Source organism: the organism of the source record quoted next, unplaced genomic scaffold (assembly GCF_019419815.1).
Source record: "Pyrus x bretschneideri cultivar Hongxiangsu unplaced genomic scaffold, Pyrus_bretschneideri_v1 Contig95, whole genome shotgun sequence".
NCBI classification, from domain to species: domain Eukaryota; kingdom Viridiplantae; phylum Streptophyta; class Magnoliopsida; order Rosales; family Rosaceae; genus Pyrus; species Pyrus x bretschneideri.
The window spans coordinates 904,897-965,844 of record NW_025999837.1 but is presented as its reverse complement, the minus strand read 5'-3'; the positions used below and the strand labels follow the sequence as shown (position 1 = coordinate 965,844).

Sequence of the window (60,948 nt, the reverse complement as noted above, 5' to 3'; positions counted from 1 at the left end):
GCGATCTTTACGCCAGAAAATCCGGTTTTTGAAGAGCGGTGTCTCTTCAATGCTGAATTGGTGATTGTGTCGCCTATCCTTTAATAGAGGTGATCGATCACCTCTATCTACACACTTTGAAGACTTCCCAAAAATCATCTTCGGCCCGTCGAGATTTTCCTCCATCCAACCTTTTTCTTTTAACTTCTTGAACAATGGCTAGCTCATCCAACCCATCGAACATTTGCTTAGATTTGAGTCTAAGCAGTGACCCGGTCGCGCCTCGTCAGGGTAAGGTATGGTGCCCGTCTTTCTTATCTTCCCATGGCCCTCTTACAGATGAGGACTCTGTGATGACAGATCCCACAACGGCTACGATAGTGGCTCGGAACCTCCTCACTCCCAAAGACAGTCAGCTACTTTCAGGACGGTCCGATGAGTTGGCTGTTCAAGAATCCCTGGCTCTGAGTGTTCAGTGCGCTGGCTCTGTGTCCAACATGGGCCAACGCCTTCTTGCTCGCTCCCGTCAGGTTGAATCCTTGATGGCGGAGGTGGAGAGTCTTAAGCAGGAGATCAAACAGCTTAAGTACGAGAACCGAAGTTTGCACGTACTTGCCAACAATTATTCGTCAGGCATGAAGAGGAAACTTGACGAGCTTGATGACCGTCAAAGGCTTGCAGCTTTCTTCCAGAGGAACCTCTTTCCTGGGTCATCCAGCGTTCCACCAAGGTTTGGGGCCTTGAATGATCTATCTTCGGTGCCTCCCGCTCCTATGCCTTCCGCTCCGATGCCTCTTGCTCCAATGCCTTCTGCTCCGAGACCTCCTGTTCCGATGCCTCCTGCTCCGATGCCTCTTGCTCCGAGAGTGTTGCCACGTAGTGAGGCCTCACGTACACAACCTTTGTGAAGACTCCATCTTTCTGCCATGTTTAGATACAATTGTAATTTATCGAAAAAATCAATGAACAAACTTTGTTTTATTTACTGTATTGGGTTGCCTCCCAAGTAGCGCTTGCTTTAATGTCGTACAGCTGGACAAAACCTTCTTAGGCTCATTTAGGACCCATGACATGGAATTTATCTCTGAATGGCGGGTGATACTTGAGATGATCCGGTAATGGTTCAAATTCTAAAGTGGGTGCCTGGATCATTAACAACATATTAGTATAAAAGAAAATTGAAATTCGGGGAGGCAGCTTACCTGTGTGCTCTGACATAAACTCAAGAATAAACACCACTCCCTTTAAAGTTTCAGGGATATTGGACTTGGCCAGATTGCATGTGAGAATTGGTCCTTGTCTAATGTCCTCTTTGATGCCTTCTACATCTTCTCCAGCCACTACCTTCTCTTGAATCATTCTTCTTGGTGTACAAAGTCCTTTGAAGAATTCAACACCATCTAAAACTTGCTGTGTTCCACCAAGAATTGGAATAACATTTTGAACCTTTGGGAAGGCTTCCACGATGTCCTTTTTACTCTCTTCTTGGTTGGGAATCAAAAACCTGCTAGGAAAAGGGACATTGGGTGGAATAACATCAGAATAACATGGAATTGGGACGTCCTTACTTGTGGTGGGTGGTTTAGAGGGCTTAGGGGGCTGCAGCAAGGGTTGTTCTTCCCTTGCCGTGTGCATGTCTTCTTCCTCCTCCTCAATTAGCAGCTCTTCATCCACTTCTTGCTCTTGAATTTGTTTCATGAACTCCATAATCTGCCCAATTTGCTCCTCCATATCCATCATCTCCTTCTTGTTATTTGCTATCCGGTTGTTTTGATTTTGCAACCCTTGCGAAATAGAGGTTAGTAATTGCATAGCTTGATCACTTTCCATGGACATACTTGAACTTGATTGGAATTGTGGTGGGGGAGGTTGTGGTGGCTGCATAGGTGTTGTATAGAACTCCTCGTAAGGTTGCCAATACGCTTCTTGTTGAGCCTCCTTGGCTTGATTTTGTGACCCCTGCACCAAAGAATTTAATTCATTAAGAATTTGATTATAATATATTGACGAACTTGAATTTAATTGAGCATATTGCATAGGAGGTTGTGGTGGCTGCATAGGTCTTGAATAGAACTCATCATATGGCTGCCAATATGCTTCACTTTGAACTTGTTGAGCTTCCCACCACATAGAGTTTGAATGATCCCTCCAATCTCTTTGTGGACATTGATTGGCTTGAAATCCTTGCCTATATGAAGCACCAAATGTAGGGACACTCTGCATTGTGGTCCTTTCGGCATACGGCGACAATTGAGAAGTAAGATTTGCCAATTGAGCTTGAATACTAGCAAAATCCATATCTTACTTCTCTAGTACCTCAAATCAAAGAAAGAGAACTAGATCAAATATCAAAAGTAACAACAAACAAAGAAAACAACACTGAGTTAGAAACTAAAACGAAAACAACTAAACCAAAAAGAAAAGAACCAAGGGATTAGCAAAGTTGCTAATCCCCGGCAACGGCGCCAAAATTTGATGCGAGAATTATACGCGCACAAATTAAACCCTCTTTTTGACAATTGTAGTATGGATGTAAGTAGGGATCGTTCTGGACCGGGGATTAGGAGGGATTGTTAACCACTTGGATTTGACTTCAAAAACGTAAAAACAAGATAAAACACTAAACTAGACTCAAAGAATGTGAAACTAAACGTTAAAACACTAAGACAAACCAAAAGACTCAAAATGCTTTAAAAACACAAACTAAATTGATTTCTAACTAAATTGAACAATAAAGTAAAGGGGGATTGGATTTGGACGACTTTAAACTAAAAATGGAAACTTGGAAACAAAACAAATTGTAAATATGGATTTGACGGAAATGAATGGATGGGAAGCTAGCTAAGGGGTTCATCTCCACATATGTTATACTTGCATACAAAACGATGTCTAATTGCTTTTCAATAAACCATGAATTCTCAACGCCCCGGGTTAATTAGGTCCGCTTAAATTAACCGTCAAGTTTTCCTTAAGTTAATGAATTGGATGATTGCATACGACAATCCAAAGCATTCCTCACAAGTTCCCTACATGAATTGCATAATAGAGATACAAGCAAGAATCATTAAGCATCATGAAAACTATAAGTGTTGACGAGGCATTCGTTACTATGATTGCATGAAACTTATGCCAAGAATATGTTTAACACGATTGTTTATAAGCAACCTCCACTACTTGTGAATATAAGTTCATAACTATTACGTGAAACTCACTTATATTCTAGCGTCAAATTCATGCATGAAAATTAAGCGTTCATTCTTAATAAACATACATAAATAGGTTATCAATCAAACAGTTAAACAAATTGAATTCACAACTTATGAAACGTAATTAAAAGTAATCAAATCATATTACAAACATAAACATAGTTTCGAATTACCCCCTAGCTAAAAGGGGGGGTTTAGTTCCTCATAACTTTGAAATCAAAGAAACACCTAAACATTCCAACAACTCAAAACTTGAATTGTATGAACGTTTAAGCACTCTTCTCTTCCATTCCTTATACGTACAAAACAAAGAGAATTAAAATGAAACTTTGAAATCAAAGAAACACCTAAACATTCCAACAACTCAAACTTGAATTGTATGAACGTTTAGGCACTCTTCTCTTCCTCGTTGTTGTAGCACAAGGTTTAAGGATAGGTTGGTTGGGGGGATGGAAATGGATGAGAATTGGTGGAAATGGAAGGTGGTTTTTGGATTCTAAGGGAGAAAGGATTGTGTTTGTGGTGTGTTGTTGTGTTGTGAATGAGATGATTTTTGAATGAATGAATGCAAGGGTATTTATAGGAGGAGTGGAGATGTATATGACTATTTGTTTAAGGTGTTTGTGGTTGCAATGATGAAGAATTGCATGTGGAAATAAAAGGGAAAATGTGGTGAAATGATGAAGTAGGAAGGTGGAAATGCATGTGAGATGTTGGAAAGGAAATGGGAATATGAGTAGGCCATGGCATGGGAGTTGTTTTGTTGGTGTAAATGTGCCATGGTTGCAATGATGAAGAATAAAGGGTGCATGTGGGGTGGAATTGAATGAATGCAAAGTGAATGAATAATGAAATGAGTTAAAGAGGGAGAATGTGGTGAAATGATGAAGTAGGAAGGTGGAAATGCATGTGACTTGTTTGTGGAATAAAGAATGAATGGTGGAAATGTGAGTGAATGATGTGCATGTGTGTGAATGCATGTGTTGATTTAAAGAATAGGTATGCATGTGAATTAGTTTGGAAAGAGGTGGGTGTGCATGTGAGATGAAATGCATATGTTTGAAATGTGTAGATGATTATGAGTATGATAAGTGATAAATGAATGATATGTGGTGAGTGATAAGTGAATGGAAATGATAAGTGATAAGTGAATGGAAGTGATAAGTGAAAGGTTTGATAAGTGATAAATGAATGATATGTGGTGATAAATGAATGATATGTGGTGAGTGATAAGTGAATGGAAGTGATAAGTGATAAATGGACTAGTTTAAAGGGCTAGGGTTTAAGTACATAGAATGGGCCTAAAATAGGTTGGTTTGCATGGCATAATATGTTTGATTGGGCTAGAGGTTTTCCATGGCTCAAAGGATTTGTTTGATTTCCCCAAAGAGCATACAAGGCTTCAATTTCGTCCATCCTCTTTGCTCCATGATTAAGCTATCCAATCCATGCCCAAAAGTGCCCCAAATAGCCTCAAAATGCACTTTCTTGATCCCTAAGCCCTTAGAACCTGAAAACACACAAAAGAAGCATAAAGGACTAAAATAACTATGAATTACCAACATAGATGCACGAAAACAAGCTAAGTAAGTCGCCTAAATATGCTCCTATCAGTAAGCCACATAAAATGTCGCAACTTGGGAGGCACCTCCAGATTCCAAATCCCCTTCCATAACGCCTTGGGAACCTCACGAACAGAAGGCCGCTGCTTATCCCTCACAGCAATCGATCTAGTTTGCAACCATCTGTAACCCGACTTGACCGAGTAACACCCATTCTTGCTCAGATCCCAGATAAGCCTATCCTTACGACTTAAATCCCCAAGAGGCGTCTCCTCAATAGCCTGCATAGCCTCCCCCGAAATGAAAGGCTGAAGAAAGCTCAGATTCCACCGCCCCAACTCCGGACAGATAAGAGCACTGACCCGAAGATTTGGAGTCACCGCAACCTGGCCTACCGGCACCGGGCGTCCATGGGGTAAAGAAGGAAGCCATCTATCCTGCCACACCCTCACCTCCTGACCCCCCAAAATATGCCAATGAGAACCCTCCCTAATCACATCCCTACCACATAATAGACTGCTCCACGCCCAAGAAGCATGTCCCCCCTTCTTCGCATCCCATATCGAGCAATGGGGAAAATACCGAGCCTTGATCACTTGAGCCCATAACGAATTCGGTTCAGTTATTAATCGCCAACACTGCTTAGCAAGCAGAGCTTCATTGAATTCCATAAAATTTCTGAAACCTAAACCTCCCAAGTCTTTGGGTAAACCCAAAACCTCCTTTGAAACCCAATGAATCTTGTTGGCACCCTCCTTGCAACCCCACCAAAAACTAGCCACCATCGCATCCAATTCCAGACAAACAGCAGCGGGGAATTTGAAGATGCTCATTGGATACGCCGGAATAGCTTGAATAACAGCCTTAATTAAGACCTCCTTGCCTGCGCGGGAAAGAGTACTTTTCTTCCATCCTTGAAGCTTTTCCAAAATTCTCCCTTTAACATAAGCAAGACCACGCTGTTTCGATCGACCCCAAATAGCAGGAACCCCCAAATAAGTCCCCGGATTGATCACCACCAGCATACCAAGAGCACTCCCCATCTGATCGGCATTCACCTTCGGAACATTTGCCCCAAAGAAAACACTGGACTTCACCAAATTTACCTTCTGCCCAGACGCCTCGCAAAATTTGTCCAGCAATTGTCTCAGATTCCGGCAATTTTCCATATCAGCCCGCAGAAACAAAAGGGTATCATCAGCAAAGAAAAGGTGAGAAATCACTGGACTAGAGCCGCCCATCTTAACACCCTTCAACCTACCTTGGTCCACCGCACCCTGAATCAGCTTGGACAGAACCTCCCCCACCAAAATAAATAAATAAGGAGAAAGAGGATCTCCCTGCCGGAGACCCCTCGAAGGAGCAAAAGTCTTTCCTGCCTGCCCATTTACGAGCACCGCGAAGTTCACCGATGAAATACACCCATTAATTAGCGCTCTCCACCTACTACTGAATCCCATTCTTTCCATAACAGCATCCAAGAAGTCCCACTCAACCCGATCATACGCCTTCTGCATATCCAGTTTAATACCCATCTCAAATTTATTCCTTGTTTTCCTTCCCTTCAGATAATGAAACATCTCATGGGCTATGCCAATGCAATCCTGAATTTGTCTCCCTGCCACAAACGCACTCTGAGTAGGAGAGATGATGTTTGGCAGAATTACCTTCAATCTGTTTGCAAGAATCTTTGACATAATTTTATACGAGTAGTTGCATAAGCTTATGGGCCTGAATTGCGACACAAATTCCGGATTAGGAACTTTGGGAATAAGCACGATATGAGTCTGATTAATCAAACCTGTACCCGCAGAGTCCTGAAACAACTCTCTGACCATCTCAGAAATATCAGCCCTCACTATCTCCCAATAAGTCTGATAAAAGATTCCCTGGAAACCATCAGGGCCGGGAGCCTTAAGCCCTCCCATTTGCACAGCAGCCTCCTTTAATTCCTCGTCCGTGACCGGCGCAGTTAGCGCCTCATTCATTTCTGAAGAGACAGAGGGAATGATGCAATCAAGCAGCGAACCCCAGTTCCGATCCCCGGCCGAGCTAAATACTGAAGAAAAATGATTCTCCACCAATTGGCGCACCTGAGACGGACTTTCCACCCAGTTCCCATTCTCGGCCCTAAGCTTCACAATCTTATTTCTCCTACGCCTCTGAATGGTTGAGGAATGAAAAAACCGAGTATTAGCATCTCCCTCCCTCAACCATTTAACCCTCGACCGCTGGCACCAATAACTCTCCTCTTGTAATCTTAGCTCATCAATCTGCCGAGATAACTCCTTTATCTCATCAAAGTTTGGACCCCAGTCTCGCTGCAACGAATCTAACTGGGATAGAAGATCCTGGATCCTATAACTCTGCCCCTTAAACTTAGATCGATTCCACCTACTTAAACGATACCGGCAGTCGTTTAAAATTCTCACCCATCTATTCACACACCTGCCATTAAACCGACACTTCCAGCAATTCTCCACTAAGTTCTTACACTCTTCCTCCGCAACCCAATACGCCTCAAACCTGAACAACTTCCCTCCTCTCGGCTCTTCCGGATTAGAATTAAGAACAATTGGGCAATGATCCGAAGCCATAGCCGTTCCGTGAATAACATGGGAATTCGGCCAAAGTTGCTGCCACTGCTCATTCGCCAGGACCCTATCAAGCCGCTCCTCCACCCAATCTCCTCTTCTCAACCCTCTCCACGTAAATGAAGGAAAAATTTTGTCCTAGCTAAGAACATGTAAGAACATTTGAATACATATGCAAACTAATAACTCTTTAAAGTAGGCATGCATTCAAAAACAATTCATAAAACCCATGACTTTCAAAGCCTAGTATATGGTGAACCATAAGACTCTTTAACAAAATTAAAGAGAATAAGAATTTAGAGATTCTTTACCCTTGAAGCTCATCCTTGATTACACAAGGGATTCACCCAAGTGGAGGGCCTTCAAGTCACCTCCTTGCTCCTTGAATCTTCCTTGTGATTTCCTCCCTTTTAGTGCTCCTTTTCTTCTTTGAGGATTTGAGGATTTGTTCTCCAAAACACCAAAAGTTTGGTGTCTCTAAGTCTCCACACCAAAGATGTTGTGTGAAGATGAAATGGATGACTTAGGTAAGAAAGATTGCTAGATGTTCCTTACCTAAGGTAATGAGAGAATAGGTTTCACCCAAATTCAATTAGAAACCCCTTAAGGTGAAATGGCTATAAAGATGTATTTATACCACCTCACAATGGAGTGGCAAACTTGCAATTAAGCCAAGTTCACTACCCTTAAGGTTATGGCCGGCCATTAGTTGTTATTGGGCTTAATTGCCCATTTTGTTTTAGTTGTCATACAACTTAAACATAATGGGCCTTGTGGCCCAAAACGTTTTTGTGCCCCGAAGCCCAAAACTAACTTAAACGCCCAATACGAACGTTTCGTATAATTAATTAACTATTTAATTAATCTTGACCATTCTTCAATTAAACCATTTAATTGCATATCCATTTCATATAATTTCTTCACTTATATCTTTACTCGGTGTACGATCCATTAGGTTCCAATTAGCGAGGCAGTGGGCGATGTTACTCTTAACTATCGATTGTGAATTGAAACCACATTTCAATTCTCCCTTAAATTAGTGTTTGCTAATCTTTAGGGCTTCCACAAACCATGGGTGACGCCTAGCAGCATGTCATGGTTACCCAAGCTAAGTAGAAGTGGTTGGAGAACCTATCCAGTTACAACTACAATGCAATACGGTCCTTCTCTAATACAATACTCTTAATCACATTGTTTGAGTGATAGTTTGTTTCATGTCTACTATCCAATGTGGTACTTCTTTATATGATTCAATCGAATAAGATTTGGAACATCTTCCTTAGTCATATTCATATGCTTTGGCCAAAGACTCTCGAATCATATCTTAGAGTATTCTCCTTCCATCATGGAAGGTTAGAGATCCCTTGTTGTACATTCATATGCCTACATGACTAGATAGCTTGACCCCAACAATGCCGTGGACACTCCAATGGAATGCCGTTGACATAATCAAAGATCAAGGACCTAACCATTAGACATCAATGATGCCTCAGGTCAAAGGACTACTTTGCATATTGCAACTATTGAGTTCTTACATGACATGTATGTTCGAACTCTTGTTTGATCGTAGTTCAGTGTACTCGATTACTCTTTCGAGCACCTATGTGTTTGCCTTAGTGTCCAACACCAAATGACTTGAGACTAGTTCATACTCACGCTTTGAGTCGACATAACACATACTAACCTTAGCGGATTGTCAATGCCCAATTGGCAATCCTATGGCTAGGAACGTTTTAGGAATGAACATAAGAGAAAGGTCTCGTCAATTTAACTAACTTAAATCACTTGTCTCTTAGATCAAATACATTCCTTGGATTCCCTTATTGCTTAAACACAAGATACTATAAATAGTGATTAACAATAAGCTTTGCCCTTCTATTAAACATATAAAAGTTTAACACAATAAGTATTCCAAAAAGCTATTACATCAAATGAGTGGCTTTGTGGGCATACTTCCAACAGTAAAGGCCGGCCCTTGGAATCCCAAGTCCGTCAACAGAGAGGAAGACATAAACTCATCTAAATACCTTGGCCTGTTATACAACACCTCAACACCACCAGACTTCTCATGATCCCACAAGAACTCGTTGAAATCCCCGCCACAAATCCAAGGAATGTCCGTGGGTGTAAAGTGATTAACCATCCAGTCCCAATACATATTTTTCTCCGCTCTATACGAAGTCCCGTACACACCCGTAAACCGACACCATTGCGTTTGTCCTTTAACTCTCATCACAGCATCAATGATATGCTTGGACGAAAGGATAATATTAACCTCCAAGTTATCCTCCCACCACAAGCTCAACCCACCAGAGATTCCAATTGGCTCAACGTCAAACCCATGTAAATAGCCCAAACGCCTCCTCACCCCAATAATTCTATGATCTTTCATCTTAGTCTCGGATAAAAAGATCATAGAGGGTCTCTTCTTGCGAATTAGCCCATGGAGAGCCCTAACTGTCGTGTCCGACCCTAGCCCACGACAGTTCCAAAAGATATAATTCATGGCTGGCCTGCGGCTGTTGAAGGCCAGCCGCCACCGCCCCGAGCCATCGAACCCGTCTTCCTTGTCACCAACTTTCCCTTAGCAATATCCGACCCCTCTTCCACTACCACCTGTCTTTCATTTTTTTCACTTCTTTCTTCCTTATCTGCACCCGCCTTAAAGACCGCCCGTTCCACCGTTAGGCACCCTTCCTTGAAGTTCAACCTCCTCCATAACTCTGCCACCCTGTCTTGGCGGCTCTCCTCCGTGGCCGGGCCCTTGAGTTTCTTCAGTGGAGCATGAATTAACACCATATCCTGCACTTCCCCACTTCTTTTACTGCCCCCTAGTGGATCATCACCCATGGCAGGCAGATTATCATTGACCCCCTGGAAATCGTCCCACTGTCCATCCCCCACTGATTTGAATCTTTCCATAACAGGGCTTGACGACGTATCCTCTCCCTCCACCCGCATTCTTCTACGCCACTTCCTTTGACCTGTGCCGTGACTCTTAGACGCTCCCCCGATCTCCATGGATTGATTACTCTCCTTCCCTTGCAAAATCGGACTCCGTAGACTTCCATGATTCATAGTAGTTGTACTGCCATGTCCCCGCACCGCACCGGCCTGCCGGCGTTCCCCCCTGCCCACATACACCACTCTCGTAGAGATCGCCACACCACTCTCGTAGAGATCGCCACATCCCTTACCGGCGGTGCCTTCATCCACTCTCCATACGCCACCGCCCCTTCTCCAGACATCTCAACAGAGCATTCAGTATTGATATGCCTTATCCGCCCACACGTATAGCAGAAATCTTGGAGCCGTTCATACCGAAATTCCACCCAGGTTTCCTTATCTGAGTCCCTCCTAATCCAGCATCCCTTGAAAAGGGGCTTCTCCGTATCCACTAAGATTCTTGTTCGCACAAAACCTCGAGCATGTCCGGGATCCTCCAAGGCTAAAAATTTCCCAGCCTCTTTGGTTACTCGCTGAACGTTCTCAAGAGAAGCCAATCCCAGCGGTAATCCCCGAATTTGAACCCAGAAAGGTACTTCATCCAACTCCAGTTCCTCTAATGCGAGCTCCGGGGGCCATCTCACCACAGAGAACACTTTCTTCATCACTGCCCAGGGAACCTGCTCAATGATTTGTGAAGCTACGTTATCATCTTTAACCGATATAATATAGATATTCTCCCTTACCCATTTTATTTCCACCTCACCCAACTCTTTCCAAGCCGCTCTGAGAATATTCCTTACACCCCATTTGTTCAATGGTTTATGTGTAAGGACTTTCCCCACCAGTTTAACTCCCTGCTCCATAGTTGATAACTCCAGTGCCTGGTTCAGTTGTACCACCAGCTCATCCACCCCAGTATTCGCCATCCCCTTGTAATACTGCTGCCACACTGGCCCAGCCTGATGCGTAAAGAACCCTTGACTGTCTGTGATCTCCTTCAGACTGCACAACAGAACCACCCAGTTTACCCACTGCTTCCTTTCTTCGATTCGGCCAAGTAGACAACTCATCACTAAAATTCTCATTAAAGCATCCAAACGCCCGAATTTATTTCTAGTACACCAAACTTGTTTGGACAGACCCCCTACGTTCCTCGCTTCAATAGTCCGGTCTACATCGTTATTAATTCCAAGTTGATTACTTTTACTCTAATGCCAAGATAGGGGACTCAAATTCGAAGACGCCTGAAAGTCTTATCCGCTGGCGGCCTCCTGATCAAGGTCGGCTTAAGCTAAATTTTGATGGTTCGGTGGCCCAAGGTAAGATAGAAGTGGGTTTTGTTGTAAGAAATGAACAAGGATTGACGGTGGGTGCTGGAGCCTGCAATGTTGATGGGGCCACGATATCGATTGCGGAGCCTTGGGCTCTGAAGGAGGGCCTTCTTTTTGCTAGGAAGAAAGATATCAATAATCTAGAAGTCGAATGAGACTCCCCTTTGATTATCAATCTGGTTACTGGGGTTTGGAAACCCCCTTGACACCTCCATTCTACTATTTACTGAAGGCATGTCTTTAGGAAAGCTAATTTTGTTGCTGATAGTCTGGCTGATGTGGGAGTTACGGTTTCAAATCCCCATTTTTTACTGTATTGGTTATGGTTGTACCAGAGGATTCTCCTTCTAATTTTATCTTTTTTTCTATAAAAGAAAAAAAAAAGAAATAAGGGTTTTTCTACATACGTCCTTAGAAGTGAGGACAGATTTTTTAGTGTGATAGGAATACAAGGTGGCACACCACATACAAGGTGGTACTATACAAATTGTGAGATATATGTATTCAAAAGTTAATAACTTAAAAAATACAAATTCCCACCACTTGTACAAAAACACGTGGTTTACCACTCATATTCCGGTCATAATAAAAAATTTCTTGGAAGTGAGAGCTTAACCTGCTACTCTTTTATATTTTGATTCGCATGTGTGTACGTGTAGGCTGATATTAGACACCAAATGATTGGTGATTTTTGGGGTACGTTCGAAGCAAATAGTTTCCCAATATCTTGGAAGGTTCTCATAATCATTTATTCAAAGGAGGGAGTTGATAATAATCAAACATATATTCAAACGATATTTTAATCTAATCTTAATTATATATGAAATATTCAAACTTAAATTTAGAGAGCTCCAACAAATTCACAATTAGAATTAAATCCCCACTAAGTTGGCTTCAAACTCCACCTACTAACCAATAATCCAAACCCCACGTTTTTCATGTTCTCTGATAATCAAACCTCAACTTCACAAACTAACTCTTGGCTTGTAGCGATTAGAAGGGATAATTCCGTCAATGGCTGACTCATCTTCAATCTTTAACTTGGCTATCCTTCCTTTTATTTATTTATTTTTTTTTTTTTAAGAAATATGGGACAACCGGTGGCAAGTCACAATTATTCACCTCTTTCGGACTCGGAGAGGCTATGGGGAATTTCAGTCTACCTGTGGTCACAGTTAAGCTGACTCACCGGCTCGGAGCATCGAATCCGAGGATTTCCACATTTTTTTTGTTTATTGAGGAGCTGCACACTTGCTGTGGTTGTCATAGCTAATTCACCCTTAGAAAACTTTCTTTTGTTATGTTTTTATGCTTTTATTTATTAGTGCGATTTTATAAGTTGCTCCGACCAACTACCATAACTTACATGTAATTCTTCTCACACGGGAATTTGAATCATTCGACATAGAATATTATTGTGCTAAGCCCAACCCAAAGTAGTGAAGTAATTATATGGTAGGGTGTGCGCTATTAGTGTGGTGTGTCTTTTGTTAATTGAGAATTTTTTAATGGAATTTAGAATATAAGTCACATAGTGTATTATTTTTAAATGTTATAATAAGGATCGATGATATAGTTGATATATCCAACTTTTAGAATATATATTAATAGAAAACATGTTGACATAAGGGCGTAGACTGGGGCTCTCCGATAAACAAAAAAATGTGGAAGGTTCTGGATTTGATACTCTGAACTAGTGAGTCTGCTTGACTGTGGTTATGGGGAAGGTGAAATTCTCCATAGCCTCTCCAAGCCTTAAAAAGGTGAATAACCGTGACTTGACACCAGTTGTCCACCTTTTAAAAAAAAAAACTTAAAAATAAAAAAAAAAACATGTCGGTAGACTTTGAGTGAAATAGTGGTAACGCCTGGTAATGCCACATGACCACGTTATAGGTCCAACGAAAAAAGAAGAAAAAAAAAAAAAAAAGTGTTTGTGGGGTCAGGTTTCAAGCTGGTGGCTGAGTAGGACGTAGTACGAACTACGAACCTTTCAATGTGACGCAAACTGACCGCCCATATTTATAAACACACAGCAAAGTCTTCTCCTTCTCTTCCTCTCTTCCTCCCTCCCTCCCTCCCTCCCTTAACATTCCCAATTACGTAATTTTAGACCCAGTTGAACATTTCTACGCTCCATTTCTCAATCTTCCTCGTCGATCAACCCAGTCATGATCCCTGAATAGTACTCTCTCTCTCTCTCTCTCTCTCTCTCTCTCTCTCTCTCATCACCAATTGTATGCATGTCTACATGTTTTTCACGTTTTTCACGTTTTTCTTATAGCTGAAAATTCCTGTGTGATTGATATCTGGTTGTTTCCTTTAATTGGATTTGAATTTTGGGTATGTGGGTTGGTTCTTGATTTGCCATTTTGGTGGAAGAAACTTCTTACGAAATTTAATGTTGGGATCCCATTTCATTTCAAAAACTCGAAACATAAAATATGAGTTGTGATCCACGAACTTGCTAAATAAGATGAGTATCTTAGGAACCTGTGAAATGATTGTGGCTTGGTGCGTTATTAGGCACCTATAATCTTTTTGATTGATTTCATGGAATCCAGATCTTGACTTCCTGTATAATTTCGTTCCAATGCAATAAATCAGATACACATGGCATATTATCGGTTAATCACATTAGTTGTCACAGAATAAGTGTAGTTTGTTATTAAGATTTGATGATTCATGAACATTCTTGAGTTCTTTGCGTAATTACTTTAGCATAAAGTTTGAGGTTCCAATTAGTTCTCTTCCCCCATTTTGCAGTGATTATCTTTTCAAACTTTTGCTCATTGGAGACTCCGGCGTTGGCAAGTCATGCCTTCTACTGAGATTTGCGGTAAAAGTTTAACAATGTTGTGTATAGGGCGATGTTTTTCTTAACATATATATGCCACCCTTCGATCATACAAGCACATAAAATTCTTCTCTTTATATTTGTATGAGTGCAATTTCGCCTCACCACCATTAACCAAGGTGCAGCATTACCGCCTCACTTATCGTGTGCTGGATATTATACACTATGGCTAATCTATGCAGTTGCATTTCTTCCTAAAGTTTAATCATCGCTAACTTGTAGCACTAGCATGCGTGGCACCCGCGCTAGTGATCTGAGTTTTCGGTCTTCTGTTACAACATTCTGATGACCAGAAGAATGCTTTTATTCTGCATAGTGCACTCTAAATTGGCGGTGACCTTCTTTGAAGCTTTATTGACGATTCCACTCACTTTCTGTAGGATGATTCTTACATCGACAGCTACATAAGTACCATTGGTGTTGACTTTGTAAGTAAAATCACATATGATAGCATTTCTGATATCTGGTTACTTTGATGTCATGGCAGTGATTTCATCTCTTTGTTTCCTCTATTTAGAAAATTCGAACTGTGGAGCAAGACGGGAAGGTTGTCAAACTCCAAATCGTAAGTATGTTTATTATTAAGCCCGGATTGGATTGAAATCAAAGTGCATTACCGGAAAATATGAAATCTCCGTTTCTTCTCCGTAGTGGGACACTGCTGGTCAAGAACGTTTCAGAACAATTACAAGCAGCTACTACCGCGGTGCCCATGGCATTATCGTAAGCATTGATTCACACCTTTATATCCCATAACGTAGATTTTTGGTTCTACAAGCTTTTCATAGGATTCTCTTCGTGAATGTGGTATTTTGCAAGTATTTACCAGATTCTCCTGACTCTGTTGCTAGCTTGTCTATGATGTCACGGACCAAGAGAGCTTCAACAACGTCAAGACCTGGCTGCAAGAAATCGATAAATTTGCGGTTGGAAATGTGAACAAGCTCTTGGTTGGAAACAAAAGTGACTTGGCTGACAAGAAAGTGGTCTCTTCTGAAGCTAGCAAGGTATTTGCGTTACTAATTAATCTTTCGGTGAAATCAAACTGTCATAAGTTCAATACACGTGCATCGTTGATCTGCTTAAACATTTCTAACTTACGTTGTTAAAATTTTTCTTCTCCCCCATCCCCCGGTTTTTAGGCATTTGCCGACGAGCTAGGAATTCCGTTCTTGGAAACGAGCGCCAAAAATTCGACTAATGTAGAGCAGGCATTCATGACTATGGTTGCTGAGATAAAGAACAGGTGCGTTCCTCTTAGATGTTATTTTTTCTCTATGAATCCATGATCCAAGAGTAATTCAGTCTCCGTAACATTTCCTTTTGCTTTCGGGTTGCAGGATAGCAACGCAACCTATGAGTGCCAACAAACCATCCACCGTGCACATGCGTGGACAACCGGTCGCCCAAAAGACCACATGTTGCTCATCTTGACTCGTCCGTCATGGCGGAGTGCATTCTGGATGGTGGTCGGACGTTCCACAGATTTGCAGAACATGTGGTTTCTGTATTGGAACCTTCAGACAAGCCAGCTTATAATATGTACAGCAGATATTCATGATACTTGGTTCCACCTTCATTCGTTCGTTTAGAAATTCAAGAAGTTACTCAAATAATTCAGTTAACGACGCAGTTCATTGTAACGTCAATATTACCACACAGAATTTTATGTTATATTCATTTGATTGGATACAACATGTCCAGGAGAAAAAAAAAACCCTTGTTTTGTTTATGCTTAATGTAGGTGCTTGCAAATATGAACTTGTAATCTCTTCCATTTAGTTGAAAAAAATAATCCAACACTCATAATTTCGATATCCACGAAAATTATCCAAAACAAACTGAATATAATCTCAAAATCCAAATACAACTGAGCTTCGAAGGACAACACGATCAATCCAAAATCATGAAAAATAACCCCCTATAACTCACTTCCTGCCATAGACTCTAACAGCTTGCCTGTTCCTCTTCTTGACACCAGACTTGGCAATCTTGAGGCTCTTGTGAACAGCACTCAACCTTGCAAGGGCTGCTTTTTTAAGATCCGGCCTGTAATGGTTATCCGCCACCTGCATTGATGGGGAACACAAAATGAAAAACAGAGACAAATAACGTAAGAGACATCCCAACAAGGCTACTAAAGATTCATTGAATCAATACAATAAAACACATGATGATACTTGAATCTTCCAACACGAGGACTAAGAAAGAGAGTCCAGTGCATAATAAAAAACACAGGCATGCTCAAAAGACAAGCTTAACAAGAATACTTCATAGAAGGGAAAACACTCTAAGTATTCTATGTTACATGTTAAAACTCATCACTGCATCATAAACAGACAAGTATCTTCTTACTAAAACAAGAGGTTTTCACTGAAGGAGCAATTCCATAAATGATCCCTCTAACATGTTAAAAGTTATCACGGCAGCATAAAACTACAAGTATCTTCTTAGAAAACTAATCATTCAGATCCTTGAGAAAACGCATCTCAAATTTTTCACAGAAAAGCATAAAACTTGCCTAAATATATATAGAAAAGATTAACATAGTGATTCCAACCTAATCAAAACAAAATGCCTGCCAAGCGTAACAAGTGTATTTTATTGAACGAACAGTGGGAACAAATTCCCACCACAGAAACATAATAAACGATCCTTCTAACATCTAAGGCTCATCACTGCAGCATAAACCTATAAGATTTTAACATAACAAATTCGATCTAATAAAAAAACACAATGCATGCTCAGAAGCGAACATAACGAAGTGCATTTCATTTCATTTCATTTCAAAAATCTATTAGAAACGATACTTCAAGCATTTCAAGGCTTATCACTGCATAATAAACTGGCAATCCTGGTCTTAGTAAACAATCACGCAGCAGGCCAAATTTTGGAACTTTTATTTACCTGATTCGCAACCGCCTTGGCCATCCTGCGAAACTCCTGCTTCATCACAGACTTATGCAACAGAGCAGCGGGCTTGTTCTGCTTCTTGGTCTTACTTGTCGCCAGCAGCACAGATTGATCTTTGCCCACACCCTGAATGGTCACGGTTTTCTTGTTTGCCAACCCTAGTTGAAACCATCTCTCAATTAAAAACCAAAAAAACCCAATATTTTCTCGGAACCTAACAGAAAATAAATGGAAGGGGATGCACTGAAATGTACCAGAGTGCTTGTAGGAGTGGAGATTGAGGAGGTTGTTGGGCTCCTTGGTGAACCGCACGCCGGCGTGACTCCTCCCGAACTCCTTCACCAGAAAAGAGTTGTTCTTCTTCACTATCTCCCATATCAGTTGCCCTGGAACCGTCGCCATCTCCGAAATTTTGATTCAGCTGCTCAGATTGGGGATTTAGGGTTTACGGAAGAGAGAGGAGAAGCGGGGGTTTATCATTGCCTTTTATAGGTGTGGGTGAAACCCTAATTAAGTTATATTCTTTGGACCCAAGGGGCATCATTCATTTTTCATTATTACGATTATGTCTCCACTTTTTATTCTTTCCAAAATGTAGGGATGGCTTTGGTTTTATTCGTTTCGGCTTTTTATTGAAATCAAAATCAAACTGAAATTTTTTATTCAGTTCGATATTTTTTCGTTTCAATTTTTTTCTTGGTTTAGTTTATTATGGTTAGTTTTCCCCTTTTTTTTTTTTTTAAATAAACCTTTTTTTTTTAATATGAAATTTAGAAAAGAGACTTGTATTATGACACACTCCGACCGAAATCAGGGCGTGCTGGCCATCACGCCCTGATTTCAGTCGGGGTGTGTCAGTTTGGTATCAGATCCTAACCCTGGTCGCATGTGTGCCGACGAGGACGTCGGGCCCCTAAGGGGGGTGGATTGTGACATCCCACATCGCCCAGGGAAGTGATCTTTAAATGTATATTCTCATCTCTACCTAGCACGAGGCCTTTTGGGAGCTCACTGGCTTCGGGTTCCATGGGAACTCCGAAGTTAAGCGAGTAGCGCGCGAGAGCACTCCCAGGATGGGTGACCCTTTGGGAAGTTGCTCGTGAGTTCCCAAAAACAAAACCGTTAGGGAATGGTAAGCCCAAAGCGGATAATATCGTGCTACGGTGGTGGAGCGAGCCCGGGAAGTGGTCCCACCCAGGCCGGGATGTGACATATTAGTAGACTAATAATAAAAAAAATATATGGAAAAAGTGGGATGGTACAAGATCATATAAACCAATCTTATTCTATCAACAACCTCAATTGCAAAAAAAAAAAAAAAAAAAAAAAAAAAAAAAAAAAAAAAAGAATTGATCACTATATCTATTCTGAATGCAGAAAAATATAGAAGCTCTTCCAAGTTCCAAAATAGACTAAAGCACATCATTTGCATACTCAATATAAATTGGCTTATTAGAAGTTGTCTTCCAAAACTTTCCTCTATAACCAATGAAATAACTTCCCTAATTGAACCAAGTATGCTCCTTGAAAAAGCCCTAGACTTATTTTCAAACTTGGCAACAAAAGTTCACAAAAGAAACATTATAGGCACATTTATAAAGTGTAAGGGCATGTTTGTTTGCCCTCATTAAAGTTCATTGGATTAGATTGCTTTGCTAAGACTACTAATCCCTTGTTTGGTGCAAGCTGGACTAAATTTAAATGAGATTAAGTTGAACTCGTTCTGATTAAGTGCTTCACTAGGTCATCCAAGTGAGACCCCACATAAAGCATGGGATTGCTAATCTCATCTCCAACATTGTCTGCAACTCCTACTCCCTTACCCATGCCCATATCTAAAAGGAGCGTTTTGATATAGGCGTCTCGGTTTTGAATTTTTTAGACTAAACATACACTCCTTTTAAAATTTTGATCAAACATTTTCCTAAAATTTTGGTTATTAATTTCAACTTTTCACATAAGTTTAATTTTGTTTAGAATTTTAGTTCTTCACAACTTCTCCTGGACAGTTCATTTTCTTTTTTTTTTCTTTACCTATTATCCTCGTATCTTTGCATTTATTATCCATCTGTATGCATTTTTTTTATTGTTTGTTATACTTTTTATTTTATTTTTGTGAATATAGTAGAATATTTATAATAATAATAAATTGTAAGATTTGATTACTTGAAAAGACCCAGCACATAATAAAAATTTGTTTGATTATATAGCTACGTCTAGTTACCTATATTACGTACACATTTAGTTTGACAGTGGATTTGATTTTTTGTATTTCTCAGTACATTTGAAATGTAAATGTATCGAAGGGCTTATCTGATAGAAACATTTGGTTTTGTGGTACATTTGGGATTTTTTATGCATTTGGTTTTTTGGTACATTTGGAATCTAAATGTACCAGAAGGGTTATTTGACAATGGGCACATTTGGTTTTATGGTACATTTGGTTTCTCAGTACATTTGAAATTTAAACGTAACAAATGGGTTACATAACCATGGGTACATTTGGGTTACGTAACCATGGGTACATTTGGTTTTATGGGGCATTTGAATTTTTGGTACATTTGGTTTCTTGGTACATTTAAAATCTAAATGTACCAAAAACCGATACTTTTGTTCTCAAATGTACCAAAGTTTTAAGTATAATTTTTTATATATCTATACATGAAATTTAATAAGTAATGTAGTTTTCTTGGGAAAAAAAAATGTATTGAAGACAATTTTTTTTTTGAATGAATGTATTGAAAACTTTTTATTGAGATGATTTAAATAAATGGAAGACTATTAGTTAATTAATTTTTTATTTTAATTTATTAATAAAATGTCATTTAATGCGTAGAAGGGGATTGACAAAATTAAATTCCTATATTATAAGCAATTAGTTGCTAAGCTACCTTATGCCTCTACATAAATACATTTAAATTATGGACGTGGAAATTAAATAAATGGAAAGTTATTGAGGTTTGGTCAAAACACCGTAATCAAATCTTTAAAAATGATCAATGCTTAATATAAAAACCATAGAAAAATTTTAGGGCATTCTAATTTTCCTATCTAAAACCCACCCCTCACCCACTGCCTAAAATGTCAAAATCCAACTCCTAAAATTTGAAACAAAAAATGCAAAACCCCCATAAGCACATGTGGATGAATCCCCCAAACAAATTCAAAACAAAAACGTAAAATCACAAGAAAATCCCGAGATTTTTCAAGAAAATCAGAGGAGGCGCTGGGTGGAGAACTCTGATGAATCCTATACGCGAATCCTTTACATAAGGAAAAGAGGGAGAGGTTAGGGGAGAGGGGAGGGAGATGGGTGGGGGAAAATAAGGAAAGGTATACGGAGAGAGTAAGGGAATTCTAGAAAATGGTGAAACCGGATAAAAAGAGGGAGAGGAGAGGAAGAGTGGCAGAGGAAAGAGGAATACATTAAAGAGAGAAGCTAGAAAAAAAAAAAAAAAAAAAAAAAAAAAAAGATGCTGGCCATTTGAGTGAGATGATTCTAGAAATAAATAAAATAATAAAATAATAGTAAAATATATTAATACATAGATTAAATAATATAATATTTTGAGTTTGTTAATTATCCTATTTCTTAGTCTAATACTGTATCAAACACTTCACTAAGCAGATCCAACTTAGTTCCTGAAGCTAGTCCAGTTTGAGATAATCTGGTGCAACAAACGCACCCTACAGGAATTCGATTCAGTTTGGTTTCCAAACCTTCAAAACCGAAACCGAACCAATAAAGTTTGGTTCGGTTTTTCCTTTTTCAATTTGGTTTTTTTTGGGTTTTCGGTTTCGGTTCTATGTTCAATCCTTTTTTTTTCGGTTTTCAGTTTTTTGAACCCACCCCTACCAAAATGTCCTCTAATTTTTTTTTTTTTAACAAACAATTAAGGGAGTGGGCTAAACCTCACACTGGACTAGCCATAATAATGTGGTTCAAATTCACCTTTGGCGAGAATCAAACCTAAGACCTCTCACTTACAAATGACTAAACCGTAATACTAAGTGTTTATATGTCCTCTGATTTTGTTGACCCGTTTGTTATTAAGGGTAGACTTGGCAAACATGTTAGGTTTCTGGTCGTGTTAGACATACACGACCCGTTTTGTCAATAAGTTTATTGGTTATCAGCATGATCTGATAAGATTCAAACTTTAACGTTGAAATTTCATGTTAAGTATAATTTTGCGATCTAACTAGGATTAGGAGTGGTTAATTGAGTTAGGTTATTCAAGGAATCATTGATGTTTATCTTGCCTCCATCTCCACTATCCCAAACACCAAGGGCGCTTTTTGTAACATTTTGAAATTGCTTTTCATTTTTCAAATGCATAAACACTAAGTGGGGCAATTCTTTAGACAACCCGATCAACCTGTCCAACCCAACCATGATGGGTTAGATTGGGTACGTTTTATGCTGGAAATATATATGAAACTAACATTAAACCCTAAAACAAAATATGGTTAGATCAAAGAACTCTAACCTGTAGTAATCATGATCTCAGTTTGAGAATAGGATTCTTCTACTCACTCGAGACCTGTATAATCTTATGGTGATAGTCCCAAACGAAGAAGTGATTCTCTGTGAGTAGGGAATCCCACTTATATAGCAAGGTTTATTCAACTTCCATCTATCGTGGGAGTTGGTTATTGACGCCATTGCCTACACTTTCAGTTGTGGATGAGTGGAAGCATTACGTGCTTCAGTTAGAAACACTTAATGATGTTAGCGTGCTAACTCACCCTTATCACTATTGGTTGAGTCTAATAAGGATTCTTACATTCTTCCACTTGGACGTAAATTAATAGTGTTTTGAATCAACACATTAATCATAAACCATTCCTTACAATCATCTTGAGTTTCACTCAATCCATATTCTATAAATATCTACCAAAAACTGTCTAAAACATTAACTCAAGAAAGCAATGCATATAAAGCTATTGCATTCACCCTGGAATCATAGTGTCTAAAGAATTGTTGTATGATATCAATGATATTAACACATATGTACAATCCATATATGAACCCCCATTCTAATTGTCACACTTTTATTCAGTGCATTTAAATGAGACTTTTTCATCTCATATGTATGAACCTCATGTTGGAAGTATGCCCACAAAGCCACTCATTTGATGTAATAGCTTTTTGGAATACTTATTGTGTTAAACTTTTATATGTTTAATAGAAGGGCAAAGCTTATTGTTAATCACTATTTATAGTATCTTGTGTTTAAGCAATAAGGGAATCCAAGGAATGTATTTGATCTAAGAGACAAGTGATTTAAGTTAGTTAAATTAACGAGACCTTTCTCTTATGTTCATTCCTAAAACGTTCCTAGCCATAGGATTGCCAATTGGGCATTGACAATCCGCTAAGGTTAGTATGTGTTATGTCGACTCAAGCGTGAGTATGAACTAGTCTCAAGTCATTTGGTGTTGGACACTAAGGCAAACACATAGGCTCGAAAGAGTAATCGAGTACACTGAACAACGATCAAACAAGAGTTCGAACATACATGTCATGTGAGAACTCAATAGTTGCAATATGCAAAGTAGTCCTTTGACCTGAGGCATCATTGATGTCTAATGGTTAGGTCCTTGATCTTTGATTATGTCAACGGCATTCCATTGGAGTGTCCACGGCATTGTTGGGGTCAAGCTATCTAGTCATGTAGGCATATGAATGTACAACAAGGGATCTCTAACCTTCCATGATGGAAGGAGAATAATCTAAGATATGATTCGAGAGTCTTTGGCCAAAGCATATGAATATGACTAAGGAAGATGTTCCAAATCTTATTCAATTGAATCATATAGAGAAGTATCACATTGGATAGTAGACATGAAACAAACTATCACTTAAACAATGTGATTAGGAGTATTGTATTAGAGAAGGACCGTATTGCATTGTAGTTGTAACTGGATAGGTTCTCCAACCACTTCTACTTAGCTTGGGTAACCATGACATGCTGCTAGGCGTCACCCATGGTTTGTGGAAGCCCTAAAGATTAGCAAACACTAATTTAAGGGAGAATTGAAATGTGGTTTCAATTCACAATCGATCGTTAAGAGTAACATCGCCCACTACCTCGCTAATTGGAACCTAATGGATCGTACACCGAGTAAAGATATAAGTGAAGAAATTATATGAAATGGATAAGCAATTAAATGGTTTAATTGGAGAATGGTCAAGATTAATTAAATAGTTAATTAATTATACGAAACGTTCGTATTGGGCGTTTAAGTTAGTTTTGGGCTTCGGGGCACAAAAACGTTTTGGTCCACAAGGCCCATTATGTTTAAGTTGTATGACAACTAAAACAAAATGGGCAATTAAGCCCAAATACAACATATGGCCGGCCATAAGATTCAAGGGTAGTGAACTTGGCTTAATTGCAAGTTTGCCACTCCATTGTGAGGTGGTATAAAGACATCTTTATAGCCATTTCACCCTAAGGGGTTTTCTAATTGAATTTGGGTGAAACCTATTCTCTCATTTTCACCTTAGGGGAGGAACATCTAGCAATCTTTCTTCCCTAAGTCATCCATTTCATCTTCACACAATATCTTTGGTGTGGAGACTTAGAGACACCAAACTTTTGGTGTTTTGGAGAACAAATCCTCAAATCCTCAAAGAAGAAAAGGAGCACTAAAAGGGAGGAAATCACAAGGAAGATTCAAGGAGCAAGGAGGTGACTTGAAGGCCCTCCACTTGGGTGAATCCCTTGTGCAATCAAGGATGAGCTTCAAGGGTAAAGAATCTCTAAATTCTTATTCTCTTTAATTTTGTTAAAGAGTCTTATGGTTCACCATATACTAGGCTTTGAAAGTCATGGGTTTTATGAATTGTTTTTGAATGCATGCCTACTTTAAAGAGTTATTAGTTTGCATATGTATTCAAATGTTCTTACATGTTCTTAGCTAGGACAAAATTTTTCCTTCAAGTGGTATCAAGAGCCTAGGCCTAGTTTATGGTGGATCCTTTTGGGTTTTGTGATTTTTCATATTTTGTGATTTAAGTGTTGTAAATGTTACAAGCTTTGTTCTTGCTTTGAATATAAATTTTACTTGAAAATTTAGCATCTCAAATGTTGTAGATGTATTTCATTAAAGCATGAATAATGGAACTAAAAGTTGGTGCCAAGTGTTTTGGGATTTTCGGCCAAATCCAAAGGGTGATTTTTTGGGTTCATGTTAGGCTTGTTAAAATGGTTTTAAAGTGCTTTTTGGAACCCCTAAGTACCCTAGGATATTAACCCTCTTTTGAGTTGTGAAAATTTGAGTTTTTGATGAAAGAAAACATCCATGGAGCTATTATGAGTTTTCATGTATGTTCTTCATATTTCTTGAAGTTCTTATCAAGAACAAAAAGTTTTGAAGTTTTGATTCAAAAGTTTTATGTTTTACATAAAGTCTTGATTATTAGTTGATGGGTGATGATTATGTCAAAGATATAATTTTGAATATTAGTTGATGGATGATGTTTGTTGGTAAGAAATGATTAAATGGTTTTAATTATATCAAAGATATATTTTCTTTTCAAACCATCCCCACCATCTTTAATCTCACCCACCAAAATCCACTTACAAAATTTTATTGTATCAAAAAACTCAATATTTCTATCCATGGCCGGCCACCCCTCTAGTGGGGTGCTTTTGTGCAATTAAATAAAGTTTTGATACTTTTGTGTATTTGTATTTTGGCCCAAAAGTTTGTGTTTTTGCAAAATGGCCCAAATAAAATGAGAACAAAAATTGTTTTGTCTCTTTAATGAGAATTGGATTTTCATTATATTTAGTTCCATTTAAATCAATTCTATGGATCCAAAAACCAATTGTTTAAAGTTGCTTTCTTAGTTAATTTAGTTAATTAAGAAAAGGGTGATTATGAACCAAAGGCCTCGATAATTGAGCTATGTGATTGGCCGATTTACATTATGAATGCTTGGGTTTTAAGTAATGTAGATTTGAATGTAATTTGATTAGTTCAAGTTGTTGTAAAGGGCATAAGCCCATTATTTGTGTTGTAAAAGGGCATAAGCCCTTCTTATTATTTCATGTATTCCTCTTTGTTTATATGTATGCAAATTGGAATAGTTGGGTCCAACGCCCAATAGGAAATAACGGTTTAATTGGATTAAACGCGTAACTAAAATCAACAACTATCTACCTTAAACCCAAGGTCCAACACAAGGCTCGTGTTGGATCAAATCAAACGGTTCATAATCATCCTAAAACCTAATATGACTATATAGTCCATATGAGGATGCAATGCGTTCGTTAGTAGTTCCATATAGTCTCGCTTGTTTCAACGAAACAGTGGGAGTATTATATGCTACTAAATCATATTAACTTGGACCAATAGTTATGATAGGGCCATGTTCTTTTAATATGATTAAAATGTTTTGATGTAGCCCAAAACTACTCCCTCAAATGAATATTAAGTTGATAAACGAGAGATGTTTTGAACATTTCTTCGTAGGCCTTCCACCGTGGTGGGCTCCAATCGTTTGTGACTTGTACACCGGCTTCACCCTATCATGGGGGAGTACAAAGTGCATGCTTGCATTCAGGAGGAGTCCATAAACATATGATGAGGTAAGTGTAGGCAACGAGGATGGCCGATATCATATCATTGTGAGGCTATTCTTGAACCCCTTCATGAACTAAGCATGGTAGGAATAACTTAACTAAGTGCAATGGTGCTGATATCGTATCATCGTGAGGCCACATTCTCTAGAGGCCAAACTAGATGGGTAATTACAAGAGTTGTAAATGAGTAAAGTGTTATTCTCTCATCATTATTTTTGCTAACCGATATTGTATCATCGTGAGGTGGGCTTGGTAATGGTGAGTCTCCCATACCCCGCTAAGAGTTCAATATAACTCTCGAATTCCATTGAGGGATGTGGAGTTTGCCAAAAATAGTGGGTGGTACTATTTGATTCAAGACCCAATCAAGTAGTTAATCAACAATCTAATACGATTTCTGTTATGTTATGTAGTTAACGACATGCCTAAAATACTACCCACCATTATACTTGACAAAATGGCCCAAGACTTTTTCCTTGCATATCTCTCGGATGATTTCACTAAGTTTATTGTAAACTATAAAGTGAATAGATTCGATCATACTTTTAACGAGATGATTGACATGTGCTGTAAATTTGAAAAAGGTTTCAAAAGGGACAGTGGGAGTGAGAATGCAAAAACAAGGAAAAGGTTTCTTAAGAAGAAGGCAAAGAAATCCAAAGGAACATGCTTTCATTGTGGAACAGATGAACGTTGGAAGAAGAAATACAGGGTGCGCATTGCGAGCCTTATAACACGAACTTTTGAAGAGATTATTTCGGTCATAGAAAGTGCTTTTACAGTGAGCTCCAATTCCTGGATATTTGATTCAGGCGCTAGTCAACATATCTGTAATACGATGCAGGGACTAGTAGGGAGCAAGACACTACGCAATGGGGAGATTGTTGTGCGAGTTGGGAACGGCGCTAAAATCTCTGCAAAAGCAATAGGCACCTACATGCTTAACCTACCCTCTGGGGAAGTCCTGGAACTTAAAAATTGTTTATATTTTCCTTCATGTATAAAGAATTTGATTTCTATCTCTAAGCTTTTACGAGATGGGCACTCAGTATTGTTTGACAAAATGAGTTGCACTTTATACTTGAACGGTCGTATTATCTCTCATGGTAATATGATAGAGGGACTTTTTCACCTAGAGACGAATAGTGGGATGCACTGTATTGAAAGCGGGAATACCTCAAAACCCAAAAGGGCTAGAGAAGAAGTTAACCAAGAAAGGATGTGGCATCTTAAACTTGGACATGTGAACCTTGAAAAGATTCGCAAGATGTCGAAAGACGGATATGTCCGCCCATTAGGTAATGACCAGATGGGTACTTGTGAATGCTGTTTGAAAGGGAAGATGACCAAATCTCCATTCACTGGGAAAGGAGAGCGTGCCACTGAAATTCTAGGGTTAATCCACACTGACGTATGTGGACCTATGTCTACTACGTCGAGAGGAGGCTTCTCCTACTATATCACATTCACCGACGATCACTCTCGGTTTGGCTATGTGTATCTTATGAAGTACAAGTCAGAATCCTTTGAAAGGTTCAAAGAATTCAAGAATGAAGTTGAGAAGCAAACTGGGAAACAGATAAAGATCCTAAGATCAGATCGAGGGGGTGAATATCTGAGTAATGAGTTCCTAGATTATCTCAAAGAGTGTGGAATAAAATCACATTGGACTCCACCGGGAACTCCACAACTTAATGGAGTTTCTGAAAGGAGAAATCGAACCTTGATGAACATGGTTCGTTCTATGATGAGTTCCGCTGATCTACCAGTAACATTCTGGGGATACGCTCTATATACAGCAGCTTACTTGCTTAATAGAGTACCTTCCAAATCAGTTTCACAAACGCCCTATGAGATATGGCATGGAAGAAAGCCAAGTCTTAATCACATTAAGATTTGGGGTTGTGAAGCATATGTCAAGAAGCTTGAAGCTACTAAGCTTGAAGCGAGATCAATAAGGTGTTATTTTGTGGGATATCCTAGAGAAACTATGGGATATGAGTTCTACCATCCTGACGACCAGAAAGTCTTTGTCGCCAGAACTGTTATGTTTCTTGAGGAACAATTTGTTCTCAAAGGAACTATAAGTAAAACGATGGAGATTAATGAGATTAATGATGAACCACAAACAAGCACATGACATGTTGACAACCCTGTTCCTGAACCCCTAGCTCCACGTAGATCTGAACGGGTCAATAAGCCACCTAGGAGGTATGGCTTAGACAATGACTTTGCGGAATTGCACCTTCTAGGTGACAATGACACAAAGGAGGACCCTAGAGACTACAATGAAGCAATGTCCGACATTGATTCAAAGAGATGGCATGAGGCCATGAAATCCGAGATGGATTCCATGTATCAAAATCAAGTCTGGACTCTTGTAGATCCTCCAGAAGGTATAGTACCTGTTGGAAATAAATGGGTATTCAAGAGGAAGATAGGCGTTGATGGGAACGTGGAGACTTATAAGGCTAGACTAGTAGCCAAGGGTTACAGGCAACGAGAAGGGATTGACTATGAAGAAACTTTCTCTCCTGTAGCCATGATTAAGTCCATTCGGATTTTGCTTGCTATAGCTGCGTACCATGATTATGAAATCTGGCAAATGGACGTGAAGACAGCCTTTCTGAACAGCTACCTAGAGGAAGAGCTTTATATGGCTCAACCCGAAGGTTTCGTGTCCAAGTCTGAAAAGACTAAGGTATGCAAGCTTCAGAGGTCCATTTATGGACTTAAGCAAGCCTCCAGGAGCTGGAACATTCGTTTTGATACTGAAATCAAATCGTTTGGTTTTACTCAAAACGAAGACGACAATTGTGTTTATCAAAAGGTCGTTGGGGAAGCAGTTGTATTCCTAGTGTTATATGTAGATGACATATTACTATTCGGGAATGACACTGCAGTACTTTCTTCTGTAAAAGTGTGGTTGTCCAAAACCTTCCACATGAAAGATTTAGGAGATGCATCTTATGTACTTGGGATAAAGCTCTATCGTGATAGATCCAGAAAATTAATTGGATTATCCCAATCTATGTACATTGATAAGGTGCTAAGTAGGTTCCAGATGGAACAATCTAAGAAAGGTTTTCTTCCTGTGAGACATGGAATTCACCTTTCTAAGTCCATGGAACCTAAGACTCCTGAAGAGATACGGCAAATGAATACTATTCCTTATGCTTCCGCCATAGGAAGTCTCATGTATGCCATGATATGCACAAGGCCTGATATCGCATATGCTGTGAGCATTACTAGTCGATATCAATCTAACCCAGGATCAGAACACTAAGCAGCTGTCAAGACGGTCCTTAAGTACTTAAGAAGAACTAAGGACATGTTCCTCATTTATGGAGGAGCATCAGAGTTGCGAGTGGAAGGCTATACAGACGCAGATTTTCAATCTGACGTCGATGATAGAAGTTCCAACTCCGGATATGTATTCACTCTGAATGGTGGGGCTGTGAGCTGGAAAAGCAAGAAACAAAGTGTAATTGCTGATTCCACGACAGAGGCTGAATATGTCGCTGCAGCTGAAGCCGGCAAAGAAGCGTTCTGGATGCAGAAGTTCATCACTGAACTTGGAGTGGTTCCAACCATTACGTCACCAGTAACTTTGTACTGTGATAATAATGGGGCGATAGCTCAAGCCAAGGAACCCAGGGCACATCAAAAGAACAAGCATTTTGATAGGCGCTTTAATATCATTAGAAGATATGCTGCCGAGGGGAAAGTCAACATCCTCAAAGTTGCTTCAACCGATAACGTAGCAGATCCACTAACGAAGCCAATGTCTCAAATCCAACTTGACCGCCATATGGAAAAGATGGGTATTAGATACATGGGAGGATGGCTTTGAGTCCAAGTGGGAGATTGTTGGAAGTATGCCCACAAGGCCACTCATTTGATGTAATAGCTTTTTGGAATACTTATTGTGTTAAACTTTTATATGTTTAATAGAAGGGCAAAGCTTATTGTTAATCACTATTTATAGTATCTTGTGTTTAAGCAATAAGGGAATCCAAGGAATGTATTTGATCTAAGAGACAAGTGATTTAAGTTAGTTAAATTAACGAGACCTTTCTCTTATGTTCATTCCTAAAACATTCCTAGCCATAGGATTGCCAATTGGGCATTGACAATCCGCTAAGGTTAGTATGTGTTATGTCGACTCAAGCGTGAGTATGAACTAGTCTCAAGTCATTTGGTGTTGGACACTAAGGCAAACACATAGGTGCTCGAAAAAGTAATCGAGTACACTGAACAACGATCAAACAAGAGTTTGAACATACATGTCATGTGAGAACTCAATAGTTGCAATATGCAAAGTAGTCCTTTGACCTGAGGCATCATTGATGTCTAATGGTTAGGTCCTTGATCTTTGATTATGTCAACGGCATTCCATTGGAGTGTCCACGGCATTGTTGGGGTCAAGCTATCTAGTCATGTAGGCATATGAATGTACAACAAGGGATCTCTAACCTTCCATGATGGAAGGAGAATACTCTAAGATATGATTCGAGAGTCTTTGGCCAAAGCATATGAATATGACTAAGGAAGATGTTCCAAATCTTATTCAATTGAATCATATAGAGAAGTATCACATTGGATAGTAGACATGAAACAAACTATCACTTAAACAATGTGATTAGGAGTATTGTATTAGAGAAGGACCGTATTGCATTGTAGTTGTAACTGGATAAGTTCTCCAACCACTTCTACTTAGCTTGGGTAACCATGACATGCTGCTAGGCGTCACCCATGGTTTGTGGAAGCCCTAAAGATTAGCAAACACTAATTTAAGGGAGAATTGAAATGTGGTTTCAATTCACAATCGATCGTTAAGAGTAACATCGCCCACTACCTCGCTAATTGGAACCTAATGGATCGTACACCGAGTAAAGATATAAGTGAAGAAATTATATGAAATGGATAAGCAATTAAATGGTTTAATTGGAGAATGGTCAAGATTAATTAAATAGTTAATTAATTATACGAAACGTTCGTATTGGGCGTTTAAGTTAGTTTTGGGCTTCGGGGCACAAAAACGTTTTGGTCCACAAGGCCCATTATGTTTAAGTTGTATGACAACTAAAACAAAATGGGCAATTAAGCCCAAATACAACATATGGCCGGCCATAAGCTTCAAGGGTAGTGAACTTGGCTTAATTGCAAGTTTGCCACTCCATTGTGAGGTGGTATAAAGACATCTTTATAGCCATTTCACCCTAAGGGGTTTTCTAATTGAATTTGGGTGAAACCTATTCTCTCATTTTCACCTTAGGGGAGGAACATCTAGCAATCTTTCTTCCCTAAGTCATCCATTTCATCTTCACACAATATCTTTGGTGTGGAGACTTAGAGACACCAAACTTTTGGTGTTTTGGAGAACAAATCCTCAAATCCTCAAAGAAGAAAAGGAGCACTAAAAGGGAGGAAATCACAAGGAAGATTCAAGGAGCAAGGAGGTGACTTGAAGGCCCTCCACTTGGGTGAATCCCTTGTGCAATCAAGGATGAGCTTCAAGGGTAAAGAATCTCTAAATTCTTATTCTCTTTAATTTTGTTAAAGAGTCTTATGGTTCACCATATACTAGGCTTTGAAAGTCATGGGTTTTATGAATTGTTTTTGAATGCATGCCTACTTTAAAGAGTTATTAGTTTGCATATGTATTCAAATGTTCTTACATGTTCTTAGCTAGGACAAAATTTTTCCTTCACCTCATGTCCATGTCAAGCTCCCTGCACAAATCAAACTCATCCAATGTGTTCTTTCGAACAAACATTTTTCACATTAAGTACTTTAAACAGGTTTGAGTCATGAATCAAAATAACAATTCAACTTGAAAGAAACAATAACTTATAAACATGCAATGTGATAAATGCATAATCATAGTTTATGCAGTGAAATGCATAACTCCCACAATTCAGCAGAATCGAAGCTTTCATGAAAACACATGATCTTTAAACACTCTCACTGCTAAAGGTTTTGTCAAGGGATCAACAATCATCCTTTTAGTGTATGTGTTTAACCAACACCTCACCTTTCTCCACATGTTCCTTTACAAACAAATACTTGACATCCAATAAACGAGTTGCTTCAGACTTCTTGTTGTTCTTAGAAAGGAACACAACTACCTTATTATCATAGTATACTGTCAATGGTCTCGCAACGGTATCAACCATTCACATGAAAATGATCAGATTCTTCAACCATATCCCTTTCGTTGTTGCTTCAAACAAGGCAATGAACTCAAATTCCATGGTTAAACTTGCTCATTTCTCCAGGATATTGCAACACCTCCCAGAGAAAATAAATAACCACTCATGGACCTCTTGTCATATGTGCACCCCGCAAAGTTTGAGTCTGTATACCTTACCAACTCTGGGTTTTCAACTTTCTTGTATACCAACATAAAACACTTGGTTTTTTGTAAGTACCTCAAGAATTTCTTTGCCACTGCCTAGTGTTGTTTTCTTGGATTCGCTTGGTATCCACCAAGCACACTTATTGGATTCGCTTGAGTCTGTCTCCTTTACCCATTGGAACTTCTCCAAGTGAACAATTCTGCGTATTGAACTACTGCAACACTCACACAATATAAGCCTTTTGGGAGAGCCCCAATAAGCCCTTTGATATGTTTCTCACCATCTCAATACCTAAGACAAATGAAGCATCACCCATATCCTTCATCTCGAAGATTTTGGATAACAACCCTTTTGTTTCTAACAACATATTCATACAATTGTTGGCTAAACATATGTCATCCACATGTAGTGTAAGAAAAACAAATCTCGAACCACATACTTTAAGATATATGCAGTCACCAATTTTGTTTTCATTGAACCCCAATGCTATCACTTTTTTATCAAATTTCATGAATCATTGCCTTGATGCTTGCTTTGAACCATGTATAGACTTGTTTCTAACAACATATTCATACAATTGTTGGCTAAATGTATGTCATCCACATGTAGGGTAAGAAAAACAAATCTCGAACCACATACCTTAAGATGTATGCAGTCACCAATTTTGTTTTCATTAAACCCCAATGCCGTCATTTTTTGATCAAATTTCATGAATCGCTGCCTTGATGCTTGCTTTGAACCATGTATAGACTTGTTGAACTTGCAAACCATGCTTTCCTCTCCTGCCTTTACAAACCCTGGTGGCTAGTGCATGTAAATCTTTTCATCCAACTCTCCATTAAGGAATGTCGTCTTGACATCCACTTGATGAAGTTCAATTTTATATTGAGCAACCAATACTGAAAGAATTACCCTCAAGCTGTCTTTGGTTGAAACTGGAAAGAAGATTATTATGTAGTGAATTCCCTCAGTTTGAGTGAATCCCTTAACTGCAAACCTCACCTTATACCTTTCTACTTCTCCACTTGAATTCCCTTTGGTTTTAAATACTCATTTACAACCAATTGTTTTACTATCCAATGATGCTTCAACCAAAGTCCACACATTATTCATTTGCATGAATTTTAGTTCATCAATCATTGCCTTCTTCCATTGACTTGACTCATGAGCTCCCATTGCTTCAGGAAAACTTGCCATTGTCTCTTGTTGCTCAAGTAACTCATTGAAAGGTTGTGATAAGGTCCTTATCTTTGGCTGCACTGAGGTCTCCACTGTCTCACATTGATCACACAACACATTAGAAGGTTATGTTAAGGCCCTAACATGCAAGTTCACATCAATTTCTCCAAGTGACTTATTAAGGGCAGGTTTGGTATTGTTGAAATTATTTTAAAATCAGCTTTGTAAAACTGGGGCTAAAATTTTGTTTGGTAAATAAGAAAAAAGTGTTTTTTGCAAAATCATGGATTTGAAACAACATAAAGCAGAAACAGCTCAACCCCTGCTTCTGAAAATATCATTTTTTTTCACAACATAGCAACCCTAAACTAGCCCTAAAACCATAAATTTGAAAATCAATTTGTTGTTGAATTTCATTAACAGCTTCATTGCTGATCCATGTGGTCTCCATCCCTTCAATGTTGTTAGACAAAATATCACCACTCTTTTTGAAACAAAAACTTGATGACTCCATGTGAGAGTCCAATGAAGTTTCACCTCTTCAATAAATTTGGCAGCGCCAATTTCAAATACAAATATTTTCATGGGAAAATATAAGGAGTAAAACTTGTACCCCTTTGTCTCTGCATAAAACCCTACAAAATAATAAGATATTGTTCTTGAGTCAAGTTTCTTCTCTTTAGAATTGTATGCCCTTGCTTTTGCTTGACAACCCCAAACTCAGAAGTGATTGATACTTGGCTTACGACCAATCCACAACTCATAAGGGGTTTTACACATCGACTTCGTTGGAACCTTGTTCAATATATAATTCACCAATTACAAGACTTTACCCCAAAGACGTTGTGGCAACTTTGTGCAACACATCATGCTCCTCACCATCTCTATCAATGTTCTATTCTTTCGCTCAGCGACACCATTTTGTTGTGATGTGCCTGTGATGTATACTGTGCTTGAATTCCACACTACAAATAAATAGCCAAAGGAACTTTCACCTGACCAATCTCATTGTATGTGCCATAATATTCTCCTCCCCTATCTGACCTTAATACTTTAATGGAAAATCTAATTGGTTATATACTTCATTTTAAATATTTTAAAAGAATCAAACACTGAAGATTTATCCTTAATTTAATAGAGATAAGTGAACCTTGAGAAATCATCTATAAAATAGACAAAATAAACATTCCCATAGACAATTTTAACTAGAAATGGTTCGCACACATCTGCGTGAATCACTTCCAAAAGTTTTTGACTCCTAATCGAACCCTTCATCTTTAACTCTGTCATTTTACCCTAACAACAATCAATGCAATTACTCAGGTCGCTTAAATCCAAAACCAACAAAATTTCACTTTCATTAATCTTTCAATTCTTTCCCTAGAAATGTGACCTAGCCTTTTATGCCACAACATTGATGACGATTCACTTATGTGCAACCTTTTTCTTGATAAACATGACTCAACATTCAAACAATTTGAGTTTAGGAAAATTGAACACAATAACTGCCATAAGTCATTCTCCAAAAAGCAAATTCCAAGAACATTATTTGGATTATTTTTTCAAGGAAATTCTGATGCTTTCATCATCAACAATGAAAGTATAACCAGATTTTACAAGTATGGATGCATAAATTAAATTCCACCTAAGTGAAGATACGTAGAGTACATCAAAAAGTTATAAAACATGACCACTTGACAGCTTCAACTTTAGATTGCCTATAGCTTCCATTTCTACTTTAGCTTCAACTTTAGGTTGCCTATAGCTTACATTGCTACTTTATTCCCATTGCCCACGTAGACTTGAAAGACTTCATTTTTTGTTGTTGCGATTCCTTTTGTGAATCCCTGCAAGGAATTGGTGATATGCGTTGAATACCCAGTGTCAAACCACAATAAGTTTGGAGCGACTTTTACAAGATTAGTCTCAAAGCACACAAAGATTTCAATAAAAGAAATACCTTTCTTCATTTTCCAATTCTTGCATTTGTCACAATCTTTCTTCAATGCCCATATCTTTTGCAAAAATAACATTTGACATTGTCCAAATTATCTCTAAGCATCTTAGGCTCCCTAAAAGAGGAGGCAGTTATTGCATTACCATAAGAATGCAGCGGCTTAGAAGTCTTTACCAGACTTATATGCTTGCTATTTACCTTTATCATCTTGAACGAAGTTGATATGGTTGATAGTCTTATACATTTTCATCCTTTCTTTTTCCTAGGCACAAATGGATATGAGCTCATCCAAGGTCCAATTTTCCTTTTGAGTGTTATAGGAGATCTTCAACTAATCAAAAATGCTTGGTAGTGAAGTAAGTGCCATATGAACTACAAAAGCTTCATCCATAAGCACCTCCAAGTCTTCGAGTTTTGCAGTGGTCTCAACCAGTTTAAAAATGTGCTCTTTGACACTCTTGTTTCCATCGAACTTGAGATCTGAGTGTGGCCATCAAGTTCCCCATCTTAGCCTTTTGTAACTCCTTGAACTTTGCCCTAGCAGCCTTCATAAAGTCCTTTGCTTTTGTCACACAAAGTGATTCCTCCTCTCAAAGTCTCACTCATGGTCCTCTTCATGACCATCAATGACATTCTGTTGGCCATCTCCCACTTGTCATGTTTCAGTATTTGCTCAGTGGCTAAATTAAGAGGTTCTAGTTCATCTTCCCTTAGAGCCAAATCGAGGTCCATCAGCCTAAGAACGATCTCGATGTCTTGCCTCCACCTTCATTAAGTGGCTCAATGGAAGACAAACCTATCACAAATGTATTCACTATGGTATGAACCACCATTGTTAGAGATATCTTTTCATGCATTAATTTCAAGTCTTTGGACAAGAATATTTACTGAACAAAGACACTACTTGTGTGACTCAGAACTCTCACCAATTCATATATTATTTCCTTTGAGAAAATATGGACATTGCATGAGTTTTAACATCACTACACCTTTATTAGGTTTCAACTACACATGGAAATCTAATAACTGTAATACATACTGCATATCTATGTTGGATCCAGGGCCTGTTAGATGGCTCTGATACCAAATGTTTGAAATATATATATGAAACTAACATTAAACCTTAGAACACAATATGGTTAGATCAAAACTCTAACTTGCAGTTGTCATGATCTCAGTTTGAAAATAGGATTCTTATACTCACTCGAGACTTGTATACTATTATGGTGATAGTCCCAAACGAATAAGTGATTCTCCGTGAGTAGGGAATCCAACATATATAGCAAGGTTTATTCAACTTCTATCTATTGTGGAAGTTGGTTATTGATCCCATTGCTTACAGTTTCAGTCGTACATGAGTGGAAGCATTACGTGCTTCAGTTGGAAGCACTTAGTGGATGTAACTCCTCAATTATAGGGAATAGTTTTCCACATTTCACAAAACTCAAACTGATTTATGATGTTAACGTGCTGACCCACCCTTATCACTATCAGTTGAGTCCAATAAGGATTCTTACATTTTAAACTTAATTTTTTGACTTTCGAGCTATGACCCATTTGTCCGACATTCTATTAGTAAAAAGCATGCCCTTGAATTTCCAACCTGTGTTGAGCTGAAACCACCCTATTCATAATATTGGTGCACTTTACATTCAGACTAACACCCAAACCACCATTAACACCACCACCACAACCATTACCATCACTTCTACCACCCTTGTCACCATGTTTGTACACCTCAGATTTAGCCTAAACAAGACCTTAGTAAGTGATACTTTGATTCACTTTTAAGAGCAAAAAGAAACTAATTCAAACTTTTGAAACTGAGCATAAACAATTACATTATACTTTCTTATAATAAACCTCAAACGATAAATTATAGTGGTTCTAAATTCAAAACAAGTGTATAACTTCAAGTGTACACAATGTTATTTAAACAGCTACACTAAAGTCTAAGGTGTTCCAATTGGGAACCATTACTTTAGTCTGAAACTAGGGGGATTATGGAACTATAGATAAGCTACAATAACAATTATGATATTTTAATTTATTTACTAAGCTGCCACTAGATTGGGAATTTGATTTTATTTACTGAATTTCTACTAGAAGCGGGCCCAATACATTTCTACCATTGCCTAAAATAAGGGAGAGAGTATAGAGGGATAGGTATGGGTGTTTGATTTTGTGAAAGAAAAGCCTGACATGCAGAGAAGGGAGAAAGTAGGTTTATTATCAGTGAGATTGAGGGATGAGTATGAGATTTTCTGATTTTGTTTCTTTTAGTCGAGACTGACTCACTCCTTCATCACTTGGTTTGAAACACCTTTCTTCTTTTCCCCTTTTTCTCACATATTCTTCACAACTTCCAGCTCTCAAACATCTCACTCTTTGACCTATCAATCTTTTCCAACTTAGGGCTCCCAAATACCCTTTAAATAAGATAAGTCAATATGACGGTTTTTATTAGTTGATATATAAGGGGATTTGAATTCTAACACTTAACTAGGGAGTTGATTGATGAGGTATACTGCACTTAACACACTTGAGGCCAAAATTGTTTTTGGAATGTTCATGTGAATCATAAGTGCATGAGTTTTCTCTAGTGGATCCCTATTTTTCCTCTCGGCCACCCCACTTTGTTAAGGTGTGCCAACACAACTAGTTTGATGAAGAATGTTATTTGTGCTCCAGTATTGTGATCCAGTAATCAAGGCTCTCGTGCATGTATTGAACTTTAAGAAGAGAATGATTTTCTCCTTAATTAAATTAAGTGTTAGGCTTGGTCATGTTGAGAGAATCCACGATTAGCAACGTCGAGCAAATTCGTTGCCCTTGGTTGAGTGATTCCCAAGTTCTATCCTCGTAGAGACGTGAGCGAATCCGTCCCCCCTGGTTGAAAGATTCCTAGGTTATCTATCCTCATCTCCTTGAGACTTCCTTACTTTTACTGTGGCAAGTGGCATCAAAGCAGGTTTTCTGCTGCGTTAAAAGACCATGGGTAATATTTTCTATCCATTTGAATATCAAATAGTTGATTAGATTAGTTTGGTAGATTGGAATTCTTCGTAAATTTATGATGAGTATATTGATGATGATTCATCAAGCTCCAGTGCACATTCTTCGATGGTGACTATGGAACGTCTTGCAAGGGCATTAGAAGATGCATAATTCATATTGAACTTTGATCTTGAGGGGCTTTGTTTTCTTAGTGCTTAGAAAAGCCTTAACCCAAGCCATGCTAAATGGGCGTCTTACAAACATTTCTATGGAAGAGAAGGAAGGTTTTCATCTCAAGAGTCTTTGAAGAAAGATACTATTTATGAATACATTGATTTTATTGGTTTTGATATTTTTAATTGGAAGACTTCTCAAGTTTTGGTTGATTTAGTCAATCAAATGAAGATTGATATCAATTGGATTGCAAGATTTGTCATGGAGCATGAATTTACCATTTCGAGAATAAGGAAATATTTCAAGTATTTATTCGTGTGGAAAGGCAAAAATCAATTTCAAGATTACAATGGAGTAAATGAAGATTTAAACTCAAGGACGAGTTTCTTCGGAGAAGATGATAATGATGCAGTAATCAAGGCTCTCATGTATTTATTGAAATTTACTAAAAGTCTTATGGGTATAGGAACCATCAAATATATTTAATTGTTTTTTTTTCTTTTGAAGAAGTACAATATTCATTGAAGATTGAAATACGTACAAATCAATGATAAGGTGCTTACAGTGGGCCTCAATAAAAACCTTGTCAGGGCTTTCAATCCGATCGAAAGGAAAAAGAGTGTCTCACACCAAATTAACTACTAGTACTATCCTCCAATAATAATTCAAAAATTACATCAGGAGGCTCTTCGAACCAAGAGATTGGGTGATCAATAGTTAGACTAAACCTTGCAAGGTGATAAGCTACCTCATTTGTCTCTCTTCGACCAAAAATAACTTTCCATTGCCTGAACTCATGCAGAAGCTTCCTTGTATCCTCAAACAGATGCCCATAATGACCCATTTTCATCTCATTTTGCATCAAAATTACACTTTATCCTCCCAAAAGCCAGAGTTTGCCAATGAAGTATTCGCACCGAGGAGTGTTGCGATACAGTATCATTCAATTTTTTAAATTTGGCCAGCCACGTTTGTGCTTTGATTTGGGTATCCAACGGAGAAACATCAACAACATTCCAAATAAAGTCATTATGTACCTTCCAAATACTCCAAACTAGAACAAGGAGTAGCTCAAAGCTTTCCTTAGATACTTTCTATGCCATATGCTCCAACCACCTACCAATCCTGCCCTCACTTCCAATAAACGACTGAAGTCCCAACGGACTTCCAAACCACACAGCTGCTGCTCTAGAACACGTTAATAATGCATGTTTTACTGTCTCATCTTCTTGATCACAAAATCTGCAAGTAGCCTCCATAAGTACTCGTCTATTCTTTATATTCATTTTGGAGGGCAACGCATTCATATACCCATGCCATACACAAATTTTCACTTTCCCCGGAACTTTAGCTCACCATAAGGCTTTCCAAAGAAATTTTGTGTTCTCATTAACCGTCGATCCCGTGGGCTCATCACCATTCATTCCCTGGCATGATCTTGCCACAAAATACGCACTCTTAGTTATGAACAACCCCTTTTGTTCTTTTGCCCAAATCAAAGAATCAGCCAGATGGAATTAGCTCAAAATGATGCTCAAAATCAAATCTGCTTCCTCCTTCAAAAACCATCTACACACTAAATTCGAGCTCCACCGAACTCCATCATCCTCTACCATCAAAGATCTCACCGTAAGAAATGGGTGCACCTTTATTGGTAAAGGACTGAGGAGTTGATAGAAATGCTCTCGTGGTAGCCAATTATCCCCCCAAATGTGAATTCATAGACCATCACCCACTCTCTATCTTGCACCTTGAAAAATAATTATTCGAGATGCCACCACACTGCACCAACAATAACAAGAATTAGGTTTAACAGGAGCCTGCAAGAACTCTATGGTATGATAATACCGAGCTTTGAAAATTCGTGCAATAAGAGAATTAGGTTGCACTAATAGTCGCCACCTTTGCTTCGCAAGCAAAGCAAGATTGAAAGCATGTAAACCCTTAAATACCAAACCACCTTTTGGTTTACATAACCGCTGCCATTTCACCCAATGTATTCTATGCTTACCTGCTTCCCTTTCCCACCAAAACTGTGCCACCATTTGGTTTAGCTCATCACAGAAAGATTTTGGTAGCAAGAATGTCTACATCATATACAACGATACTGCTTGTGCCATCGTTTTTATCAAAATTTCCTTACTCGCACTGCTAAGCCACAATCCACGCCAACCATTCAACTTTTTCCATAACTGATCTTTAATATAAGCAAATGTATCTTTCTTGGACCCAGGGGCGGATCTATTAAGGGACCAGAGTGGTCCCGGGACCACCCGAAACTCGGAATAATGGCTGTGAAGATCTTTAAGGACCATCCATGTTAGTGATGTTGCACCAGTGATGATGTGCAAGTGATGTTGCACCAGTGATGCTGCACAAGCGATGTTGCACCAGTGATGGTGCATAATGACTTGGCCAAAATGACATTGTTTTGAGCCAAGTCATTAAAAAAAATTAAAACGTCACTCACATGAGAACCCTCACACAATAGAGCACTCAACTCCTTTATGCGATAGAGCAATCAGAACCTTCACTTTACCACTAATACCTAATCATCTACCGCTCGGCCTTCTCTTGTTCCTTACGGCATCGATCAACTTTCTGCTGCACTTTAGTTTCTGTTCACCGTTGCACTGATAAGCGAGGCGACAATATCTCTGGTGAAAATCTGTAACCCCTTTGCATTTATTCTCCGTGTAAAGCTTTGGTCTGGAGGCTGGCTGCTGGTCCTCTTCTTCTTGGTCGAAGAGGTTTGTACTCTCTTTGACTCTGTCCATTAAATAATTTTGCCATCCACTATCTGATATTAAATTATATTGTGGTGTTAGATATTTAAATAATTTTACCATCCACTATCTGATATTAATTTATTTGTGGTGTTAGATATTTTGTTTAAGAAGTATTTTTATTTTTAATGTTTGGTGGTGAATGGTGAGGAATGAAACTTTTAATGTTTCTTTGAAGTGATGGCAGTATATTTATGGCATGCTTGTCTTTGGCATTCATAATGTTAGAATCCCACGGGCACGAACCTAATTATAAATTTATAAATGAATCTGATTTCTCATTTTTCATATAATATTTTTGTAGTTTCATCAATTGATATAGATTTTTTTATTAATTGATATGTGTAGAAATTAGAAGTATGGAAAGATATTACAAGCGAAAATCATCATCGATTAGTTCGGACAATCATATTCCAAATAGTTCATCTCCAAACTTGGATAGTTCCAATCCTATTCCGAACAGTTCCCCTCCAATTCCAAGTAGTTCTAATCCAATTGAGGGTAATTCCACTCCACAACAAAATGAGTTGAAAGTTGATTTGGATAATCTTGAGAGAGACCCGGGAAAGAGAATTCCAATGAAAGATTATCCTCCAGATATTCGAGATGAGGTCCAAAGAGCACATATATTGATGGGGCCTTTTAGAGCTAAAGATCATGATTTTCCATTCACTTTGCATTCGAATAAAAAGCGACGGTTCGTTGATAATTGGTTGAAGGAATTTCATTGGTTGGAATATAGTATATCTAAATATGCTACATTTTTCTTTTATTGTTATCTATTCAAAGTCAACTTTGAACAATCAGGCAGTGACGTCTTTACTGAGGTAGGCTTTCAAAATTGGAAGCATGCAAGAGCTTATTTTGAAAAACATGTGGGAATGGTTGGTAGCTTTCACAATAAAGCTGTTGAAGCTGCTGGTAATCTAACGAATCAAAAGACACATATTGAAACAGTTGTGGTCAAACAATCAGAAGAAGCTCGTATGGCTTATCGCACTTGCTTGAATGCATCAATTGATTGCACTAAGTTTTTGTTGCGACAAGGTCTTTCATTTCATGGTCATGATGAAAGTGACATTTCAAACAATAGAGATAACTATTTGGAGCTCTTGCAATTCCTTGCGGATCATAATGAGAAAATACAGGTCGTATTGTTAGATAAAGCTTCGGGAAGTCTCAAGCTAATAGCTCATTCAATTCAAAAAGATCTTGTTCATTCATGTTCTATTGAAACCATTCAAACTATCATAAGTGATATGAAGAATGCTAGGTTCTTTTCTCTATTGGTTGATGAGGCACGTGATGTTTCAATGCTAGGTTATTTTCTCTATTGGTTAATGAGGCACGTGATGTTTCTATAAAGGAGCAAATGGCGGTGGTTTTGTGTTATGAGGACAAAAATGGGAAAGTCATTGAAAGATTTGTAGGAATTCAACATGTTCCCGACACCACTTCAAACATAGTAAAGGAGTCTATTAATGCCTTCATTCATTTCAATGAGTTGAGCTTCTCCAATTTACGAGGGCCAGGTTACGATGGTCTAGTAATATGAAAGGTGAGTTCAATGGACTCAAGATAAAGATTTTGAATGATCAACCTTGTGCATTCTACGTTCATTGTTTTGCTCATCAACTCCAATTAGCTCTTGTTGCTGTAGCAAAGGATCATGTTGATGTTAACACATTTTTCCTATTGGCTAATAATGTGGTAAATAATATTGGAGCTTCATGTAAGCGTCGTGATGCACTTAGGGAGATGCAACAAAAAGAACTAATGAAAGCTCTTGAAAATGATTCTCTTATGACGGGACGAGGCTTAAATCAAGAACTAGTCTCAAACGTGCCAGAGCTACAAGATGGAATTCACATTATGGTACTTTGATTAGTTTGATTACTATGTTCACATTCATGGTCAATGTCCTTGAAATGATTATTGATGAGCCGAAGCAAATAGGTTATTGAAAGACATACAATCTTTTGAGTTTGTGTTTCTCCTATTTTTGATAAAATCTATATTGGGAATCACAAATGATTTATCATAAGCATTACAAAAGGATGATCAAGAGATTGTGAATGCAATGGCTTTAGTCAACACATGTAAATAACAACTACTCTACATGAGGAATGATGAGGGGTTTGACCTTTTGGTTGACAAATTATTGTCATTTTGTGTCCAACATCATATTGAGGTTATTAACATGGATGAGACATATGTAGCTTATGGGAGATCGCACCGTAATACCCATAAAGAGACCAACCGTCATCATTACAAAGTGGAGCTCTTTTTTGTTGTCATTGATTCCCAGCTTACAGAGTTAAATGATCGCTTCAATGAAACAAGTACCAAATTGCTCATTTGTTTGGCTAGTTTGAGTCCAAATGATTCTTTTGCAGCTTTTGACAAAGAAAAGCTACTTCGCCTTGCTTAATTGTACCCTCAAGATTTTACGAAGCAAGACCTATTGGCACTTGAATATCAACTCGATATTTATATTCATTATATGCATTCGAGAAGTGACTTTTCTTAGTTGCAGAGCATTAGTGATCTTGCTAAGAAAATGGTGGAAAAAAGGTTGCATGAAGTATTTCAATATGTGTATTTACTTATTGAATTGGTTTTGGTTTTACCTGTTGCAACTGCAGCAGTGGAGAGAGCATTTTCCTCCATGAATATCATTAAGAGTCCACTCCGCAACAGAATGGGGGATCAATGATTAAATGATAGCTTAGTTGTTTACATTGAGAAAGATGTTTTTTCTTGTATTGACAATGAAACTATCATGACACGTTTTCAAAGTATGAGATCCCGTCGTGGACAAATTTAGTATTGCTAGCTTGTTTAGCACAAAGATTATGAATGAAAATTGTAATTTGCCATTTATTTTTTCAATGATATTTTCGTCTTGTTTCTTTTTTTTTTTTTTTGGAGCTTTTATATTGGGGCCAACCTAAGTTAAAATCCTTGATCCGCCACTGCTTGGACCTACTGATAAATACTGGTAGCCCGAGATATCGGTCATGGTACTCCACAGGCTCCATCCCTAGGCAAATCGACTAATAACTGGGCATCCATCTTCATGAATAGAACACTCCTGAATAAAACTCCTGGCAAATATAAAACTATCATCCGCAAATAGTAAATGATGAACACTTGGTGCCCCTTTACAAACATGAACCCCTTGAATTCGGCTTTGTGATTCCCAAAAATCAAATAAAGTCGATAAGCCTTTTGCACATAAAACAAATAAGAACAGTGACAATGGATCGCCTTGGCGAATTCCCCGCTTCGGATATACTAGCCCCAAAGGCTCCCTATTCAGTTTGAATGAATAAGACACCGTTGAAACACACATCATTATCCAATGTATCCATTCATCTGCAAAACCCTTTTTTTCATAATTTGCTCCAAGAAACTCCATTCAATGCGATTATAGGCCTTACTAATATCCAATTTCAGCGCCATTACTTCGTTCCACCCATTATTCTTCCTATGTATGTAGTGTGCAATTTCCGAAGCTACCATACAATTATTGGAAAATAACCTTCCCGGTATAAAGGCACTTTGCGAGGGTGAAATAATTTCCGGAATAATGACTTTCAATTTGTTAGTAAGAACCTTGAAGCAAATCTTATAAATCACGTTACAAAGACTAATCGGCCGAAGTTGAGTCATTTTTGTGGGATTAATTTTCTTTGGAATCAAAGTGGCATGGGTATAATTGATCTTCCTAACCATATGACTCGATGAAAGAACATGTCTTACCCCATCACACATATCTTGGCTGACAGTCTTCCAATGCTTCTGATAGAAACCCAATGACATACCGTCAGGTCTTGGAGCTTTAGTCGGATGCATTTTAAACAACGTATCTTTAATTCCTCATTCAAAACCTACCGTAAAAGCTCTTGATTCATCTTTGCAACACTCTGGGAGTCACAACCCTCAATATGTCCTACACATCCACCGCACCTTGGGAGTCAAAGAGTTTCAAATCCACAATCACTGCTTCCATACCCCTCTTGTCTTCATGCCACACCCCTGCGTCATCAAATAACCCCGGCAAAGCATTCCTTCGCTGTCTTCAAGTAGCCTTCTAGTGAAAAAAATTTTGTGTTTTGATCCCCAAGTTTTAACCAATTTTATTTTGACCTCTACCTCTAGAACGCTTATTCCTCTGCCTACAAGGATTGCAACCGGGTATTTAAGTCATATCGTTAGGCTGTGGTTGTTTCAGTAAAGGGTCTTCCAAATAATGCATTCAACTTATCCTTCGTTTCAGAAATTTCCCCCGAAATTGAACGCTTCGTTGATTTGGCCCAATTAGCTAATTGTAATTGTGTCACCTTAATCTTCTTCGTGACTCGAAACATTGGGGAGCCATGAAACACTGTCCCCGACCCTTGTTGTACCGCAGCTCCACAACCCTTTTCCACTGACCACCATTCCTTATACCGAAAGGTTTTCTCGAATCTAACTTGGTTTTTTGGCATCCATTCTAACAATATAGGTATATGGTCTAACGAATTTGGCTTCAAATGAGAAACTCAAAACCCAGAGAACACATCCATCCAATTCTGCATCGCTACAACTCTATCTAATCTTACTTTAATTCCCCCAAACCGTGTAATGACCCAAGTAAATTTATTTCCAACATACCCCAAATCTTGTAACTGGCAACTAGTAAAGGCATCTTAAAAACTTTCCATTTGACGTTCACTATAGATATCACCAGCTTCATGCTCATGTGCACACAAAATCTCATTGAAATCCCTCATACAACACCACGGCAACTCCGAATTATCACGCAACCTTTGAAGCAAACTCCAAGATTTGTGCCTTTCTGTTTCCGTCAGAAAGCCATAAAAGAAAGTAAGTCTCCGATGATTAACATCACCTATTCCTCCTACCTCCAAATCAATATGATTAGGCGAATACAACCTTAGCAGAAGGTTAGCCTCCGCTCGCCACATAACACACAGCCCCCCAGACCTTCCTAAACTCGAAACAGTAAACATAAAATCAAATTTTAACTGTGATTTTAACCTCTCCATATGCTCCTTCGAGCTCTTTGTTTTGCACAGAAATATCACCATAGGATCGTTAAAGAGAACAAGTCTCTTGAGCGCCCGAATTGCCCAGAGTTTCCAATCCCCCGGCAATTCCACCTAATACAACTCATTGGACTCGGCGGGGCTGATCTCTGTCAGCCTCCGCAGCTATAAAATTCAGTGAAACAGAATCTACATGCCTCTTTGTGGTCTGGAACAACCCATTTTCCTCTTTCTCACGTTGTCCCCTTTTTCCTAACTTTGAAAAGATAACACATTTGGTTTTACTGCCTATATTTGTTCCTGCAAGATGCCCTTCCTCCTGATTGATAACCATGTTCAGATCTCATGTCAAAGATGAATGGTGCTAAATTGAAAGGGTCGGAGTCTATGGACCGAGGAGAATCCCCCGTTCCCTTGCCAATTCTCCAAAGTCTTCACTCGTCAATGATAACACGATATTCTCTTCACCACCCCTGCGTTTATTGGCTTACTCCCTCATCTCCTACACTCAGTTCAATCTTAAACCCAAACAACCGTAATGGATGCCTTATACCTGGCACTATCTCAGCTCTCCTAACATCTATATGCCCCATGTGTTGTCTACCTTGCTCCCTCGGTAAAAAAGGTATCAATGCCAAATTATTGACCTCGTTGTCCTGAGTGTAGATTGCCTCGTTCAAGTCCGGTATTGAGTCATTTCCTATCCCATGTATCCTTGTCTCCACCAGTTCGCTCCCATCCTCATCCATGGGTTCATCTATCTCCTCCGCCAGCAAACCCCTCATTATCCAGCCACATTCCGCGTCTAAACCAAAGCGTTTCCCAGCATGACGTCTATAATCCTTATCAAGCACGTCCATCTAGAACCATCTACCATACGATTTTGCCTTATCATCCAATTGTTGTCTTTCATAGCAATCACATTGGTCTTCAACATGGTCCACTATTCCACAAAGAAAGTAGGTGAACGGTAATTTCTCATACCTAGCATCAATTTGCATTGGCATGCCTTCCAACTGTAAATTCACAAACCTTCTCAACAACTTTCTCACATCCAGTTGCACCAACACTCGAATAATACTACCATACTATTCCTCCTTGCGACTTTGGTCCATCAGGATATATTCTCCCAGCAAGTTCCCCAAAAACTTCCTCATAGGCCGAGCCATATGGCAAAAGGGTAAACCCTTAAAGTGCACCCAAAATTCCTGAAAATAGAGTGGGATCCGAGCTGGGTAAGCCAAATTGTCTGCCTTTCCAAGCACCAATAGATATTGCTTATTATACAACCAAGGCCCTCCTCGAAGAATGGTGTTACGTTCCTACATGGAATTAAATCCAAATGCAAAATGATCATCCTCCAAATCCGTCACCACTACATTTTCTTTAGGATGCCAAAGGTTTCACATTTGCCATTTAAACCCTTCCTTGTTCACCAGTTTGTGTAATAACACCCTTCCCACAAGGAAGATTCTCGATGACTTCAACGTAGTGGTCTCCATCTTATCCACAACAATCACCTTTTGCTCTTCCTTTGTGGTCACAAAACGGCTTGCAAACTTTGCTATCAGATTCTTCATTGCCATGATACTCTTCGTAACCCAACCCCACATTCGCGCGTCGAAAGGAAACACCGCACGATACCCTTACAGAGCCTTCCCCAAACCATGAATTAATCAAAACCCCTAAGAAGGCCTAAACCTCCCTGCATCACCGCACTAAATAATGGCAGCCGGAAACTCAAACGAAATCCCAAGATTTCTGTTCGTCGCTAGCCACTCTCCTAGGGTTTAGGAGAAAGCCTAGAGAGCTTGTTTTGTTTATTTTTCCTGATAAGTAGTCTCTTTTGTTCCTGTATTTAATTAAGTTTTAGAGCAACACAAATAATTAAGTAGCCATATAACAATGTTTTATATAGTTTTGTGGAGTCTAAAAGTTCAATTCGGTACTTAGGTCTTATTTGTATTTGTACTCTTTATAAATATCATGTATTAGAAGCCATTGTTAGACTTGAATGAATTAAAATATTTTTTGCTTTGTGCAATTGAAGTGAGTTGTTTCTCTATCTAAAATCAAGTGTTTGGCTTGGTCGTGTGGGCGAAGCCACGGTTCGCAACGTCGAGCGAGCTCTGTTGCCCCTAGTTGAGTGATTCCCAGGCTATCTCCCTCAGTCATTTGGTTCGTCCTACATCATATTGTGACATGGTGCTAGACATGTATTCGGTGCCTTTATCTGATCTTAGAGTTTGAATTTTGGAACCAAATTGGGTGATGACAAGATTATAAAAGTCTTTGAACATATTGACAACTTCACGTTTAGACTTCAAAAGATACAACCAAGTCATTCTTTTAAGATCATCAACAAATGTTACAAGGTATTTATAATCATCAAAGGACTCAAAAATGGGAACCCAAACATCCAAATGCACAAGTTCAAAAGGTTTACTAGCCATAGACAAAGAGGAATTATAAGGTAACCTAGTAAATTTGGAGAAATGACATGTCACACATGATATGTGATTGACACAAACTAGGAAACAATTTAAGAAAAATTGCTCGGATGGGTGGGCTAGACATTGATGCCACAAGTATGGGTCGTGGGCTTGCTTTGAACTAACATGTAGTCCACTTGATGGTTGGAAATTCTTTGACACGTAGTAAAGAACATTTTGAAAAGAAAAAAAAACTTCACCAATCTTCTTCTTGGTAGTTATGTCCTGAAATATCACGTATAAGGTGAGAAAATTGCAAGACAATTTAAAGTTTTGAGTGATTTTTCCTACGGACATGAGTTGAAATGGAAATAAACGATGGTTGAAATGGAAATGAAGGAACATAAAGAGCTATGGTTTTAACTTGTTTTGAGACTAAATGGATCTTCCCACTACTCATGACATAGACTCCTTTCCCATTGGCATTAGAAACTTTGGATGACATGTTTTTAAAAGCACTCAAGCTTTGAATTTTATTTGTCATGTGATCGGTGGCTTCAGAATCAACGATCCAACAATCATGCATAAGACTTGTACTTAGAGCAGTTGAGAAGGCATTAAGTATGCCTATAGTGTCTCCATGGTTCACTTCTTCAGCCAGAAATCCAGCAAATTTGCCAAGTAAGGCAATGTGTTTCTTAGCTCCAACTTCTGTTGGTTCCTCACATTCAATATTCCCTTTCTTTTCAAAGGTAAGTAGCAAAATCATTCAACAACATAATTGGAGTAGAAGTGAAATCGAACAGGCTATTGTTTGATGAAGATGCTACACTTGTTGCATGGTTTGCTCTATATGATGAGCCTTGAAAAAACTTGGGATTTCCCTTGCTATCATTGTTGAACTTGGGTTTCAATTATGGATGGACTGTCTAGCATCTATCCTTGGTGTGGCCAATCCCAAGGTGACGAATCCCAATGCAATGCTCACATTTCAAACCTAGCCGTTTTCCTTTGTAAACCCTTGGTTCACCAAACCTGTGGCTTGACAAGTAAGCTTGAGACTCTTGCATGGTTGCCTTTGTATCCGTGTTCATGTTGGATGGAAGCACATACGTTGGAGGAGGGAAGCTCAAAGCTCATCAAAACATGAGGTCTTCATTTTCTGGACTCAAGCTAGCAAGAAGTTGGAAGATTTTATCTTCCTCAGCCCATTTTAATAGCACAGCAGCATCTGTAGTCTGCGGACGATAAACATCTAGCTCATTCCACATAGCAATGAGATCACCAAGGTGTTGCATGAAGGACTTGAATTCTTGTTGAAGAGCTGCAACATCTCTTTTGAGCTGGAATATTCTAGCTGCGTTGTTTTGATTTCCATACATCTCCTTCACTTTTTCCCATAGGTGTTCAGATGAGTCTGAAGAACTAAATATTTCTGCAATTTTTTCCTCCATTGAATTGAGTAGCCATGACATGACCAATTGGTCTTTGCATAGCCATGTGCCATAGTTTGGAGAAGTGGCTTAAGCCGAGGTTGGCCCTTCCACCGAGAGCCAAAGTGCCTGCTCTTGACCAAGGCAACCTTTGATTAGGGTTGACGTCACCATCTAAGATGTTTGAAGGAGGAGAAGCAAGTGAGCATTCTGCCCCTTGGTTTACTGAACCTTCTTCTGCCATTTGTGTTGGCTGAAAAACGCACGAGGATATGATAACAAGACGCTGCTCTAATACCATGTTTCAAATTGAAGGGTTTCTTTGGTATTTTATGTGTTCAATTAAGAAATGCAAAGCACCATTACATATAGCAACACAAGGGAGCATACAACGCGCGCGCACATGCCACCCTTGGTCCTTAATTGAAGGGATGGAAAGTCAAGAGGAGGATGAAGTAAGATACACCATGATTAAGGAAAAGAGACCCTACTAAGTCTGCTCATTTGACAATAGGGAACAACTAGGGAACAGCTAGGGCAGAGAAGATTTACACACTGATTTCCTCCCTTGCTGCTAACTGGAATCGATCCATGCAAACACAACACTTTGAATACAAACGGATCGTGGAGTTTGTTGAAGAACAATGGGGTAATTGCGCACCAGGCGTCGTTTCCATCACCCAAAGTACACATGAACAATATCCACGTACCATCGGTGCATCATAGTTCAAAGCAACAGAAACAAAAGATTACAGAGCAGAAGAAAGTTCAATGCATTGATTTTCAGCACAAAAGGTGGTCTCAGTCTCACAAGTAAAGCTGGGAGAATAATAAAGTTACTGAGCCTCCAAAAGAACCTGAATTCATAAAATAAAATAACCAAATATCAGGTCACCAAATGCCTAATACTAGTTACACCTCAGCTAATGTTACATTTATATACAGTGCACAAAGCAGCCTCCGCTTCTACAACAACGCAGTTTCTCGAATTGTACAGATGGATTCAGCCTTAAAACGGCAGCAGACATAACGCTGCTGCAAACTTATCATGGCCAAATAAATGAGAATCAGCAACTAGGATGCAGAAGGGAATCATACCCCTGAATCAAGAACCAAAGTCACCGGAAGAATACATCCACTGCAACATCTTTTTCTCCCCCCAAGAAGCCATATTCAAGCGTTGCTTGATCTTAGAACACGATGTGATGGTCGCGCCAACCCATTCACTGCTTCATTTATCCTACTGAACACTACTTTAAGGGGGATACAGGCTATTACAGGACCCTTCGGCTTTGGAACCAGTGGCTTTCTCTCTTCAGATTGCTTGTGACCAGTCAGTGAAGATAGTTTCCTGATCTTTTTTGGCTGTAGCCCTGATTTCTTTGTTTTGGGAGACCTACTTGGTGAATTTCGCTGTTGCACTGCCAATCCCTTGGCTGGGATTCTTCCAATTTCTTTTTTTGGCTTTACTGCATAGCCTGTTTTACCAACTTCCCAATCAGAACTCCCATCACCCAAAACCTCAACTGTTAGTGGGTGACCAACAATGGCTTTGCCGTTCAATTTACTCATCAGGGAAACCAGCGGAACATGTTGTGGCCGGTAATTGGATTTTACTTCAAGGTTGACATCATACAATGAACCATCGGAGCATGAATTGCGGGCGGTAGAATCTGCCGTCTGATATCTTGCAGGCACTGTGAAGCGAGACTGCCGATAGGGAAGTGATCTCTGAGTTGGACCATCAGGCAATTCAGTAACATGTTTGGACTTTGGTTGTAATGTGCCATTATATGCACTGGAACCACTAATGCCATTGCAATTGACTTTCTGATAAGAACCTTGAGACAATCCATTGGAATGCTTGATGCCTGCCGAATAAGTATTGGATCCATCATCCATGTCCATATATCTTCTGGAGTCATGTGTTCTATCTTTACTTGTTTGTCTTGAATTCCTCTTTCCTTTTAACCGCCACTTTGAACTACCTTCATCTATACTTATGCCGATATCATGCAAGGCAGCTGAACTTGTACAACCAGATTCATTAATTCTTTCATTTTTCAAAGATACAGATTCAGCTTGACGACTTTGACTAGATTGCCTTCCCATTGCACCAATTTGAGGCTTACCAGATGAACAAGCTGTAAGTATAGGAGAACCTGGTAGAAAAATGATGATGAATCAGCACAAAAGAAAGACTAAGCTAATTTATTTTCTGCAATTAGCAAAAAATAAGATAAAGAGAAAGGTAAGAACATTATAAGATCCAAAAGGTTTATAGATCCCAGGGGTGCAGAGGATCCATAACAGACAGTTGCATGAGTGCCCAAATGTAAATAATGCAGGCATATTTGAGTAATACTAAATATAATTAAGATCGAGAAAGAGCTAAAGACAATGGAGAGAGTGGCGGAGTTGCAGGGTACCTAAATGCAAACAATGAAGGCATAATCAAGTAATAAAATACATAACTAATAGCAAGAAAAAGGCTAAACAGAACGGAGAGAGTAACAGAGTTGCAGGGGAACCTCAATGCAGGCATAATTAAATACAAGAAGAAACAAATGGTGCAGAGATACCCCATAGGACTATAAGAGATAAGTTAATAACTACAGACTGATAAAGATACAGACTAAAAGTGCTGTATAACTTTGAAAAGTTTGAATGACCGTTACCTGAAGGGTCTTTTTCCTCTCCAACAAATGGCACATCAAATAGCTTATCATCAGAAGAATCATTCTCCACTATCCCAGATACGCTGGGAATCTCACTGTCTTTCAATTTGTCATTGATAACGGAAGCACCAGAAGCTAGTTCAGGAGCATTTCCATTCTCACACGAAATTCCAGTGTGGTCTGCAGATAAACTCCCTTTTGACTCATTGGATTCTAGTCCGGAAACCCTGCAATTAGATAACCCTCGAAGAGGTAAATCACATGAACTTGGAAGTTGGTCAGGCATAGCTGGAATAGACACCATTGCAGTACTCTCCAACACCTTTGTCAATGGTCGGCTGCGGTTCTTTCTTTTCGAGAGTTCATTAACATTTGCCACTTGAGATCTCTTTCTTTTCAGAGATGAAGTACCTTTGCTTCCATTTACAGGACTTCCATTAGGCATTCCATTCCGAGCGTTCGAATCTAAGAGTGAAGCACCATCCTGTTGAACTTGTTCAAGAAGCCCTCCAGTCTGGACTGACCTTTTTGACAATACACCCATTCCGAGGTCCTCAAGTCCTCTCATGCGCTTAACTCCTTCTGTTCCATCATCCTCTGAATCATTTGGTGTTCTTCTTCTTCTTCCCTGCAGAGTTTGCAACTTAGAAGAACTGATATGATTTGGCTCTTCAAAAGATATACCAGATTGAGATAATTCTGGCCCTGAGTCTGGATTGTCTTCAGAATCACTCACATCATCAACCATATCTTCATTCTCCTCGCTGGAATGAGACATGGCAGGCAATTCTCTGGCTGAGCAACCATTGTCACCACCTGAATTACTCATTCGAGCGCTGAAGTTCAAATCCTCATTGCCTAGACGAGTGTTCTCAATCTCAAGAGCATGGATAATAGCATCTTCCCTCCGTGCATATTTAACTTTTTTCTTATTCCCACTGGCTGCATGGGCCTTTGCTTTTTCAATGCATTCATCATACTCCCCGCAACGAAAAGCTTTCACCCTTTTGGATCTTTCAAGGTTATACCAGTCCCTAAACCAACAGGATCAAGATCAGACAATGTTCATATATCAAAAGAAAGCTAAACACCTACACAAGGAGTTTTTAATCTGTATTAAAAAGAATCTTAAAGAAAATGCCATAATCCTGAACCACAACAACACAATATGCTGAAAATGAAAACAAAAAAATTATCAGACACTGTATGATGAGCCCTGAAAATTAAATGGTAAAGTAAAGCATGGATCAATGACTAACACGTACAGGAAGGTACTATTTTTCATGTAAAATAATCAGAGATAACAAGGATTCTTTCCAAGGTCTATAATGTAGCACCCATCTAAACCGTTTAAAAAGCATCCAACTTAAGCAATGTGCCTCATGAATACCTCAAAATCTAATGCTCTACTCTTCAAGGCTAATCTCTATACATAGCAGCAGTACCACATAAAGAAAATCATCATCCAGTCCAGCAGTTTCACTGTTTGAATTCCCTGACGTAACAAAGCATTCATGTAAGTCTACCTCACATATAATGCCATTAAATGATTGAATTTTTACAAACAGGGTGGCAATTAACTTCAACCTAAGTTTCATCATTTATATGAGTAGAATCAGATTTGAGAAGCCATAACAAGACATTTTTATGATGTATCTGTTCCTGCAAACCATGATTCATTTACTTAATATGTATCTTTCTATGCATTAGGACTGCAAAACAGCTATTCCTCAATTATATTGATGAAAAAGAACCATCCCTCAAGTATGAGCATTTTCTTGTTTCTTCCATACAACACAAGCAGTAGGTATTCATACATCAGAAATTTGCATACACAAATGTATTTTCAAGCTTCAAGCTTATCATTCTTTCGTTTTTATAAAACAACATACCATCTAAGAATTTTTTTTGTTTGCAGAGAATGCATCTCCAATCAGTGCGTAGCTTATAATACCCGAGGGCCACATAGTAAGTGGCAGAGAAAACTAATGTCTCAAGTAACAAGTTCACATTTAAGTGCAAGCTAACCAAATCATTGAGATAATACTTTCAAGCTATAGAACAAGAAAAACCATGATTAAGTGAAATGACGATCCAGTTGAGCTCAACCGCCGGGAAACACCAAAGTAAACAACAATCAATCAACCAAATGTTAAAAAGGAGATAAGATAATGTGAAACAAGGTAATAAGATAGCAACACTAAATCCACCAACCCGCAAAACCAAAATTTTCCGCCAACACTACCCATGAAAATCTCAAGCCAAATGCATCTTTTAATTCCGATTCTACTCAAAAGGTCAATGTACATAACCTTATAGCTGAAAAACAAAGATTGTTAAGACAATCGCAAATCAGTAAGCCAACGGACACAAAGTTCATCCAAGCTAACCAATTAGACAGAAATTATGGTAAGCTTAACGGGGGGGAAAGAAATGTACTCACACGCTTGCGTCATCACGACCGAGAAGCTTCACCGGAGTGCCCGATTTCGGCGAAACCACACAACTGTCTGGCAACTCGTCCAGACCCATTATCCGACCCGGCCACCAGGACCCGTTTCGGCGGCGGACCCAAACCAAACTACCCACCGACGCGTCAATGCTCTTCTCACTAGTCTCACCAGAACTCCCCATCTCAACCAAACCCCACCAGAGAGCGGGAGAGAGAGAGAGAGAGAACAGAAAACAATTGAAACCCAATAAATCTCTGATCTCGAAAAATCAAAATTTCAATCTCCGCCCTCCATTCTCAACCAAATTCGAGCTTTCAGAATCGCCCCGAGGCTCAGTTTCCCGGAAAAATGCAAAAACTCCTCAACCTAAATCAATAAAAACAACAAAACCCAGAAAATATCAGATAAAATTAACTCTGCATGCGACACAAAACCCAGAAAATAAGAATAAAAACCCAGAAATTTTAAATAAATGTTAAATAAAAACCAGGAGATAGAGAAGGACCAGATGTAAAGGGTTTAAGGGGAAAAGAACGCACAGAAGGATCTGAAAAATGCGGTTTTTCAAAAAAAATATTTATAAATTTATTTTCCTAATTTGTATGTTTTCTGGGTTTTGATTTTCTGATCTTGCACTACTGGATTTAGCTCTGAAATATTTTCTTCGAGCTCGCCCGTGTGCGGCTCAAAGTGTACGGAGGCACAGAGGAGGGTGGGGGAGGGAGGAGAGTGAAATACCAAAAAAGCTTTGTGCTTGGATCAAAACCGTACCTTTTTGTATCTCTTTTGCCAGCAGACAGAGAGAGAGAAAATGAGAGTGAGGCAGAAGGAAATACACAGAAAGAAAATAAAAATGAAAAATGGAGGTAGTATTGGGTTACATACGGTTTCCTGTATGCGGTTTGTAGGGTTTCACTTTCATTATCACATATGTTTATACGCTACATAGAATGTGATTTGGATCCAGCATTTTTTTTTTCTAGAACAAACGATATCTACGTTAGGATGGAGGAATGTGGATTTAGCCTCATAATGGGCTAGCAATTATATGGTTCAAATTCGCTTTTTCGAGAATTAAACCTAAAACATTTCACTTACAAACGAAAACACTATAGTATTAAATGACGGATTGTGCATTTAAATTAGAGAATCCATATGATATATCGCCTAGATCTGCAAGTGTGACAACATAATATGTTTATGACAAGAGCTTGCTTAGATCAGATATTTGATGGTTTACTTTTATTATTTTTGTTTCAACATAGAAACATAAAATTTATTATATGAAATCTCACAAGCTATTTTTTCATGTTGTTAATTTGAGTCGTTAATTGTGACAGCCCGTCCCGGAAATATCAAAAAAAACGTACGCGTGAAAAGACTATATTGCCCCTAGTTTGTTTTCTTCACGTTTGTTGGTTGTTTTGAGTTTGGTTGGCATGTTTGGAGCCACACACCACAGCCCTCTTTCTCTCTGTTTCCTGCACTGTCCCGAGTCCCCATTCCTTCCATTTCCTTCGAACGTACGGACACACACCCAAAACCCATCAAACCTCCACAGATCGAGGAAACCAAGACCATATTCGAGCTCGTGAGGCCTGTAGGAGTCCAACCATACCATTTCCAGGTAAGAACTCCATCGTTTTCACGTCGATTCAACGATGTCCGATTTGAGGTACTATTCATGCACACGTGATTCCTCACGTTTTAGGAAATTTCAAGCTTGGAGGTAGCTTGGTGAGGTCCCTAGGAGGCTCGGAGTAGTTCGTTTGAAGGAATTGGACGTCAGGATCGTTGGTTTCGAAGTTGGCCGGAGTTGGATTGATTTTTCAGGTGAGATTTCGTGGTTTTTAACCCTTGAAAGTAGTATGATTGTGTTCCTCTAGTTCTAAGCTTCATTTTGGTACCAAAATCGTGGAATTTGGTTGAAAAACGAAGAAGATATCGAAGTTTAAAGTTTTCGCGATTTTCCGGCGCCGGCGACGGCACCGGAGGCTCGCCGGGGAAGAAGACGAAATATTCCGTCAAATCTGATGGAATATTCCTGACGCCGTTGACGGAATCTGTCAAAACTGACGGAATATTCCCCACGGCGTCAGTTGACGCCGTCAGAGTGCCAGGCACGTGCCTGCGCGTGGCCGGCGCGTGCGGCGGTGAAAAATTTTTCTAAAAATTTGGGGATGTTCGTGAGGTTGAGTAAATCACGTTGGTGTATTCATACACCCCATTTGAGCATTGTATGAGAAGTTATTTCTAAAGTTTGGTTATGTGCTTTAAAATTAACGTTTTTATAGTTATTTCGCATATAGGTGAGACATATCCCGAGGACGAGCGTGGTCACTCGAGGTAGGGGGGTTACGACCCTTCCACTTATCAGTGAGTGAGCTTTTGGTTTTCCGTATATGCCTATATACTTATATTTTCCCAGAAATTGATTTAAATGTTTATTAGTTATATGCCATGCATTATATTATCGTCATTTATGCATCATTAGTTGCATTATTGGGCATATATATTTATATACATATGCATATTTGGTGCTGTGGACGCACAGGTAAGTGTCAGGTAAGTGTTATTCATGTTTACATTCAGTAGCGATTCGTGATGCTTAGAGAGCTCATAACCTGCACCCCCGGTGTTAGTGCTCCCGCCCAGAGTAGGGCACAGTCCTTCACGTGTTGTTCACCTCCCGCACCACACACTCAGCTTGGATCCAAGTTAGGTGCACAGTCCTGTCGTACAGACCACTTTAGGTGGTTCCGACTCGTAGGTGACCCGCGATTATTCGCACAGCCTTCACGTGATCGTAGCACTAGAGCATTTATATGTATTACACCTAGGCCTGTCGTATAGACCACTTTAGGTGGTTCCGACTCGTGGGCAGGTTCAGTTATAGTGATTGAGATCTGAGCTCTAGATGCAGCCGTACAGGTCACGTTAGGTGACTCCGACTGCCAGATTATATGTTATTGATGTGATTTATACCTGAGCACTTGCATTTCATTCTGAGGTTCTGACATGGCATATTCTTGAGCATGATCGGCATATCTATATATATACGTATATATGTTTATTTTCTGGGAAGTATACAGGTTTTACGGCGAGGGATTAGAATCTTGTTTTTGAAATGGTTTTCGAAAAGCTTTGTTTTTGCCCACTCACGCTTTTGTTTTGCGCCCCTCCAGGTTCTAGCTGTTCAGTTGGTTTGGTGGTTTCCCAGAGGGCTTTCCTGGCATTTCTGATAGACGATCACCAGCGTAGGGCCACCTTCGGGTGTACTGTTGTCGTGTCATTTTAGTTTGGACTGCTTTAGGCTTTCTGCTCTGAACTTGTGTCTCACTTACGCTAGCACTTATTACTATTACCTTGTATGCTAGTTTTTATTTATTCGTACTTCTTCTGTTACTATTTTATTAGCTTCCGCACTGTGCACTTGGTTACGTCACCTCTGCGTGATGGCCAGCACGCCCTGATCTCGATCGGGGTGTGTCATTAATCATGTCAGTCGGTATTTTACGAATAAAGATGTTAGATTGTATTTGTTTTTTATAATAGCAAAACACATGTAGCAAAAGCTTTTATTTTATGAATCCAATATCATAATGTTTTTTTTTTTTTTGTCATAATGTATTTAGATAGTCTGAGAATGTAGCATGCGAGATTCTATTTAAATCTAAAAGATGTTAGAAGATTTAAAGAGTATCAGTAATTAATAGGCACTACCGACTCTTGTGATCTCATTTACACCTTAATTTCCCAGTTCCCGTTCAAGATTCATTTATAGTGATGAATGATATTAGAAGTGTTAAAGTTCTAAGTTGCTAGTAATTAATAGCCCACTACCGACTCTTGCGATCTCATGGTACGAAACCTTAATTTTCAACTTCATTTTTAATTTCTCATTCAAAATTCATCTATAATGATGGAAGATATCAGAAGTGTAAATCCTAAGTTGTAAGTAATTAAGGCATTATTGGCTCTTGCAACGCATGTTACTCATTCACGTTTCATCCACTTATTCCTATACATGCATATTTGATCGATTTATCCCTTGAACTTGTATGGAGCTGTCAATTTCCCTCTCTGAACTTTAATTTAAGCCGATTACCACCTTGAAAATTTTAAATTAGCCAATTTCCCCATTGAACTTTAATTTTAGCCGATCAACTGCCTAAACTTTTTATAAATAGCCAATTTCACCCTAGTGTTAGATTTTAAAAAAAAATTCATCCATCTTGATCACAAAAACAACACACGACAACTGTATAAAGGCAAAAAGGATGAAAAATTGAATAAAAGTTTCTAAAATCTAACGCCAGGGATAGAATTGGCTATGGGCTAAAATTAAAGTTCAGGGGTAATCAGCTAAAATTAAAGTTCAAGGGAGAAATTGGCTAATTAAACATGTTCAAGGGGGTAATGGACTAAAATTAAAATTCAGGGAGAATTTGACAGCTCCATACAAGTTCAAGGGGCAAATCAACAAATACCTCTCCTGTAAAAGAACATATAAACCAAAACTCGTGTCGTTCGACCATTAATATATCTATTTAGTGTTAAGTCATGATGAAGTCAGTTGCTTGAGCTTTGAATTATAAATGTGTATGAAGCCCGTAATTGGACACACATTTTCATCAACTATCTTTTCACATTGTTAATTTGAGTCGTTGATCATGTAAGTTGATATTTTACGAATAAAGATGCTAGATTGTATTTGTTTCTAATAATAGCAAAACACGTGTAGCAAAAGCTTTTATTTTAGTAGTCTGAGAATATAGCACATGAGATTCTATTTAAATCTAAATGATGTGAGAAACGTTAAAGCTTAAAGCTGTTAATAATTCATAGACACTACCGACTCTTGCAATCTCATGATATGGAACCTCAATTTTCAAGTTCTCGTTCAATATTCATTTATAGTGATGAATGATATGAAACCTTTTGGTGGGAGCAGCATGTGATAAAACACAACTCGTGAGAAGAAGTGGTTTAGATTCTACGCGGACAGGTATATGTTAAAATCCCTACACTTGTTCCTCATGCATGTCGGGGCCCCACCACATTTCATCGTATTACCTTAGGTCCTTAAATTAATAAATGAATGAATATTCTTTTCTTTTTCTTTTTTTTTAAAAAAAAAACAAACGATATTATCTACTTTAATAAGAAAATAGAGGGTTGTGCTTAGCCTCATAATGAGCTAGTAATAATATGGTTTGAATTCTTCTTCGGCAATAATCAAACCTAAAACCTCACTTACAAGTGAAGAGTGAAGAAGAATATTATTAGGTTGTAGTGCTAAGTCTAATGATATTTCTCTTCACTTATAAGTGCGAGGTTATTACAAGTGAATAAGTCTTTGAAGGAAGATTTGTGAAAAACAAGTTCATTTGAGTAACATCAACAACATGCAATTAACAATTAAAAGACGGAATCATGTTTATATGCACTCAAA

The 60,948-nt window shown here is 38.8% G+C and overlaps 4 protein-coding genes and 1 non-coding gene across 8 annotated transcripts; 2 read left to right on the top strand and 3 right to left on the bottom strand.

The window, feature by feature from the left end:
• The first annotated feature begins 13,645 nt into the window (after positions 1–13,645).
• Positions 13,646–16,170, top strand: LOC103930505 (GTP-binding protein YPTM2). The gene is made up of 8 exons (XM_009339846.3): positions 13,646–13,806; positions 14,388–14,460; positions 14,859–14,906; positions 14,996–15,043; positions 15,130–15,201; positions 15,330–15,485; positions 15,621–15,724; positions 15,819–16,170. The coding sequence occupies exons 1-8, from the start codon at positions 13,793–13,795 to the stop codon at positions 15,910–15,912; spliced, it is 609 nt and encodes a 202-aa protein (XP_009338121.2). The 5' UTR covers positions 13,646–13,792; the 3' UTR covers positions 15,913–16,170.
• Positions 16,171–16,231: 61 nt separating this feature from the next.
• Positions 16,232–17,852, bottom strand: LOC103930504 (60S ribosomal protein L28-1). The gene is made up of 3 exons (XM_009339845.3): positions 17,646–17,852; positions 17,386–17,549; positions 16,232–16,547 (listed from the first exon to the last, which is right to left on the bottom strand). Exons 1-3 carry the CDS (start codon positions 17,791–17,793, stop codon positions 16,407–16,409), a joined length of 453 nt encoding a protein of 150 aa, XP_009338120.1. The 5' UTR covers positions 17,794–17,852; the 3' UTR covers positions 16,232–16,406.
• Positions 16,718–16,809, bottom strand: LOC125473763. Its single transcript, XR_007255604.1, has one exon. It is a non-coding gene; the product is annotated as a small nucleolar RNA R24 (small nucleolar RNA).
• A 23,950-nt stretch (positions 17,853–41,802) lies between the features above and the next one.
• LOC125473754 lies at positions 41,803–43,874 on the top strand. The gene is made up of 3 exons (XM_048577031.1): positions 41,803–42,763; positions 43,104–43,318; positions 43,752–43,874. The coding sequence occupies exons 1-3, from the start codon at positions 41,803–41,805 to the stop codon at positions 43,872–43,874; spliced, it is 1,299 nt and encodes a 432-aa protein (XP_048432988.1).
• A 7,252-nt stretch (positions 43,875–51,126) lies between these two features.
• LOC103957145 (uncharacterized protein At1g51745) lies at positions 51,127–56,385 on the bottom strand. 4 transcript variants are annotated; one of them, XM_048577015.1, is made up of 5 exons: positions 55,999–56,224; positions 55,484–55,859; positions 53,777–54,074; positions 53,041–53,668; positions 51,127–52,524 (listed from the first exon to the last, which is right to left on the bottom strand). In XM_048577015.1, exons 2-5 carry the CDS (start codon positions 55,672–55,674, stop codon positions 51,536–51,538), a joined length of 2,106 nt encoding a protein of 701 aa, XP_048432972.1. In that variant the 5' UTR covers positions 55,675–55,859; positions 55,999–56,224; the 3' UTR covers positions 51,127–51,535. The 4 variants fall into 4 exon arrangements, with proteins under 4 accessions (XP_048432972.1, XP_048432973.1, XP_048432971.1 ...); XM_048577016.1 differs by lacking the exon at positions 55,999–56,224 and adding an exon at positions 54,431–54,535 and having other exon boundaries at positions 55,484–55,622; XM_048577014.1 differs by lacking the exon at positions 55,999–56,224 and adding an exon at positions 56,265–56,385 and having other exon boundaries at positions 53,041–54,074.
• Between the last annotated feature and the right edge of the window lie 4,563 nt (positions 56,386–60,948).

What these genes read in the sequence shown, in the direction of transcription:
- LOC103957145 (XM_048577014.1), bottom strand. Translation starts at nt 55,674, where the DNA reads ATGGGGAGTTCTGGTGAGACTAGTGAGAAGAGCATTGACGCGTCGGTG. An exon ending in GGTCGTGATGACGCAAGCGT is followed by an intron (nt 54,075 to 55,483) that starts GTGAGTACATTT and finishes CTGTTGGTTTAG; the next exon opens with GGACTGGTATAACCTTGAAA. An exon ending in AGAGGAAAAAGACCCTTCAG is followed by an intron (nt 52,525 to 53,040) that starts GTAACGGTCATT and finishes TTTTTCTACCAG; the next exon opens with GTTCTCCTATACTTACAGCT.
- LOC125473754 (XM_048577031.1), top strand. Translation starts at nt 41,803, where the DNA reads ATGGAAAGATATTACAAGCGAAAATCATCATCGATTAGTTCGGACAAT. An exon ending in ACGTGATGTTTCAATGCTAG is followed by an intron (nt 42,764 to 43,103) that starts GTTATTTTCTCT and finishes TTGTTGCTGTAG; the next exon opens with CAAAGGATCATGTTGATGTT. An exon ending in AAGATGGAATTCACATTATG is followed by an intron (nt 43,319 to 43,751) that starts GTACTTTGATTA and finishes ATTGATTCCCAG; the next exon opens with CTTACAGAGTTAAATGATCG.
- LOC103930504 (XM_009339845.3), bottom strand. Translation starts at nt 17,793, where the DNA reads ATGGCGACGGTTCCAGGGCAACTGATATGGGAGATAGTGAAGAAGAAC. An exon ending in CCACTCCTACAAGCACTCTG is followed by an intron (nt 17,550 to 17,645) that starts GTACATTTCAGT and finishes GGTTTCAACTAG; the next exon opens with GGTTGGCAAACAAGAAAACC. An exon ending in CCAAGGCGGTTGCGAATCAG is followed by an intron (nt 16,548 to 17,385) that starts GTAAATAAAAGT and finishes CCATCAATGCAG; the next exon opens with GTGGCGGATAACCATTACAG.
- LOC103930505 (XM_009339846.3), top strand. An exon ending in AGGTTGTCAAACTCCAAATC is followed by an intron (nt 15,044 to 15,129) that starts GTAAGTATGTTT and finishes TCTTCTCCGTAG; the next exon opens with TGGGACACTGCTGGTCAAGA. An exon ending in GCGGTGCCCATGGCATTATC is followed by an intron (nt 15,202 to 15,329) that starts GTAAGCATTGAT and finishes CTCTGTTGCTAG; the next exon opens with CTTGTCTATGATGTCACGGA.